Here is a 72,089-nt window from a genome sequence, read left to right as displayed (position 1 = left end):
GTGAATCTTTTTTGTCAGAAGTAGTTAGAGACATTTTATAATACACTTTAGGCATTATTTCCCTCCATAAAATGAATAAAAGTTTACTAGTGATCAATCAGGTAACGGAGAATTAACAACAGCAGCAATAGTAATGATAAAAATAGGAACACGTTTTTAATTCAAACTTTAAATTTCTTTCTATTAAAATTATGTTGCCTTGACATTAATTTCACCCATTTTCCTTCAAATCTTTATTCTCTTATACCCTTTAGAAATAGTTTCGATTATGCCTACTCAGTCATAAAAAACGAGATGCATCATGGCCGGATAATTGGACAGTTCAGGCAATTAGAGTTCGGATAACTGGAACCCTACTTTAATATAACCCTAATTAAATTTAGAAACCAGTAATTATGTAATGTGGGGGGAAAATTCACGTCAGAGAATTTACAAATTAAAAATATCGATTTTTTTTAAATAACCAGTTTCTGTGAAGTTATTTCGGAAATTAGACGTTTGATGGAGCTTTAAACGGTAAAAAATGTAATCAACATCTATGGAGTGATACAAGCAATAATTTAAAAAATTATAATAATTTTTTTTAAACAAAATCACCATTTTTGGTTTTGGACCAAAAATGGCCACCAGGGGGGGGGGGCTTTGGGGGGGATTTCGGAATGCCTCCCCTTCCTAAAATAGTTCTATATACAATGTCTACAAACATGCCAAGTTTCAAAATTTTATCACAAAATGCAGTTTCTTCCCCCGTTGCCCCCCAACTATGGGGGGGTAAAATATACTTTTTTAAATGTTCTACTTGAGGACTTCTAAATATTTGTGAAAAGAAATTGCGAGCGCCTAAGGTTTTTGCTCCTTTTTCACACAATATAATAACTAATGAAATAAATATACGGGAAGGTTGCCGTCAATGAACCACACCAAAATTTTCGATTTTTTTAGATAGGAAATCCAACTCAAATTTCACTTTAATTATAGGAACAATTCCTCAGTACATTTCTTTTTTAATAATAATAATCACTTTTATGATAAGTATACACAATAGAGAAAGAAAATTAAAAATAAATATTTTAGCTTGTGGTCCACTCAGGGTTACCGGTTGCTATGGATGGACCATCGAGTTTCCATCTATGGACCACATTCTCAAATTAAAAAATCAATGCGTAACTTGCAAATATTTATTACAGGTGATCAATAAACACTATAAATAACAATAAGTTATAGAAAAATGGATTTATTTTCTAAAATGTTTCATTTTCGGGTAAGAGGAACATAAAAAAAAAACAGCACTCACACAACACACAACTGTTGTGTCATCACACCTCGTTCACCACTTGATACTTTCCCAACCTGTGCAACACTGTTCTTAGTTAATACCTTTTCAACCTCTTTTGAACTGTTGAGAATTTTGTTAAATTGATTTTGAAAATTTTCGTTTGACGCAAGATTGTACTTGCTCTCTAAAATGTTAGAGAACATTTTTGACCATTTTATTACTGAAACCAGAAGCTTAAGTCTCAAACTACCAGAGACTATATAGTATTAACAGACTTTTTGTCTTAATTAAATCTGTGGGACATGTTATTTTTCTCAGTCTCTTGAAATGCCAATCCTCCAATTTTTCGGAAGTAATTCAAAAATCTTCTTCTCTAGTTTCAAAATATGATTCACTAACCATATTTCTATTTAGGAGGGCTTACCTCATAATTTTTTAACAAATAATTAAAGTAACAACAAACCGGTTTATATCTTCTATGAAACTGTTTAAAGTTGCTTTCAGGACTCTATATTGTCGGTAGACTTCGTTAAGGTGCATGCCACAATTTCTGTAAACTACTGTAGCACGTTACATGCACTCACTTGTCCACTGGCCATATGGATGCCTCACTTGCCAAATCGATTAACTCCATAAAACAAAAAGGAAAGAAAAGTTAGGAAGAAAATGGTGTTATCCATAGGAGTGAATAGGCCCTCGTGAGACATATTCTGCCATCACATGATCAGAAATGTACTGAACCAAAACTTTAACATAAATTCACATGCTAAGCAATGATAAAGCACTATTAAAGCAGAAATGAGGATTTTTTTTAAGTGAAGTTAATCCATTTGGCAATTAAGGCATTCAAATTTTACTAATTTTTGCTCTTTTTTTTTTTTTTTTTTAACAACAAAAGTATTTAAAACTGTATTATTATGTTTTAAATTTTTAATCAATTTTATTAAAAAAATTGCCTTGAAATTATAAAGAGTTTTTATGGATTATTGAAATAATTTTTTTCATTGTCATATTTTTTTTAAAGCAATTGAGCAATTTTCCAAGATAATTGAGCTGAAGCTACAGCAATATTTGAGATTTTCCATGAATGAAACACCTTGTCAGGCGGTCCATTCATGGAAACACCTAGTGGTCCAATGATAGCAACTGCGTCATTTTGAATATTCTTATAGGTGTTACTGCTGTGACGAATCATGATGAAACATGAAGTATGGGGAATTGTACTTGAAAAGGCACTCTTTTAATTCAATGTTCACGTTTAGATGATCAGTGATATTCAAGCATGTTATCTCAAAATGAAAATCTCATTAATTAGTAAGATAACGGTAGAAATCTTTTCTGACCGATTAAAAATATGATTTAATAATTTAGGTACTTGACGACTCTGCAGTAGACAGTTTTCAGACAAAGGAAGGTATTAAAACTGATTACGTGTCTGCACAAACTCTGGTACGGGAAATACATTCGTGGTCTATAGTCATGGAACCGGTTCATTGACAGCAACCTTCCCCTATTTAAAAAACTTTTCGTGGTGATTAAAAAATCATAGAAAAGTAGAGAAAATAATCACAAAGTTCAAGTAAAAGATGTTGTATAACATATTTGATTTCTAATATCCTTTGCTTTTTTTTTTTGGAAAGGAATTTTTTTAACGTGGGCGAGAAAAATCTCTGAGGAACGGTCAAAATTTGCTGCGGATCGGTGCCGGTCCGCTAGACCACTGGTTGAGAATTGCTGATCAAGGCTACGTGCGGTCTTTTTAAATATAAAAGACACTAGTATCTTTAAAACATTATATGACTCAAATGCTCAAATATGTTCTTAGCATAAACACAATTTTATTTCAATAAAAGAATTCCTTTCGTCAACATTGTAAGATACATACGAGCTAATGTAGCTTCTAATTATTAATGCGTTCAGTTAATACTCATTCTAATGCATAGCACCTTTCCCATTTAAACATCAATACTCAGAACCGCAACTTCTAGTATCAACAAATATTACTAAATTGAATAATTCAAAAAGTCTCAGAATTAAATTTTAATATTTAAACACTTAGCTCATCCGTCAAACTTCAAAAATAAGGTCGGAAACTTAAAAATGTAATGTAATTAAAAGCAGATGCCTTCAGCAAAGTGCTTTCTCATAAATGAATTTCGCATTTAAAAAGACAAAATATTGACTGAAATCCTAGGTTAATGAAACACAAAAGCCGTCTGGCTAATTTCAGCGTACTTCTTTAGAAAGTTTATTCTTGCTAAACTCGAGAATCGATTTTCAACTTTCTTTTATTTGCCCCAGCGTTTGTAAAATTTAATTAGGTCTTCTGGAGATTTTTAAAAAATTATTCTGACATTCTTTTTAAAAATTTAAGATTTTCAACAAGGTGCTGTTTAATTTTGTGGAAAGGATTTTTGAAAGGTTTAGTTATTTGAATAAGAAGTTTTTCTAGTAATTCAAAAGATGAACTTTCGTTTCTTTGGTAAACGGAATATGAAACCGAGGTTAATTAGTTTTTTTGATTGGACTGAAAACTTAGAGAATTAGTTTTAGGTTGCAAAAGAAAAAAGTTCAAATTTAAAATCATATTTTATGAAGTCAATCTATTTATTTCAGGAAGAACATAAAGCTTATTGATTTTAATTTGTAACACCAATGGCTTATTTTTGATAAGCAGAATGTAGTTTTTTAAGTAATAAAAACAGAACTGTGTGAGAAGAATTTAATCATCCCTTGATGAACTCGACACAATAAGTATTGGATTAAGATGAAAATTTTCAATTGCAGTAACTTCAAAAAAAAATATACATAAATTTTCAATTATAATACTAAGGGATTAAAAACAAAATCGTACACCTTGTATATTTTTTAAAACATTAATAAAGTCTGTAAAGTAATAAGACAGTTACACTTAAAACAGTCGCTACATTTGACTCTTGTAGAAATATTTATCAAAATATATATATGTTTTATATTTTTTACGTGGACTAGCCAACAATAACAGATTTGCAATGTCGCAACTGCGAGAAACCCCAACCTAACCAGGGTCCCTGATGGAATGCAACCTAAAAACGTATCTAAAACATTTTTTTATTTTTTATTTTTACTTAATTCAATGCATCTGTAACCAATAACACATTCTGCATCAGTTTTTGCCTAAGAAATGTATGTTTTAGGTATTCAATTAAACTCTTGCTTCCCGTCAAAATGTAAGTATTGCTGGTTTCAAAAAAGAGGGGCGAAATCTGAAGTTTCTCCAATAGCAAGGCGCTCCGAACGGACGACCGAGCAATTTTCTGGGTTCCAAAATTTGAGAGGAAAAACCAAGCTCTCTTTGAGCATAGGTTCTACTGCCAGTCCTGCCCGTGCCCGATTAACTCCCATCACTATAGAGCACTAGCATCCCTAAAGCGATGTTGCTAATTACCCCAAGAGAAAATTTTATAATTTTATAAACCTTTATGTAGCAATATGCTCGTCAAATACTGTGTCACATGTGGCACGGGGAGATAGGGGGCATTGTAAAGTGTGGCACTTTGCAACAAAGGAGAAGAGGGAGTAATATATGTGGGGTAAAAAAGGAATGTTATTTATAGACAGCCCATAAGAGATAAGATGGCTGAGAATCACATTGGACGAATTATGGCTCGACTAATTCTAATATAATCCTCAGCTTCTAACATGACCTAAACATGTTTTCTTTTACTGTTTTTATGGCAAAAAGACTGACAAATGGAAAAATCTTACTGTGCTTAAATATTTGAAGAGCTACCTTTTATTTGAGTTATTTTCTTTTTATTTTGATTAACTAAAATTATTTTGAAATTTTCGTGTTTTTCAATGTCAACGTGTAATTCTTGATTTAATGATTTTGGTTATCCGTGACTACAATCCTTAACCACATCTCAAAAAACTTTTAAACGTGCTAATCCTTGATTTAAAATCTAAATTAAATTATCTTTCTTCTCCCAATACTGGCACAAAATTAGATTACACAATTGATGGGTGATAGAATATAACGGATACAATCAATCATGACATATTAATAAAACTTCATAGCTTAGAACAAAACGTTAACTATACAATATTGATAAAGGCCACAAAAACCAACCACTAACTATAGGGTAGACCGGGGCACGTTTACGCAGTGCCTATTTTTCAAAACAAATCATAGCTGGAGAGCCAACAGTCATAACAGATTGATGCTGCCCTATAGCACATATTCGCACAAGTTTTTAAGCATCAATCGAGCTTCGGTCTAGCATGCAGAAATAAGAATCTGTTTTTTACCAAATTGAGTAAGTTTTGTGTTGAACGTTTTGAAGCTAATCGGGAATAAAGAATACTTAGTTAAAAAAAGAACAATCATATAAAAATTAGCAGAATTTTATCCTTTTTGAGAATTGTACTTGTATGAATTGAAATGTTATTAATTTTTTTTCACGTTAAAAATAAATCCAAACTTGGCGACGCGACGGGGTAAGTTTACGCGTTGACGTCAAAGCACCTTTATGCACGTTCTTATGGTGTCTTACTGCTAAACATGCCCTGATCTTTTTTCGTTCCGAACTGTCTCAAACCTTTTTAGTATTTTCAGGCTATTTAGTTTTGAAAATCCCCATTTATTTTTAAATTGAGTTAGAAATTCGTATCTTATAGGTTATAATCATGTTGTGCTGTTTTCATGCCCATTCAGCTTTTACTTTATGCACTATTCAGTCTGTAATAAATTTACTTTATTTTAACGATGGTAAGACATTAAGTTCGAAACACTAACAGAACCACTTTAGGTTTTAAAATAAATATGCGTAAAAGTGCCGCTTGTCCGGGGCAAGTTTACGCAACCGAATTGGACTCAAAAAAAAAATTTTTAACGGTTAAAAACACAAACTGAGCAACAACTGAATGTACCAATTTTGACTCCATTAACTGTTTCATAAAATCACCATGTCTAAAATTTCCTAAGTTAAAACATAAAAATTAGAAAATTCATTGAAAAAAATTTGCGTAAACGTGCCCCGGTCTACCTTATCAGAATTATTCAACGTCACTTGTAGCATTTGGGAGTAAATCAGTTTAAAGTGGTATTGCATTTAACTTGATTTTTATGAAAGCACTATTTATTCAAGAACAATATATTTAGTTTTAGCTGCAACATGTATTTATTTCTACGTTTTGCTCACAGAGCGCAATCGCGTATTATTTACGGTTGAATCCTGTAATCCAGAGAATTTAACACTGAAACGGCTCAATAAGATCTATCATACTTTAATTAGGCTTATTATAGAAACAGTTTTTGCCCCTATAATTATGAGTGACATAATTAAAGCAAAAAAAAATTCAAGTACTTACACAAGTACAACCATTCTTGTTTTCGAAGAGTTTAAGACTAAAATTGTTCTAAGATGTTTTTTCGATACACTTTTTTTCTAAACTCTAAGATTTTTTTTTTTTTTCAACTTTCTCTCTTAACAAATTTTGTCTCATGCTTCGATATTCCATGACGCAGCTGTTATCTTCGCAACCACAGTGTACCCCTACTCATCAAGTGAAAAATCAAAAATCGATACAGAACCAAAATCCCATTCAGCCCTATTTCCTTTTCTAATGGCTCCTCAGAACCATCAGAATGGTAAGATCTTTAGAAACTATTATAGTACATTGATCCGCACATCACCGTTCCTCTAGATTCTCCATTTCTTCGTTCTAAAAGTGGAGCCCAGGGACTCTAGGACAATCATCAGCAATTCCAACATCCACGCCTTGGAGAACGGATCGTTAATGAACCGCGCAGCACAACCGAACGACTTAAGATTTTAGCTTTATCAAGGAACTAACGACATTGGATTCGGATTGAAGGGAAATGTCTGGCATACATGACGTACTAATATTTCTTTAGTACGGAATAACGAATTTTCCGGTATACACGTTAGTGATTAGTTTCGAATTTGAATGTTGATTAGTAAACAAGTATATGGTGAAAAAAGATTTCAAATATGTTTCCAAGTTGATTAGTTAGATGAAGGGATGTATTAAAAATATGCATATTTCAAAATTTTGAAAAGTCCAAAATCCCCAAAATTATGCTTGCTCTTTTGTGCCTTAAAATTAATTTGCTAACTTTATAAACGGTTACGTTTATAATTACTATTGTTCAGTTTCGTTTTTGGCAACGATTAAAAAGCTTGTCCCATTCAGCACAGACAGAGGAAACGTAGCCATATTTTGTCACACTTAGTTTCTCTGGTCTGACACTAGGTGTCTCCACCGGTTATATTTTCTCTGGTTGCAGTTAAGGAGTAAGTAAAACGTTTGTCATTATTATATTATTATTAGTGATGTGCCGGATCGTTGAAAAAGTAGATCCGCGGATACGGATACGGATCCGGATCATTAGTGTTAAGATCCACTAATACGGATACGGATCTGAACAATTTTTTTTTACCCAATTCAACTATCCAAGTGTAAAATTTGTTACGGAAGGTATTCCCGTCAGAATAATGGCTATTTCTTCAAAAAATGTCAACTGCGGCAAAAATATAATCTAGACTATGATTTACTCTTTGAAGAAATCTCCGTTAAAATTGAGAGAGAGTTGGAAGGAATGGGTCAGCGTTGCATTAATGCTTAGATGGAATGTGAAAAATTATTTCTAGCTTACTCGGAAGGTGTAGGATACAGGAGCAAGAGTGTAAAGCTGCTACTGGACAGGCTAGAAATAATTTTTCCTATTTTATTTCAACATAAATGCAGCGCTGACCCATTGCACGGAACTTCTTCGACCGACGAAATACAGAGCCGGAAACACCTTTACAAACAGTAAATAGAGAATTTAGTCTCTTTTTTTTTTGAAGGGTGGGGAGAAAAAAAAAATGAAGATTAACAGAAACCCCAAATCAATAGCAAAAACTAATATTAGACTAAAAATTTAAAAAAAAAAAAGTGTCCCAGAGAGCCGACCTCATATTAAGATGGATTTCACGGATCAAAAAACATTTTGTTAACAAATATGAACTGGCAGCAGATAGAAATTTTAAATCATTGAGCTTTTTCTCCTTATCTTCCGACTATGAAATCGCTACTAATCATGCGTATAAAGTCTTTGAATTGTATTTAAAATTTACTGAACAAGATTATACTCCAACTGTATACAACTTGGAAGTTCCAAATAAATATCAGACGCAGAAAACTTCGTTCTTTCAATTTTTAAGTTTTTACTACCATAATTCTGAAAAACGCTAAAAGTCGGTTTTTATTAACACCTCCAGTAATTAAAGTTCCACAAAAAAGAGGCCAAGCTAAGAACACTTTCGGTCAAGTCACCTTTTGAACAAAAAAAGAACTATCAAAAACAGTTAATCTGTTTAGGAGCTATGATGCCACAAATAGACACAGATACACTTTAAAAATTTATTACCCTTTTCTTTTTGTAACGACGGGTACAAATTGGCTTCTGAAATGATACCTTTTTACTTAAATAGGGAATAAAACCTAATTTATACTGAATTTTACAGTCTTTTATCCAAATATTTGACAATTTTCGGAATAGAAAAAATCCGTCAGAAAAGTAACGGATACGGATACCCAGAACATCACTAATAGGAATACAGCATTTGATAAAAAATGGTTATAAATTGTATTCTTCATCTTCCAAGTTGTATATACTACGTTCCTAAGCAACATATAATTAGCCTGAATTTAATATGTAAGGAAAGTAGCTTTTAATCAAATCTAGGAGGTTAAAAACTTTATTTTTTAGTGGGACACATTCATGCTCTGTTTTTCCATGTTTAAACAAATTTTCAATTGGCTGTTATTGAGACCTAATTAAGTCGTTTCAAAAAGTCTAGAAACATTACGAATTTTTCCAATGAAGCCCCAGTTTGAAATGGCAGTTTAATAATAACTTTTCAGAAAAAGTAGTACCACAAATGTTAAGTATAGTGATATATATGCTCAAATGTAAATGTATAGGAAATAAAAGTTTAGGTGACAAAATAACGATGGGGTTCAAAGCAAAGTTTTACTGAGTCAGTAAGTAGCCCTTAAGATTTAGTTAGACGAAATTCTGGAACCGAAAGGTTTAATAGTCTATTGCAAAGGAGGGTCAGAAAGAGCATGCTGCAGTGATTTGAATTTATTAAAATGAGAAATCTTGATGGATTAAATTTTCACACTGAAAATAGAACGAGAGAAAATTGTTTTAAGCTGTTGAAATCCGGCGTTTATATTGAAATTAGAAAAAATATTATTATTTCAATATTCTAAGATATTCGACGACCCTGATTTTACGATTTCCTCTATTTCGTTGTAATTTTACACGTTTACAATATCGTGAAAACTGCGTGAAGAAGCTGTGCTGTATATTACTTTTGTTTTTAAACTAGGCCATTACTAGGCCTTTCATTTACCCTCGTCAATTGGGGACGACTTTTTTTTTTTTTTTTAGAGAGAGTAAAGCTTATTAAGTTGCAATTTTTGAGTAAAAATAAAAAGCAACATACGTTAAGCCAAAATTGTCAATGAAATGCGCAAAAACGCTGTGCAATTTTCTCTCTGATGAATGTTTCGGCCCAGAAACAACTACCTGCACCATTTTTGGGCTTATTTTTGCTACAGTTACACTGTTTTCTATTTTACTTATATTTTAGTAAAAATATTTTTTGCTCGCTTTTCATCTTGGTTTTTTTTTTATCCAAGACATTCAAAAAAAAAAAAATACGTTTCGACTATATCAGTCAGTTTTAGCAGCAAAATTAAAATTTATCAGTAGCATATTATTAAATGCAGAAAAGTTAAAAAATCTATCTCTAGTTCACATAATATCAATCAAAATATTAATCAAGGCACAAAGCTATCTCCATCCATTTTAAATATTAATCCTCTGAAACGCGTAAACTAAATTACGTTGCTGAAACCCTAGAACCTTTTTGTTGTTACTCTTCTTGTTCTCTTGTTCCATGCGTCGTAAAGCACCGATGAAACAAGAGATTAGTGTCAGCGTAAGTGAAATAATGACATTTCGTAAATGAAAGATCTGATACGATATTATGCAAAGAATAAACTTTAGTTTTCCGGACGATTTGAAAAGGAATTAGCGAGACAGCTTAATGTTTCGCTGAATACAAGGAAGCAGTTTTATCTAATTTTAGCGCGAAAGCTATAGAAACTAACTGACTTTAAATACTAAAAGTAATAAATGAGTTTCGATGTTAAAGCAAAGTGTGAGAGTCGAAATTCCTAACTTTCGATTTAATTTTTGTAACTGAAAATAACCCAGCGGACAGTTAAATTTTCTAATTAAGATTAAGGAAATTGGAGGACAAATTTCCCGCTGTAAAATGAAAACATAAAAGGATTACAAATGACTATACAAAAAAAGTATAATCGTATACAAGCACTTAGCAGTTAAAATAAGAGTTTCAAATTAGAATTTTTTTTCTTTCTTTTTTTAATGTCATTTAAAATTTTAGATATAATACATTTCGTTCAACTTTCGAATAGAACTTACATCAAGTAATTGTCAAAATTCATAAAATTAACTTTGCTTAAGAGTTTAGTTTCCATTGAGGAAAAAAATAATTGCTCATCAAAATCCAACAGGTTTCAAAATGTAATTTTTTTTATTACAATATTAACTATTTCACAAATTGCAAAAGAGTGATGGGGGGGAAATCAATTTTTTCCTAAATATTCCTGGAGCAATCAATATGCAAATGATATCTGGAAAAGATGTATGTAGACACGTCAGATATTCATGCTATGTGGAGTTGATTGGAGTTTAATTATTTGCTCGGCTATGGATAGTTGTTTATCATCATAATCGGTACTTGTGTAAACATACAAATATGAGTGTTTAAAAGACAATATTTATTTTTCAAAAACTCATTATTTAATTTCAACAATACTTGCATTACATGAACAGAAAATAAAAGAGCAAGGTTCAAAAGAGTGGTTTTCTATTAAAGGAGCTGTATTTTCTATGAAATGATGTGATCTGTCAAAAGATGTTTTTTAAGTAGCTTTAAAACCATTCTACTTTGTAACTTATGTATTAGGTCAAAAAAATCAAATATATTATCCTCATTTAATTAGCAGATGGGATACAAGAAAAATATTTGGATAACTCTTATAAGGTAAGTGAAACCATCCTGCGTTCCAATTCATTCAATAGATCATGAAAACAAAGATCCTTGGAGCTTCCGTGGCTCAGTGGTAGAAGCTTCTCTTGATAAGTCGGAGGTAGTGGGTTCGATTTCCACCGATGCCCTGGGTGTTATTTCTTCTCTATGTGCTGTATATCTTCCTTGTGTTGGCTTATCTGTAAATAAATAAGGTTTAACCTCAAGAGGCAATGGTGCCTATCTTTTCGTAACGTTTATTAACTACGGTCACAACAACAAAGTTCCTAACCTCATTTTATTATCAGATAGGGAAAAAAAGAAATTTGTTTAGATAAGCTTTTCTGAAACAAACTGTCAAATTTTGTCTAAAAAATCTAAATTTTGGCAGAAAATACTGCGCAATGATAAAATCTGCACGAGCTTCAACAAGAAAATCAAAACACTCCGCAAAACAATGGTTTCACAGCACACAATGCAAGAAATTTTGCATAAACGTGTTTTGGGGTAAGAATATGAGGGGAAAGAACGTGTTTGGGGGGGGGTATAAGAGTATAAGAATAATTCATTATTTGATGCCAAAGTCATTTTTAATTTCAGAAACTAATCCGTAGTCCCACAGAAGCTTTACTGGAACATTGTTTCTTTAGAAATATTGATAAAGAAATTTCTCTTTATCAAAAGAATATTAATTAACTAAGAAGTATTTATAAGTTTGGTTTAAATTGGTTTTTTTATTTACATTTGGTTTAACTTATATATCTCAGCAAGTCTCTAAAATAATAACTAAAAGTATTATCCAAACTTCATAAATATTTATGTGCACTCTGAGAAACGAATCGCTCACTTTCAAGGAATATGCAATCACAGGACAAATATCACCATTTACGACGGTTTTATTTTCGCAAGATCAGAAACTCTTGCTCAAATCTCTCAAAATTTTCGTCATTTCGATGAAAGGCTTACTCGAAGAATTTTCCACCAAGCCAGTTTGTCAGATACGACGAAAATTTCATGAGATTTCGGCATGCGTTTCCCAGAGTGTAACAGTGGTAAAGAAAATTTCATGGCTTTCAGGATAAAGTAAAATTGTTGACTATAGTAATAAAAAGCATTCAATAATGAATGGCAGTTGGTTATGTCTCTAGAAAACTCTATTAAGTCTTCCATGCTTGATCCTAAGAAATTTTAATATTTGAAAAAGTAATTAAGTTTGAAATATTAATATTGTGTATGCAATATACCGACAACCCAGTTATCACATCCTGAACTGCAGATTTGTCCTTGTTTTGGATGCATCAGTCTAGAATAGTGAATCTTATGCCAGGGCTAAGGCAAAACTACGTACAATATATTAAGAGCCCGGTTATCATATTCCGAGACTGCAGTTTCGTCCTTGTAGTGGACTCGTCAGACTAGAGAAGTAAATAACAGGTTGTTCACTATTCCAGACGGATGAGTCCACAACGAGGATGAAACTACAGACTCTGGATGTAAGAACCGGGCTGTCGGTATATTTGGATGTAGTTCCTTAGCCCTGGCTCAAGGTCGGTAACTTACTGATTAATATAGAGTTTGAAATAATATCGTCTACTTTTTAAACAAACATAAGCTACCTCCAAATTGACATCAAAACAGGGTTGTTGCATCAATCATGAATTTCATACAAACAGTTACATAAATATTTGTCAATATTTGTTTAGATGTCGGTAAAATATTTATCTATATTGATTAAATGAGACACTGCTGCAAAACATTCTGCTCTTTCGCATTGAAATATTATACACATTCGTCCAGGAATTTGTGTCAGCTCGGATCAAATTTGATATATAGCACGGCATTCATCGATGTCCTTCCTACTTCTGTTTCTCAAATTTATTTCTAAGTAATCCTCGTTTGTGACAAATGTCTGCCATTCATAACCATTATTCAATTTCCCGATCTGACTGTCAGCAATTTTGTGCTGTTCTCGTGCAATAAGAGTAATTCTTTGTTGAGAGACAGATGATTTAATGATATTAACAAGCTTAAATAAGTGGTGAATTTAGGAAGAAAATAATATGACTGGGTTATTCTCGCAAAGACCGCGCAAATCTAGTTTCACTTCTGAATAAGTTTTAATCAATTTGAATAACTTCCACCAATTGATCATATTTGTATTGATTCTCCACTTATTTGTGTTTATGAAAATATCAATGGTTAGTACAAAAGTAATTTATGAAGAATTTTGAAATATTTTTACCACTATATTGTGCATGGAGTGTAACAGAGTGGTATTTTTCCAAAGGAAACAACGAAGCCTTTACAAAAATCGTCCCCCCCCCCCCAATCATAAAAAAAGTTAGTTGCAAAACAATCATAAAATGAATCAATGATTTAAAACTGCTATTTGGTTTTCAATTTCAAGAAGGCAGCCCACCCCCACCCCCCATCTCCTCTCCTCAAAATAAATAGTAATAAAAAGTAACATAGTGGACATTCGATAACTCAAATCAATTATCAGACTAAATACCTAATGAGTCTTGTCTTGTTTGTTGACTAACAGAACTCAAAGTGGTTAACAAAGCACAGATGAGGCAGTGAGAAGCAAAGTGATGTAAGTGGCAAGATTAAAATTTGGAGATAACCAGTTCAAATAGTAGGGGAACCTCTGCTCTGACTTGGGACAAGAGATAGTACTAGTAACCTTGGTAGGTGCTGCTGTACAGCATGGTTTCGAAAAAGAAATCAATGAAAGCCTACCTAAGACATAATAGTAGGGGAGATAGCGACAGTTTTTAGTACATTATTTATATAAGGCCAGATTTTTTTTAAATATTAGATTAGTTTACTTAAAAGAAGAAAACGCGAGTCTACCAAAAAGTTATCATTGCAATAATTAATAAAAAATTTTGCAATATGTTGCAAAAACTTGTGAAATTGTCTTATATATATAAGGCTGAAACTCGGTAATATTATTGATTACGTATAAACATAACGAAAAATATATGTCTACCGCGTCCGAAGCGTTGCCGTGCCGTGTCTACCACCCACGAAAGGTGCGAAAAAATCAGTAAATTTTGACTTAAATATATAAGCCTAAACATTTTTTTAGTAACTGTTTACAATGTATAAAATATAAAAACAAAAGTCTACCAGTTGTGTTATGTTGCAAAGGCATGATAGACGTCACGGAATGTCGACCTCGTACCTCTATGTACCGTTTATCGGACCGGTACACATTCGTTACACTATCGGCTATTTCGGAACAAATTCAGAACATATTTCAGTATACTTTCTTACTAACGAGGCTTATTTTGAATGCATTCAGATAACTTGAACTTTTTCTGAATTAAATTGTTCCAAACGTATTCCCGATGTGTGCTGGGAATTTGCAGTGTACATACTGTACTTTCACTGTTTTGACGTATACAACTAATGCATCACGAAATCAACTGCCAAAGCAAAACTTTTTTTTTAATACGATACATGTACCTAATGCAGCACATTTGAAAACATGATTGCCGAAAAATACCTTACTATCCAAAATAATACACCAACAGCTAGAGAAATAAACCTATAAACTTTATATTATTGCAGTTTAAGACATTTAAGTAACTTTTCAATAAAAAGGTTTTTATACATAAAATACCATATTAAATTAGAATATTTAGAAATATTTATTTAGCAGAAGTTGAGAATGAATAGAGTATAGTATAATATTATGTGAAAAAAAAGCGAAAAAAAATGAGTGAGAGTGTGTTTAAAGAAAAAAATTAAAAAGCTCTTATTCCCATTTTTTGATATCTTTTATAAAATTTCACGACATTTTTGTTCTTTAGAAAAAGTGAGTGACGAGTATTTGCAGTAAAAATTCCAAAAAACAAAAACTTTTGCAATATTGTTTTTGTTTTCCAAACTTCGCTGAAAGTCGAGAAAAAAGAACTTGGGAGAAATGAAAAGCTTCTGGCACATGGTACGTTTACTAGAAATTTTCGGAAAAGATCAAAATATTCTTCGGCTTCCTCTCCTCCTTTTTCTCTAGCTAAAAATGATGAAAAAGTTTCCTGAGCTTCAATCACAACCAAGCAATTGCTGTCGTTACATTTGAATTACTTTCACAAAAAGAAAATGATTAAAAAAAAAAGCATTGCAATTAAAACACTTTCATAAAACTTCCAAAGTTGTAAATTAAAGGATTAAGTGAACAAAAGTGGTAAATGTGGCATATCGGAGGTACCTGCGAAGAAGCTTTCATAGCCCTGAACGCGATATTGAAATTTTTAGGAGGGGGGATCAGAAGGGTTTAGATTTCATTTTGGGGGTGCCACTTTTGAGGGTACTCCGTTGCATTTGAGGAGGGTGCGTCATCACAGTTTAAGAGGATCGACATCATTAAGTATACATCAAACAAAAAGCAGGGGTGGTTTTGAAATAAATAGTGAAACATGTGTAGAATTTTTGTCTCAGATTTCAACAATACTATTATTATGTTTAATAAACGAACCCGATTTGCGATTAATGACATTTACTGTTGAACGCTACAACGCATCAAAAACTTTCCAAATTACGTACTACTGATAAAATTTCAGAAATATAGTTCAAATTTAATTTAGCACAAAAGGAAAAATTATAGTAAATGTTCTCCAATTAACCCTCGAAAAATTGTTTCAGTAACATTAAGATAAAATGCTGTAAAGCTAAGAAATAATATTCATGTTTAAAAAGGAATTTTTATATATTTTATATTGATAATATCATTCTTTCCTGAACGTATAAAGCAAAAGCAAATACAATATCAGTTACCTCTCATCTTCTCAGAGCACTTAAAATCAGGCTTTTACCGCTTCATATGTTTATTTAGTTTTTTTCATTTTATATAATAAGTTTTGCAAAATCGACGTTAAAAAGGAATAACTTACTTCGTTTATAGCTTTGAAAAATAAGACTGCAATCAAGATAAAAATCAGAGTCGAATTGCTAAAACTTTTTTCACCTCGAAATCTTAAGCTTTAGATCTCATAGGCCATTAAATCTTTTTACGTAGAGGTTGGTTTATTTGCAGTAGAGAAATTAAAAACCCAAACTTAATTAGTTACCAAAGTACTCTTAAGCTTAAGATTAAGTCCTTTTACTAGTTTCTTGAATTTACAATAACGTTCCGATTTTAAAAACTGATATCTTAATGCCCTGCCAAGTTATTAATTCAAAAACGTTACATTTTAAATGGCATTGCCTTGTTTTTTCACGCTTTCGGGATTATTTTAACATTTAATTTCAATTGTATTTCATTTCATTCCTTTTTGTAATCGCTTAAGTACTTTTACGAGTGCTTTTTTTTATCTTTGTAATCGTTTAAGTACATTTATGAAATACAGAATTCAGAGGATCAAATTTGAATCTAAAATATAACAGCAAAGTTACTTAACGTATGATTTTGGAGATCGATCCATTTTTTTTTTAAATACTCTTCATGAACAGTTGATAAAAATTACTAGAGGAAAAATTCATTCAATTTTCATAATGTGCTACTTGGAGCATTATTTTTGCCTCATCTTTGGATCAACATTTCCTCAAATGTTTGACCCATTGCGTTATTCGATCAAAGTTACTCGTCGAATATTCGAGCTCTAATTAAACGAATGGTCCAATTATCCGAACCTACCATCTCACTCACATTTTTAAGAAACATTGAGGCAATGTATAAAAGAGTTAGCTTTTAAAACTGGGGAAAGGGGATTTAAGATTAATGCAACAATTCTAATAATACAGTAAAAATAGAGGTCGAACCCAAACATCCGAAACAAGAGTTTAAACCAGTTGCAAATTGTTTACCAGTATTACCATCCCAATAAGAACAGGTAAAAAGTCCCAACCCATTGTGCGTCGGGTTTCGGAATGGGGTAGGGGGCATCTAAGAATTGCTATTTTGGGTACTTTTCCAGAATTTTTAAAGTGCATTTCAAGTGGCAATATTATGTCATGCTAAATTTAAAAGCATTAAAATGAAGGTATTTACCCCCAAGAGGGATGACACAACACACCAGTGCTGCAGAGTCCCCTCTCGCCGTAAAACGAAGCAGTACCCCCCGAACCCCCCCCCCCCCCTTCATACATTTCAAGTGGAAATATTATTTTATGCAATGTTAAAGTTAGAAATCAAGTTCGTCCATCCTCCAAGAGCGATGGCGCACCTCCCCCCAAAGCTATAGCACCCCCCTTCAAATTAAATAATACCCAATCCCCCCCCCCCTCCTTTCCATTTCAAGTAGCAGTATTATTTCATGCAAATTTAAAATGCGTTAAATCAAGACTGTCCACCCCACAAGAACAGTGGCTCACCTCCGAAACGAAATAATATACTTAAGGATTATCCCCTTCCCCTCTCTGGTGGCACATTTAGTTAAATGGTCAGAAAAATTACACTGAACTGTTTTTTTCCTCTTATACTAAATTGCTTTTTTTTTTTTTTGCAGTATTTAAAATCAAAATTTTAGCTTACGTTATATATACATGCATGCCTCAAATACGTCATCAGATTGAGATTAACTCTCCGTCAGAACTGGAGTTTTCAAATGATTTCTTCTAAGCTTGTAACAAACGAGCTGATGTGTGCATCACATGACTTTCTTTTACTCCAATTTAATGTCATTTCCCCATTATTGGCAATTTTAATGTGATTCAATTGCTTACTCTCTAAATATCACCAACAGTGGCCAAATTGAAACCAAATTTAAAATTTAAAAAAAAAAGAAAAAAAGAAGAAGAAAAAAACATCGCCAAATTTGTTGCCAAGTTGGCGACAGAACTTGGCGACCAAAAGACTGGCGATATATCGCCAAGTGTCCGACAAATTATAATACCACTTGAGTTAAACCGAAATTAGAAATGATTTCCCCCTAAAAAGGAGAAAAAGACCCCCTTAGGAACATCCAAATGCAACCAAAAGGGAAGGTGCACAACTAGGCCCCACTAGGAGTCTTCATACCAAATTTCAACTTTATAGGACATACCGTTTTCGAGTTATGCGAGATACATACACACATACACACATACGCACATACATACGTACATACAGACGTCACGAGAAAATTCGTTGAAATTAATTCGGGGGTCGTCAAAGTGGATGTTTCGGGGGTCTTTAGGTTCCTAGGCATACATTCAATTGTGGTTGGGTCGAAAAAAAATCTCAACATTCGTTCGGGGGTGAGAGAAACGGAAATTAAGGCCGATTTTTGAGTGAAAATTTTTTCGCGAATACAATACTTCCTTTTTTGTAAAAGGAAGTAAAAAGGTCTCCTTTATCAAGATCTTTTTTGGTATCTTCGACAAAATCGTTATTGTTACAGTTATGCCTAACAGAGTTTGTGCGTATAGTTGAGCACTTCAGTCCACTTTCCGACTTTTCAATATTCACTATATCCAATTAACCCCTCAGAGTAAACACAAGATATGAGGCACAGAAAGTCTTCTAGAGCAGAAGGCTTGGCTGTTGTAATAGGACGCAGATGATATTTCTTTGGTGCTTTCTTCTTCTTCATTCCCATCAAAAATGATAATAACTTTCCCATATTTACAAGAGACGTATACACTGCATTGCTGGCATATTTCCCTGAAGCTCGCAGATCATTACCGAAAAAAAAAAAAAACATGATAGAGATGGTTAACATATATATGATACTAGCTGTTTATTTTGTGATAATGGATAAATATTTTGCTTCAGGTAATAGCACTTTGACGATACAGGACTTATTTTCTTATGAAACCAGATTCATCGAATACTAATGGAGGATCAGCGCATAACTAGATATGGAAGCTTTTAGAAATTTGTTATTCCATCTTTACTGTATACATACCATTCGGTGTAAAAGATGGTTTGGGTTTACACATCTTTACAAGTAGTAATACTCTCGTAACAGAAGCTAGAAACCTCATCACAACACACCTTATTATCAGCGACCGACCAGTATCAGCAAGCAAAATACCACTACCAACTTGAGTCAATACCAATAGAGAGGGAAGAAAATTTCTGGTGGCTTTTTTAAAAACGGATTGTGATCTCCAAACCGGGAGCCAAAAAAAAGTGTAAATATTTAGCATTCTATTGTACAGCTCATTGCTCTCACCAAGACTTGTTCTCTCATAGAATCAATACAGCTTCTGGACCACTAAAAATTTGTCACTGCAATACAACGTTGGGTAGCCTGATGTAACACCTTCATTAAATTTTTGTTTCACATAATGAACTCAAAAGTTTCAGACATTGTTGCAAGTATATGTGCTCATATTTAGCCTAATTCACATAACAAGGTGCGTAAAAGAGAGACAACTTGATGTTTGGAAACGAGAACCCCCACCGACTTTGAGGGTGCAAAATTGCAGTATTGCCCGTCTCACTATTGGCGATTTCGGTTTATCACCACTTACGGTGATGGCTAAAGTTTGTAGAAAAGTTGAAGCAAATTAATTAAGAAGAAAGAAGGCAACTTTAGTCAATTTGGACTTTTTTTGGGGGGGGGGTCTGCATAGGGATTTAGTTTTAGATATCACTCCAGCACTCTAAACAGTTAAATAACTCCAGTCACAATAATTTGGTTACTGAGCTCGTTTAGATAATTTTAAGATGAGCCTTCTGACATTGCTATATCATAGTGTGGCATTATGTACTTCGGAAAAATAGTGAAATTTTTTTCGTGAACTTCACTGCAATCATTGATTTTAGAATGCAAATTACAGGGTCCCCCCCCCCCAAAGAAGCTATGGCGCAGCCTTCAAGTTTTACGTAGAGTACCCATCTAGAATAAAAACCATCAAAAAAAAAACTTGATAAAATATTCTTAAAAATTCCAATGCCGCAACCTGCGCCATTGACCTCCCCTCCCCCGCCTAAGCACCCTGGTTAATTAGCATTTTTGTCTCTGAGAGTTTATTGTTTTACTATTATAGAGTGAGGTTTCTGCGATTTTTGAATAATTTTTTAAGTTATAGAAATGATTTTTTTAAAAAAGAGGATTATTTCGTACCCCCCCCCCTTACCTGACGCGCAAAATGTTGGGACTTTTTTACCCCTTCTAGGTAAGGTAAGAAGTAATTTGCAACAGGTTTTTTTTTTTTGGACGTTTGGGTTTGGCCATTTTTTGGCCTAATTTTACTGTACTATAACAGCTGCCAGTCCGAAGCCAGATAAGTGATTATGTTTGTTCATTTATTTTTTTACCATCATTTTGATAAAAACGTAAAACTACCAGTAAAAAATACAGACCAATCGTTTAAATGTAGTCAGAAATTTCCCAGCTCTTTGTATGGCCCTAAATATAACAAGATAATATAGGAAGTCAAGAATATTTTTAAAGCAATATCTCGTTTCTAATTAAAGATGCAAAAAGTGACAGGTCTCGCTCTAGAATAAAATATAAATAATCAAAAGCAAGTTTTTCGTTGTTAAAATTCAATCAGAGAATTTTTATCCCATTAAACTTTGCTAGTTTTGGCAATAAACTTTTCATGTTGAAGTTGTCTAGCTCTAGTTTTATTGTGGGTGAAATATGCACCTAAGATTAAAGGTTGTATTCTAGAGGAGGTGAACTTATACTTCAGAATTATACATCGAAAAAGAAAACAAAAAATAAATTTTATATGTAAACAGACAGCCAAAAAGATTTCATTATCAAGCGAAAAAATTATATTTTAACTGTTTGATGTGCATGAAAAATATGTTAGCGACCAACAGATAGTAAAGCATGATTTGATTTGTATCTTGAAAGCTATTTTTTTCCAACGGTTGTTCTTTTCCTAAATTAAAATCTTTCACACAGTGGTATTACTACAGTCAGTATTTTAAATCTTGTTTCTATAATAATAACGCCAAATGTCTGAAGCAACAGAAAATGTAAAAGTTATCCGCATACACGTCCTTTATTTATACTAAATTTAAGAGAAAAGACTGAAAGATAAACCATTATTAGAATTGGCCTTTGTATCTCCTCCAACTTCTATACTCAAAATTTGAATATGTCGACATTATTTTAGATTAAATTTTAACGACCGAATAAAAAAAAGAGCATCAAAAATTTATTTAAAAAAATCTAAAAACGTTATTCTTAAGAATAATAAGATTGTAGATTTCAATATCAGAAAAAACAAAGTTTCCATGCAAATAAAAATGTTCGTCACGGGAAGCTCGGAATCAGGATTAAATTATTATCATGATTTAATCCTATGAAAGTAACAATTGGCGTATGGTAGCTATAATAGGCAACGAAATTTTTGCATTGTATGTTATCTAAAACTCTTGCGAAGACTGCATCAAGTACAGTTCCGTGACTAGTAGTGGCTTCTTCTGGTTTAATAATAATTTGTAACTTTAATTTGAATTGTAGAAACATTAATAAATTTTAGCTCGATCAGAATATAAATTAACATTAAAATCTCCGGTTAAAATTAAAGGAATCGTATAATAATCTTCATTAACTAAAGCAGAACCTTCTTGTGTGTAATTTAAAAGCTGTTTATGAATAAATTGAATAATACTTGAAATACTTTTGTTTGGAGATATATATATGTTGACAATAATAATTTGTTACTTTGCTTCATTGAGACATTCCACTATACACATTTCACCTCAAATAATGTAACATAATTTAGATTACATGTATGCATTTAAAATCATTTTGATAAACTGCTACTTCTCCTGCTCTTATATTTTGACGCTTTAATTGTACAATACACTGTTAAAAATTCAGGAAGATTTTCTGGTAATTGTTACTGTAAAGTTGCATCGCCGACGCATCGCTGATTTTTACGGTAATTTATACCGGAGAAATAAGCGATCCCAGCGCCAACTGGTTGCTGTGGTCTACCGAGGAAACCGTAAAATTTTACAGTGACATTTGATTTTTACGGTAGTAGTTACTGGCAACATGGATGCCAGTAACAATTACCGTAAATTTTCCGGAAAATTTTTAACAGTGTACGTTTAAAAGATAGAATAATTTTAGTATCATCATTTTCAAGTCATGTTTCACATAATAAAAGACTATTACAGCGAATCAATAAGATCGAGACTATGAGCATTAAGGCTTTGACAATTAATTGAAAAATAAAATAATAGTTTAAAAAACTAAAAAAAAACACGCTTTCGTAGCAAAATGAACTAAAAAGGGAAAAATAATCTTTGGATGATAGTAGTTGACCAATCACTTAATTTTAATGTAATACAAAAAACCGTGAGGTGCTGTCTATTTACATTTTTGCATGGACAACAATGGAAGAACTTCAAGACAACTGATAAGAAGCCCCTCCCCCGCCCCCCCCCCCCCCACGCTATTTTGTATTACATTAAAATTAAGTGATTAACTACTATCATCCAAAGATTATTTTTCCCTTTTTAGTTTATTTTGCTACGAAAGCGTGTTTTTTTTAGTTTTTTAAACTATTATTTTATTTTCTTCTTTTTAGTTTAACTTGTTTTACTAATGGGAATCATATCTACATTACGTTGCAAATTTGAGATGCATTTGAATAAAAGTTTTGTTCAACAATGGTCTGATCAGCAATGAATTTCCAATTGAAGGCTGACCTAAATGTTGGCGTGAAATTAGTTAAAAACAATTATATTTCATGTTCTAATTACCTTGGAACATTGGAACAAATTGCGTCTGATGCGGAAAAATTAAAGGTTTTTGTAGATATTTTTAAATATTTTTTGCGAGCATTTTTTGATGTATTTTTTTTAATTTTTCCTTTTTCACATTGTTGGATCTATGCCAAAATATTGATTAAAATGGGAGGAAACTAACAATTAAAAGAGTTAATTAATTAATTTGATTATAGAATATTGCATTGTCATCGGGTCAGAGGTCGCGTGCCAAATTTCAAAAGAATTTGATCGCAGGAAGTGGGCGAAATTTGAACTGCAAGATTCCGTTACAAGATACATACATACATACATACATACATACAGGTGAAGCTAATAAAAGCGTGTTAATAAAAAAGTGATGTTCCTCTTTCATTTGAAATGAACTCAACGATTATTTGATCAATAGTTATTAATGCGTTTAGAAATAATCTTAGAAATTCTTCTCGTAATGCTGTTAATGACGTATCGTTTCTTTTTCCATGGTAGAAAGTGAAATCATTATTCGGCGTAGTAATGAAGAGACCCTCTATTGTAGATACTCGAGATAAAGCAACATAAAGTAATTGCTGTGGGTGTGATTTTTCATATTCATAAACATTTTTGAACAATATTGAACGTTTGAATACGTAAGAGAGAAAGAAAGGTGCTTGCTAGTTAGATTTTTCTTTTAAAAAATTTTGAAAACCAAAAAAAAAATACAACCGACTTTAAAATTGCTCTAAATGAAAAATAATTTTATTCTTTGATCACCATTCAGACTACTTTTAAACATAAGTTTTGGTTTTGCCTCAAAAACAATAGATTAAATGACGCGTCGTTTTTAAATATTTCGTTTATCAGAAAAAACACTCAAACTTACAAAACATTTTGGATTTTACGGTATGATGAACAAATTAAATGTTTATTTATTATTTTTTTTTCACGGCCGTCTCCAACCCCCCGCGTAGCTGAGTCTGTGGGGATGAAGTTCGTTTAAAATATGTACACCTTATCACAGTTCAAAACCCTAAATGAAGCGAGATATTTTTAGTATAACTAATCGCAAAAATGTTTTTGTTTTGCAAATAAATTTAAAGATTAAATGCTGTTTTGATTATATATTGTTTATAATGTTATTGGTATTATATTGTATTATTAAACTCACCTTTCGTTAGGAGACTGCGTTATGTTGCGACGATCATCCATCTTCTGTTAGTTTCATTACTTTTTCTACTGTCACTTAACGCTTAAAGCTGACCCAAAGAGTAAAGAAACAAAATTTCCCCGACCATGCTGGCTTCTGTCGCATGCGCAAACGGAAGGAATGTCGGACGAGAGTTGCGGCGTTACGCGTGTTATGTCACAAATCGGTTTACCTTCTCATAAGAAGTTATCTCTTCAAAAATTACCAACATTAATCAAAAATTAATGGGAAACGATTATGATGCGTGAAACAGTAATTTGAGTATGGAAGGATGAACTGGTTCTCAAATTGCATGACAGTTTAAATAGCCTTCACTTTGATTTTGTACTTATTGCATCATAGATCTATTAGGACAAAACTTAATAACATCAACTCTAAATCTTTCCGGCTCAGCCAAGGAATCCCTCGGGGCTCTATTCTTACTCTTTCTTTTTCTCTTTGTACATAGCTGGAGAGGAGAAAGTTCTAACTTCTGAGATTATAAAATTGACAGGTAGGTAAACGGTTTGTTGGGTGGAGTTAAGACAAGGATTTAGAAGCAATGTAGTTGAAATTGAATGATACTCAAACCAAATTTTTACAAATTGTTTATACATTCACAAAAAAGAGTACAAAAATTCCTCTTCTCATCTCTGTCATAAAAGCCAATATTTTAGGAAATCCTAAATTTTAATGATATTATGTTGTGAAAAATGAACCCTCGTTGCTCAAGCAGCTGGAAACATAATTCAAATTTCATATTGACATTTTAGTAGCAAAACATTTTCATTTATGATATTTGGTTAAAATTTCAGATTTATGCGATTTTTAGTCTTTAAGTTTCATTATTGAAAGAAAAATATACATAAGATTTAAGTTTAGAGCACTGAAATTACAGTCGTAAATTAGCAACATACTACCTATTCTGACACCGACACATAGTTTGTATGATCTCATAATCTCATTCAGTTAATCTTCGCATCTTATTTGCAAAGATGTCCATGATTCCACTGACGTCCTAATGAGAAGCGGGGAGATTCGATAGCAACATAAACTAATTAGGGACTTGTTGCCTACCAAGCTTTCCCACATAGGCGAATAAGGAACTCGGAATATACGGCTACGTGTACCGAAATCCCATCTCAGGATAGAATCCGATTTGGATGATCCTTATTTATGGAACAATGGAATGTTCGGAGAGAGGTACTGGAATCATCCTTGACAGGAATTCCGCTTTGCGCACTGTCTAGTTTCTGTTCCATGATGAGCATTTTCAGATATTTTCGTGGATTTGTCTATTCTAAATTTGGAATCTGGTTGGGAGATGTGAAAGGAGATTGCCACTTTTGGCAGCTCATTGTAAATAGGTTCGTTTACTTGTTTGACATTTAGCCATAAATCTTAATGGAATTTGACGCGATTGAGTTGTGTACTATGCAAGGCTAATAAAAATGTCATATGATGGAACGCATCATTACTATAGAAAGCCCACACATTGATTAAAAGTTAATCTGTTTCAACACCTAAAAATCATTCAATTTTACCTTATAACTTGCCAGGTATATTTTGCATGAAACTCAAGTTTGCGTCTATGTAGAGGACAAATAATGAAAGTACAACATCAAAAATTATATATGTATTAATCTAAACATTATAAGGAGCTATAAAATACAACGTTTTCAGCAATATTTTTAATTTAGGCAGGAAATTGGGGTGCAAATAAAGGTTCAAATTACGCAACTACCATTTTCTTTACAAGTTTTGCCTCACAATACGATACTAACCATGACATCAACTGTGACGCGGAAGTATATTCAAAATTGTTTGATCTTCCAAAAAAACCAAAATGACAATGCACTTGATATAAATAGTTGGATCAAGTGTTTTTTTTTTTTTTTTTTTTTTCAATAAAATAATTGAATCGGTCATTTTCAAAAGGGGTCAACTCTATATTTTTTTAAAAACTCACTTTATGGCGGTTTCTCACCCATTTAACTTCAACACATCAGTTCCACGTGAAAACGGCTTAAATCTATTTTTCTGAAGTAGTTCGGTGTAAGACCTCCCCCCCCCCCACTAGCGTTCATTTTTAAAATGAGTCATCTTTAGGAGATGACCCTTTTTCATAACGAACTCCTCCACGTGAGGACCGGAATTTACACACCTCAACTGTACGAAGATTTAATCGTATCCTACTCAAATTCTAAAAAGTTCAGTGTAAAGCACGTGACACATCAGGATGTAGCAGATTTTAAAAATTGGGGGTCAGATTATTTTTTAAAGAAAGTCCAGTTGAGTAGAAGTTACGGAAAGTGGTTTTCAAGGAGCTAAAAAAAATTTTCCCTGTAAACAACTTTTACGAGTTTGTGTTCACAAATTTTTGAACCCGGTGTCGCAAGGGCTAAACCATTCATTGACTGCTTAGTAGAAGAAAGTTTTTGCCTGTTAAAAAAATATAGAAACGCCAAAACTTTTTATCACAGATCCAACAAACAATCCCGCTGAACAGGACAGAATTCCAATAAATAAATAAATAAAAATGGATTAAAAAAAATTACATCAATGTATACTAGATGCTCATAAAAATTTCTACCAGGATTGGCACACTACATCAACCGAAGAAGCGGCTGAAGAATTTTATTTTTACTTTATTTATTTATTTATTTATTTTTATTTTTTTACTTCCTCTTTTCAGTTTTCACATTAAAATTAAATATTTTGTCAGAATAAACAATGCTTAATGTTTTGCAGTAACATTTATTTTGCAAAACTTATGTTCATTTTGAAAACGGGTCATCTCCCGCTAAAAAAAATTCATGTTTTTAGACAATTATTAAAGCAAAATTTCCGGATCATGTCAATTTTAAATAAGTTTCATCACACCTTAAAAGAAAAAGAAAAAAAATTAAAAAAAATTAAAAAAATGGGATAAATATACGTTTTTTTCTTTCCCATGAAAATTTTTGAAAAGTTGAGTTGACCTTTTCAAAATGATAGATTCAATAGAGCCAAACTACCACTCAATTCGTCTCTACCCCAAAACATACAAGAAATCTCTAAATCCAAGAAAAAAGAAATATAAACACAAAAGAAACATAAAAAAGAAGCAAATAAAATAGTTTATTTCACATAATGTTACATTTTTCAGCATTTTTTTTTCTAAAATCAAAGTTAAAACTTTTATATGGTGTAAGTGTAAGTCAATATAACATAAGTATACAGTCAATTCGCGATAACTCGAAGTCCGATAGCTCAAATTTTTACTATAACTTGAAGTTTTTATTAAATCCCGACCCCTTTGTCTTTAATTCCATGCTAATTATTCTCAATATCAACTTCCTTTAACTTGAAGTTTTTTCAAAGATGACTCGAAATTTATTTCGAAAGAAAGGAAAATTGATTCACCTTCACTTGCAATTCCTGCACAATAGACCTCTAAAGCAAGAAGAGTACCTGTTGAGCCAATGTGGGATAAAGTAGTTACATGTGCGGAAAAGAGTTACGCTTGTTTTCTTTTGTTGTACTGTACTGTTTACACTTTGACATGTTGCAGGACTACGAATTTGCTTTTCAGTAGTCAAGTCAACTGATTGTTCCTTTATTCAAAGTCTGACCTGAGTTAAGATGCGTTCCCCTCCATTATTTAGTTCGATCATTTGCTGATAAGTTCCTGAAAAACAGAGCGAGCTTTCTTTAGTATTAAAGATCTCTAAACAAATACTCTGTCAATGAAATTAAAAGAAGAAAGAGAAACTTTTAAAGCGGTAGAATCCATGAATCTGAATTTGAAACGAATGAAGATGTGCACCTTTTCTGAAGTAGAATACAAATACAAATGTGACGACCAGCAGCAGGCTCTTATCCCTGCTTGGCTGGTCCTAGTCAATTTATTAGTCCTCAATGAAGATCAATGGCCCTCTTAAAGCTATCCACCTCTATGCTCATTACCACCTCTTCCGGTAAGCTGTTCCAAGTGCCCACAACCCTACTAAAGTAGTATTTTTTCCTTATTTCCAGGTTAGCCAGAGATTTGAATAGCTTAAAACAATGACCCCTTGTCCTGCTTTCGGTGCACAAATTTAATCCATTAACATCGTTCATTTTGATAAATTTAAACAACTGAATCATGTCCCCTCTGATCCTCCTTTGCTTCAGGCTATCTATTAAGCCTATTAAGTGTAGTATCATAACCTAAATCTGAAACTCGCCTTACTAGTCTAGTTACCCTTCTTTGATCCCTTTCCAATGCACTTCTTTCCTCGGATAAGGCGTCCAAAACTGCACAGCGTACAAATGTGGTCTTACTAAACTCCTATATAAAAGCAGAAGAACCTTCTTAGATTTGTTTGAAACAGATCTATTGATAAACCCAAGCATTTTGTTGGCTTTGTTGCTTGCAATGCTGCACTGTCGACTAAACTTGAAGTCCTGATCTATTAAGATACCCAGACAATAGCATTTTCTGTCTGACTAATGATTGAACCCCTGTAAACGATAACTCGTACGCTTATTTCCATGATCTAAGTCAGGCAGAAAAAGTTACTGACCTAGGCGTTTTAATAGGTCAGGATTTAAAGTTTAGCCAACAGTGCAGCATAGCTATACAAAGCCAATAAGATGCTTGGGTTTATCAATAGATCTATTTCAAACAAATATAAAGTTCTTCTGTCCTTGTATAGAAGTTTGGTAAGACATCATTTGGAGTATGCTGTTCAGTTTTGGTCTCCTTATTTTAAGAAATATATTAATGTATTAGAAAGGGTTCAAAGGCGGGCTACAAGGCTAATTAATGGACTTTCTCATTTAAACTATGATTCCTGGCTTAGAAGGCTAAAAATGTACCGTCTTGAGCAAAGAAAAGATCGAGGGGACATGATTCAGTTGTTTAAATTTATTAAAATGAAAGTTGTTACGGGGCTGAAGTTTAGCACTGAAAACAGGACAAGGGGTCATTGTTTTAAGTAATTTAAATCTCAGGCTTACATGGCTATTAGGAAAAATTATTATTTGAGCAGGGTAGTGGAACCTTTTAGAACAGCTTACCGGAAGAAGTGGTAATGAGCAATGGAGTAGATAGTTTTAAGAGGGCCATTGATCTTCACTGGGGATTGTAAATTGACTAGGACCAGTCTAACTGGGCCCAGAGCCTGTTGCTGGTCGTCACATTTGTATTTATATTTGTATAAGTGTAGCACTTGCCATTTCCCTACATTAACTGCCATACCCCACTTATCCGCCCACTTAGTAAAATAGTCTAAATTCTCTTTAAGCTGTTTTACTGATTCCATGATTCTGATTTTTTCTCTCTCAATATTTTTGATTAAACTGTGCATATTGTGCTTTAAAACTTTTAAGTTCTGTAATTTTGTGTTATATGAGGCAGTGAGAAGCAAAGGGATGTAAGTGGCAAAATCAAAAATTTGGAAATAGCCAGTACACATGGCAGGTGAATCTCTCCTCTGGTCTTGGAGCAAGAGATGGTACTAATACCCCTGGTAGTTGCTGTTATACAGCATTATTTAGAAAAAATTTCAATGAAAGCTTACCTAGGATGTTATCTTTAAACTCATTTTACTCAAAACTTGAAAATGTCCACTTGCATCCCTTTGCTTCTCACTGCCTCATATGTACAATTCAATTAAAATATTCGATGATTTTTAAAATTAAAATGCTAAAAACAGAAACTAGCGGCATGTCGAACTTTTTCGTTGGGCCTTTTAGATTCGAGTTATCGCGAAACGACTAGATTAAATTTTTAAGCTCCTACAATACTAATTTTCCTTTTTTTCATTCATTGATAAGTATTACTTATTTCAATATCATTGAGGCTTTATGTGAAATCTTCTGTGTCTATTATGAATTTTTCTTAATTCACTAACGATTTCCCCATATGGCTCGCCAACTTACCCTGTGACAGGGCAAGTGTGCGAACTCAGCGAAGCTTCACAAAAAATTATGTAAAAAATACACCAAGCATAGTAGTGTGAAAACAAAAATACGACTTTATTGCCGATACTATACAGTTTCCAAGTAATAAAAGAAATTTTTTCTACTTCATTTACAACCTTGAAAAAAATAAAGTTTAAAAAGTTCGCACACTATCCCGATCTCCCGTACTACATAACAATAGATATAAAGAAAAGCTATCATTGAAAAAACTTACACCTCAGTTTATACTATTTGCAGAGCGATAAAATTGATAAATTTTAAATGCATGAATTGTTTGTTGCTTGTGCTCCATATTTTTCCTTTTAAGGCTCACAAGTATTTTGATAGCTATTAAAAACTCACAGTCGCAAATTTTCCAGACAATCTGTAAGAAATTTTAAAACTGTAACAAGCTTTAAATCTACATAAAACTTAGAAATTATTTTATACTTTTTAGTTCATTTTAAAAGCATGGTACATTAAAACTTTATTTCATTATTAAAAAACAGTAAGTTTCTTCATCTTTCAATTCAACACATTGAGCATATACTATAATGAAATATTTTTAAATGTATGGAACCATACCCCTATTTTAACACTAACGGAAGTCTTAATTTATGCGATTTTGATTGATGCAGAGCTTTAGTGGAACATATCTCCAGCATAAAACGAGGGTTTACTTATTGCATTTAAACCTGGATATAGGTTTGAAACCTGGGTTTTTTTAGGTAAAATTTGGATTCCAACTAACCTAGCTTATAACTCAAGCACAAATACAGGGAAGCAAACAAAAGCTGGAATACTCTATATAGACTCTGATAACTGATCTGTTTTTTTTTTTACCAATGAAATCAGATTTTTGCAGATTGACAGAAACTTTGCAAAGAGAATCGGCTTGAGCATTTTGCACTATAGGCATTAGAGTATTTTAGCCATTTAAAATAGTTATGCTACAAATGTGAAAATTATTACTATGAGAAAAGCTTTAAAAAAGGCTAAAAAATGAAATTGAAAAAGTTTGATGGGGACTGCATGCAGAAATTATTTAAAAAATCTAGAACTGGAATGAATAAGAAAGGAAAGTTATGGGTGAATTTCATGTAAAAAAGACTAATGCAAGCAATGAATTTCACTTAATACTTTTATTTAATTCATAATACATTCAATCTGTGCACTTCGTAACAAGCAGTTTACATTACACAAACATGTACGACACCATCTTGCTTTAATATATACATATTCTATTGCTATAATACACTTTTAAAGATAATAAAAGTTGAAACATTTTGTACTTTTAAGCAATACTACAATAATTATGTTGATTCTTTGGCAATCTCAGAAAATATGCAGTATAATAATATACACATACATAATACGGTATTATGTATCTGTATATTTGGTATTATACCAAAGCTACAATAGAGTGCACTACAAAGGTCGGGGGAAAAAGCGTAATAAGTACAACTTAATTTCCTATAAAATAAGCATAAAAGTGGAAATTACAACATATTTTAAGCACCTCGAATAACATTTGACACTGACGAAGATCTTTACACAAAAATCTTTATTATTATTATTATTTTACATTCAATTTTAAATGTCATTGCTCCAACTTAAAAGACCATACTATACAGACCTTTACAGACGAGTGTAAAAACGCTTTTGCAATATGAAATATATAAAAGATTAATTTAAAATTAGGTATTGAAGCAAGCATTCAGTCTATAAAAATTATCAGCATTACGAAAATATTGCTGTTGATATATATGTAAGCAGCCATTTGAATTGTTGTGAAAAATAGAAAAATTCGTCGTAAAAGTTTGGTACATAAGAATGCAAAATTTTTATAAAAGTGTCGTATGAAAAATAAGCACTGTAGAAATTATATTAAAAATGTTATGAGTCTTGTCTAAATATACCACATGAATCGACCTGATGAGATGGTAAAATGATGGTCTTTCGATTGATTAGCTTCAGTGATGTACTTGCAAAATATATCATGTTATTCTATCTTAAACATAATTTTAATTTTTAAAAAGATGATTATTGAAAAGAAACTACAAGCAATATCCTGAAAGCCTGGTTATGACTTCTAGAGACTGCAGTTTCTTTCTTGTTATGGACTCATCACTCTGTAATAGTAAAACGCTGAGCTGGATGCAGATGTCCTTTCCTTGAAGCTAAGATTACTTTCAAGCTCAATCAATTGAAAGTAAATCATTGTCCTAACAAGGCTCTCAGTATACTGCTTGTAATTCTGCCTTAGCCCTGACTTAAGGGTGGTAACTGCTTATTGAAAAACAAATTGAAAATTTTGCAGCCTGAAACTGGATCTATATGTGAGTTATTTGCTTAAAAATAAATGGAATTAAAAATGAGATAAGAAATAAGCTTTAAAAAAACAGATTAATTAAGACACCAGTAGTGGCCAGTGCTCCAGTAGTGGCCACTTCAAGTTGTACTTAGAAGAAACAAATGAACAATAATAATGTGAAGTACACCGCCAGCTCAGTCATTTCCAGCCGAGGACTGCAGTTTCGTGCTTATTAATAATAATGTGATTTTTTGTTGGTACTTAAAGAAACTATCACATTGAATAAATTTTATTCATCAGTTATTTGGTTTTAAAATAAGTAATGTAAATACTTCAGATAGGAAAATGTCAGATAGCCATCACTGAAATTTTTTGATTTTGGAGTAGCCACTGCTGGATCAAATTTGAGGTTTGAGAAAAAAATGATAAAAATTTAGCAATTTGAAATTTGGGTATTTTTTTAGAAGTTGGAAAGATTTAGAAAGCATTTTGCTATAAAACACTCCTTGAGTTTCAAGAGGGAAATTAATATTGTAGGCCTACAGTTTAAAAATATAAATCACTGTGGTCACTACTAGTGCATTTTAAATCTTGAAGTGGCCACTACCAAAGAAGTGGCCCTTTAACGGTGTTTTACATTATATTCTTTCACATTTTTTAAATTCAATCTTTCAAACATTATACTGATGCTAAATCTGTGAATATAATATGCAATTTTCCATATCGTTAAGTATTTAATCATGAAAGATGAAGTGTATAGAGTCTTATATCAGTTGTTGGGGAAGGAGAGAAATATAGCAATTTTCTCTGCTTCAGGTTCTGGGAACTGAACTTTCTTTTTAAAGATTCCATTTCAAATAATATAACTACAACATACAGAAACAATGTTACTAAATGCAACAATAAAAATTGAAATAAAACAACAAATATTATATGTATTAACAAAAAATACGTATTAAAAAGCATACAAAAATAATATGCTTAGTGCTATCCTCACTTTTTCTCTCATTTTTTCCATCATTTGTCAGGGTCAAAGAATGCATATATCTACATCTAGCTGAGATGTAGCTTTGCATACAACAGCTGCATCTTAATTTATGTAGCTAATTTCTTCATACATTAGCAAATGCATGTAAAATTGTGAAGACAGCTCTTGATAAAAAAAATAGCAAATGTTATAAAATAAAAGACACATCAATAAAAAACAAAATTACTTTAAGCATTTTTCAGAAAAAAACACACACACATTGCATGCACATAATACGAGTGTTTTCTTCAAAAATGTATGGCACCTTTAAAATTTGAAGATTAAAATAATTAAACATTGTAATTAAGTTTAAAAGCATATTAAATATTGAAATAAATATTTTCCCTCCAATGCAAAAACCAAAAAAAAAAAAAAAAACAAATCTAAAAATAATGAACAAAAACAAAAGAAATAAAATATCAAATAAAAATACATTTAAACAGAAAGTAAAAATATTCCAAAATAAAATTATATTAATTAACAACTTTTTCACTTGACTAGATAACTAGTGCGCTTTACATTAAAACACTAACTTACCGCTTAAAACTTAAAACTAAAATATAAAAAGGAACTATGTTTTGCAAATCAAAAATAACATTTGTTATAACCAACACTTACTTGTTTCGAATTGCAACTAAAAATTATACACTAAATATAAGCTAATTATTATTATTATTTGAAGTATATTTTCATTATACTGGTCGGAAAATTGAAAACTCTGCAAAAAAAAAAAACCTTTTTAAATCACAATGAAGTAAACAATTCACACTATTCCAAACTTTAGCACAGTCATTTTGAATAACATTCGAAATCATATATGACAGGGACAGAATAATAGGGATCACAATATGATATAAAAATTTTCTGCATGTATTACTGCTCTTTACAAACCCAAAGCTGAAAATTGTTCCTTAAAAAAAAGTAACAACCAAAAATGATTTGACATAATTTACTACAATTCATAACTTCAAAAGCTCAATCTCTTAAAAGATTTAAAATTGGATTTTTAATTTTCCAAAATACTTTGGAGAAAAAATACTGAAAAGAGGATCGAGCCACTTAAGGCATGGAGTTTTACAATAAGTGGAAAATGAGTCAAAAAATTTATATTACAGGTAAAATTATAATATTTCAAAAAAATCTATACTAGTCTAATGAAATAAGGCATGTCTTTTCCCAAAATGAAACTTTTGAGCATTGATAACAATTGAGAAATCCTCATATTATAGAAAAAACTACATAAGTTATTTTATAATTCCAGCATTTGGGAAATTAAAGTGAAGGTATGAGCATGTGACAATATTTGGTACTATATGGTAATGAAGAGGATGAAAATGTATTTCAAAGCAAAAAGTATATAAAAATTAAATCACACGAGAAAGGCACAAAATATACGTACAAAACTTTACATGTTAAGCATCTGGTAAATACATCAATGTCAAGATGATGAAAACAGCAACAACAAGAAAAATAGTAGAGTGAAAAAGATATTTAATAATGTAAAAGACAATAATGTCTCTTGATAAAATATATACAAAAAGTATAGCATGCACGATACACAGGCAAGTCAAACTGTCAAAAATAATTTTCCAGATCTCCTTTGAAGAACAAATTTTTTCTATGTATTTTCACATAGCTGCCTGAGCAAGTTTCATGCTCTGAAAAACAAGAGATGTTATGTAATTGCAGTATTTTTAAAGGTACTTGCTAGGAAAAACATATTGCTTTGCTACCATTAATATAAAATAAGATAATATTGAAATATTAGTTATGTTTCATTTGTTTTAAACGAACTGAAAAGTTTTAATATCTCGTTAAGGAATATGACTAGAGTATCTGTAGTTATGTAGTTACAAGAGTATCTGTAATATCTGAAGTAAAAGGATCTATGATGACAACGAGGGGAAAACACAAGGAAGGGGCCATGCCCCGCCGAAATCTTTAACAGTATTTTGTTTAACAAGACTAGTTTAAAAGATTTGAACATACTTTTTTTTTGTGGCATTACCAAACCTCAAGCATTGTGTTAATTGTTAAAACACCTGTGTTAAAATTAACAAGCAGTCGCCACATGCTGACTGAGTAAAAAAAGGCAACAAACAAAATTATTTGCCACTCAGTCGCCACTATCTCTAAACCCACACGTGTTATTCTCTTCTTTTTTTTCCAGTGAATTGTTTGAAGGGACATTTTGCTCTTAGTTGATAAGTTGTGGAAGAATGAAATTATGAATGAAAGTGTGAAAAAAAATTTTAAGTAGAGAGAAGCAATTCCACACAAAAAAGAAACAATTCCCAGTTTGATTATACAATTAACATAATTAACACTTGATTCTACAATTAATGTTAATAACCTTATTTAGTTATATTAACCTTTATTCAAACTGATGGTTTTTATAATTCAGAAGCAATTTGAAAGCTAATTTCTTGTACCCTTATTTTTTATTTATTTATTTTAAACCAACAAGAGAAAAAGGAGTGGAAACTACTAAATTTTTTTCTACCCACTACTGACGACCACAAAAAATTGCTTAAAATATAAAGTTAATAGACATGAGTTTGCAGAAAAGTAAAAACTCACACACATAAAACAAAAATGGGAACAAGTTTTTAAAAATGCAAGTAAAAAAATATTAAAGATGACTACAATGTCAGTAAATGTTATCATTTAGCAGCATTTATATTTAAATACTTTACAGATCAAAAGCATTACATATAATCAGTTCAAGTAAAAAGTAGTTCTGAAAAAGAGGCAGTCTAGACAAAGTTCTATCCTACAAATTAACTGCTCACATATTTGAACATAGATGCTCCCCACATATATGAATTAAAAGAAGTAATGCTAGAAAGGTAAAGCAAAGACATAAAACTTGTCTCCTGCCTACCGAATTTTATTCAAATTCTTAACGATAACGCAATATTTGATAACTTCAATAACAATTTAACCCTTTATTTAGCTCCATTGCTAAGAAGCCAGAGATCTAATATGACACAAATATTGTACAACTTAAATGAACCCAATATAGGTTACAAACCCTTCAATGCAACCAGTATATAGTTATATATTTCATGTTGAAGAGTTTTTCTTTAAAATATGATGCTTGTCCTGCATTTTTTAGCATGTTAACTGCCAACTACCAACAGGGGTGCCCTCCCCCCCCACCCCACCCCCAAGCTCAATGGCACAAAATCCCCCCAAAAATTTTCCTAACTCGTTTTTAAATTAGGTTAAGCATAACACTTTTTAGAGTTACAAATTTCCAGTTAAATTCACGTTTTCTGTATTAATAAAAATAATATCTGAAAGAAATTCAAGAATTAGAGTTGCTTCAGGAAAAAAAATTCAACAAATGCTAAAACGAATTGTTTACATTTACGACTGCAAACACAAGTACAAGCAAACAATAAATTTAGGATCTGGTGAAGTTTTGTCGTTTGCTTGGAACTTTTTTGAGTGTTGCGGTTACCTTTTAAGATAATGATAATATTTAATTTCTCAGGTCCCTCGTTAGAGCAAAAAACTAAGAAGGAAGGTATGTGTTTTAGCAAGTGCTCATCAAACCTTTTCCCCTAACATATTTTAAAATAGAGTGATATAGTGGATTCGGCTCTTGTTTTGGGAGAGAGTCTTTACTAGGTCTAAGCGATAAGAACCGGGTTGATAAGTTTTATGTAAACTCGGAAACAAAAGTTTCTTCGTGTTTTCACAACCGGAAAATGTTTGAAATTGTAGTTTCAAACCATCTTTGATAATGTTTAAGGTGAGGAGAGGCATGGTGGCTCTCCCACAGAAATTTTTCAAAATTGAAGCTCTAGAAATGCAATTGCAGATTGCTTCGATTATTTCAGGAAAAGAGAGTATTAGCTACGGCCTTGAATTTTTTCAAAATTGTAGTTCTAAAAATGCAGTTTTAGACCTCCTTTAGTAATGTTGGAGAGAGAAAAGTTTTCGTGCCCTTCTTGCGGCAACTTTTAGAAATTGAAACACCAAAAACTCAGTTTTAAATAACGTTTGGTAATGTTAGCGAGGGGGGGGGGCGGAACTTTTTTGAAATTGTAGTACTAAAAACGCTGTTTTAGACGATATTTGTTAAGGTTAAGCTTGTGAACCCTCCCACGGCAATTTTACAAAATTGAGACCTCTAAAAAAAGCAACTGTGGATTGTCTTCGGTTATGTTTTAAAAATTTTTGAAATTAAAGTATTAAAAACATGATTGTAAGCAATCTTTGGCAACGTTAGACGGCAGTCAATGTTTCAAAACTAAAGCTCCTAAAACGAAAGTTTCGATGATTTTAGGAGGGGGAGTTTTTGGAAACTCTCCCACGGAAACTTGGTTCTAACACATAGTTTTTGACGATCATCAGTAAAGTTTGGTCTCAATGGCCCTTTGCAGCAATTTTTCGAAATAAAAACTCCAATAGCACTGTTTTAGACAATCTTCAGTAAGGATAAAGAGAAGGGAGTTCATGGGTTCTTCCTTGGAACTAATTTGAAATTGTAGTTCTATAAAAGCAGTTTTAGACGATCTCTGGCAATGTTAAGTAGTGTTGAAGTTCCATGGCTCTTCTGCGGCAGTTGTTTGAAATCGAAACTTCAAAAATGCAGTTGTAGATTGTTTTCAATGTTCAATCATGTTTCGGGAAGGGGGGGGGGTATTTTTTGAGCTTTCATCTGCTAAAAATGCAACATTTTTTTTGGCAGTTTATCAAAATTGATGCTATAAAAACACTATTTTAGCCAACCTGCAATGATAATGTGAAATGGGGGGGAGGAGTTCTTGTAAGCTTTTTCTGGACATGTTTCAGAATTTAAGCTCTATAAACGAATTTTAAGACTATTTTTTAAGATGTTTGCAAGAACAGCGGAGGGGGGTTGGGGACCTTGGAAGGGGTGTTGGGGACCTTCAACAGAAAATTTTCAAACTTGTATCTTTAAAAAGGCAGTTTTAGGCGATCTTTGGGAATATTAATGAGCTGGGGGTTCAGGGGCCGTTCACAGGCAGGTGTTTGAAATTGAGTTTCCAGAAACTCTATTTTAGATGATTTTTGATAATGGGATTGTAGAAAGAAATTCACTCACGGCTCTGCCGCAGAAATTGTTTTGAAATCGAGCCTTAAAAACAAAATTTATGACGGTCTTTAATAATGATAAGGGAGTCTTCTTCTGAAAGTTTTTATAAATTTAAATCCTAAACCTGTATTTTTTGACTCCCTCTTTTTCACTGCTGTCACACGTATTCATTGTACAGATCTGTACTAGTTCCAGCAAAATTCATGATAAATTAAAATGAAATTAAACCTTCTGCCCATTTTTTGCAACAGATTATTTGACGCCATCCTGTCTTCATTGAAAAATCTGTTTTCAGGGTTCATACACTTGTGGATAAAAAAATTCCCTGACTTTTCCAGGTCGATTTTTAGAAAATTCCAGGTTACTCGCTTCATTCAAAATTAAGTTTAAATTTCGATATTTTCAAAATGATTAAATTATTTAAAGTAGCCTTGCAAAAGAACTGAAACTTTTACTATTGGATTAAAGAAAAAAGGGAATCTTGGAATTTTTTCTTTTTTCTTTCAAAATTTAAGTTTTTTTTTCAACATTTTGTTTAAAATTGATTTCATTCGTTTGCTACTTGTTGAAAACAAAGTTCTTATTTTAGCATTTCTTCGATGCCACGTGTCATGCGTAATATTAGAGTTTTGCTGTAATTGTGCAGCAATCTTATAGCATCTGCTTTTGGTTTAAAATACTATGTTTCTGTTTATTTTCTTATTAGTATATAACACAAAACATAGTGAGCAAAATACAAAGCTAGTTTTCAGTATAAATATGGATAATTTGTTGCATCGATCAGCATACCATATAAGGCATAATAACAACAATCAACATCCGCCAATCATAGGCCCCATGCCAATAAATAATCATCAATTCTTTTTTCTTTCGCATAATAGAGGATGCTTACATTAAAATTAAAACATTAAATTAAATTATTTATTGCACATTTCATGTTTGTTTCATTTGTTTACATTGAGATAAACATGCAATTCTGTTTTTGGAAATTTAGGTCTACATCCATCTTGCAAATGACCAAATATGGCAACTAAGTGAAAAATTTAAGATAATAAGTAGATTTTTGAATTTGTAGCATAAAAGTAGTAATAAAAAATTAATAATACTTAAAAAACTACAATTAAGACAAAATAGTATGTTTTTATCACATAAGCGTCTAAACCAATCCCGAGTAGCATCAACTCATCGGCCGATCATCGGCCGTTCATCGAAATCCGATCAAACTTTGATCGGTCGATGATCGGCCGATGATCGGATTCCGATGAGTTTTCATCGGAAATTGCTCCAATATGTCTCATCGGCAATAGTAGAATCCGATCATCGGTATCCGATGAATTTTGCTCCCTATACCGATAAGATTTGGAGCAATATACGAGCAGTGATTTTCCGAGGCGATGAATTTTGGATGAAAATACGATGAGATTTGGAGTAATATACGAGCAGTGCTGTTCCGAGGCGATGAACTTTGGATGAAAATACGATGAGATTTGGAGTAATATACGAGCAGTGCTGTTCCGAGGCGATGAATTTTGGATGAAAATACGATGAGATTTGGAGTAATATACGAGCAGTGCTGTTCCGAGACGATGAATTTAGGATGAAAATACGATGAGAAGTAATAACAACCGCGATATAGGGACAAGCAGGAGGAAAAAAAAATAACAGTGGGAAGATGGGTCCGCCACCTTGGATGATCACGTGACACTTCCGTCATTTTTAAAACTTTCAGAAGGGGTATTTTCGGATGACGTCATTCGGGACAATTATTTAATATACTTTAATTTCTTTTAATAACTTGTTTAGTTAATTTCTAATTTAACAACCTTTGATGAAGGTCGGCTCAATCTAACTCGCTTTAACCAGGAATCGAACCCTAGACCTCTGAATACGAGATTCATTAGCTGACCACTAGACAAGCAATGCTCTCTCCAAGGAGGAAAATAATGTATTAAATAGAAAATCATTTGTGGCGCCATCTATCGGGGGGCAAGGCCATGACAGATTTCTGAACGGAAAGTGAGAATTTTATTCAGTGAATATACTTGTGGCGCCAGCTAGTGAAGAGTCGGAGTCGATCATTTTGCCCGCAAACCGAGTCGGAGTCGGTAATTTTGGGAGTCAAATTGAACAGAAAGGAATTGTTTTGGAGATAGAGAGAAATCATTCAGGAGTCTGAGTTTCATTTTGTTCGCAATTCCAGTGAGGTAATCGGGGTTGGAATCGTGGAGTTAAAGTTGAATTGATTTTGCAGCAAATCGGAGTAAACCCTTCCAAAATCCAGGAGTCGGATTCGCAGTCAAAGTCTCAGTCATTTTTCCTCCGATTCTCAACCCTGAATGTTGATCCGTATAGCCTTACGTTTTATCAATAGTCGGATATTCGAATAATAAAACTTATCCTATTTTAACAGTTGGGAGATTTCCAAAAATTTTAGATTGGGAAAACTTTTATCGGAAAATTTAAACGACCTACTTTTTTTAAGATGAAATGTAACTCGGCAAATTTTCATCGGAAAATTTGATCGTTACGATCTCTTTTTCCGATGAAATGTAGCTCGGCAAATTTTCGTCGGAAAATTTGATCGTTACGATCTCTTTTTCGGATGAAATTTCGCTCGGCAAATTTTCATCGGAAAATTTGATCGTTACGATCTCTTTTTCGGATGAAATTTCGCTCGGCAAATTTTCATCGGAAAATTTGATCGTTACGATCTCTTTTTTCGATGAAATGTAGCTAGGCAAACTTTCATCGGAAAATTTGATCGTTACGATCTCTTTTTCTGATGAAATGTAGCTACGCAAATTTTCATCGGAAAATTTGATCGTTACGATCTCTTTTTCCGATGAAATGTAGCTAGGCAAATTTTCATCGGAAAATTTGAACGTTACGATCTCTTTTTCCGATGAAATGCAGCTCGGCAAATTTTCATCGGGAAATTTGATTGTTACGATCTCTTTTTCCGATGAAATGCAGCTCAGCAAATTTTCATCGGGAAATTTGATCGTAAGGATATAGTTTTCCGATAAAAAACAGCTCATCGAAAACCGTTCTCGGTTTCTGATCGCAACGATATCAGCGTGAAATACGCGATGAGTTTAGAAGGAGTCTATGATCGGCCGAGCAAAATCCGATGAGTTGATGCTACCTGGGATAAGAATAAAAACAATGTTCTAAAGATAAAATTTTGCATTTTACTAGAAAATAATTAAATTATCCACACAAAAAAGCACATTTTGCATTGTTTTCAACAGTTTGCATTGCAATAAACATCTAATGTTGTTTTCGCAAACATAGGCACTTAAAAAATTTTGTGTACTTCCATCTTGGGAGTGACCAAATATGGCGGCTATGCCAAGAATTAAATTTTTTTTTGAACTTTAAGCATGAAAACAATTTAAGAACAACAAATCTTCATGAAATTACAATTCAGTAGAAAGGTTTTCAGCACATTTGCATCCAAGGCAATGAAGATAAGATTAATTTTTAAGAACAAATTTTATTTTTCAAGAAAATTAGATACATATTTAAAAATTAAAAAAAGAAAACAATTTTTAGCATGTTCTCAATTACTTTCATTAGTTTGCAGTTATTCATATTATTTTCAAAACACAGTTCACAAAACAAAGCAACAATTTTACAAATATACATGCAAAACAAAAAGTAACAAAGTTATTTTCATGCAAATGCAGGGAAAAGATTATGAATTGGCAAGGTGCATTTTTAAATTGCATAAAGTGAAACAAAATCATGGGAAACTAAGACACTTACTGTGTTTTAAGTTTAACACTTGTATTAATGAATTTCTAGAATTGTCCTGCTTTCTGGAAAAAATAGATATTTTGCTTAAAAATAAACAAAAAGCAACATTATGGGAAAAGGATAAAATAAAAATGTTTGTTTCATCAGCAAATAAAAGAAAGAGGGAGAAAACAAAAGGGAATGCAAGCAGAAAAGTACTCAAATTGATACATGCATAAACGATTACCACTTCCAATTAAAAAAAAGTTCTTACATGGGTGATGTTAACACCAGTAAGTTGGCTCACTACTTGTGGCACTTTAGAAATAATGTCCAAAACTTCTCCAGTCAATTTACTTGCTCCTATATCACCTTTCCCAGATGAAACCATCGTCACCTTTCGGCATTGAGAGAGTGGAGCAGAAATTTCTGCAGCAACCTAAATTTTGAAGAAATTTTAACTATATACAATAGAAAACTTCAACAAAACATAATACGTAAAAATAAATATTTAAAACAAATGTAAACATATACTTTTCTGTATCTGTTTAAAGGAAACGGGGGGGGGGGGGGGGGAATTAAGAAATGCATCTGTGCAACCATGTTCAACTTTGAAAAAAAAAGTGATACATTTAAACTATTTTCATTTGAGGATTTTGGAAGTTGCGATTTTGGTTTCAAACTATGGATAAAATTCTTATCTACTCAAAATTAAAATGGTTTTCTCTATTATCTGTTTTATTTCTTCAATTAATTTAGTTTTCATACTTCCCCTCAGCCTCCCTTGCAGCCATAGACATTCTTATTACTTGAGTGTTAAACTTTCAAAAAAGTTTTAAAAAAATATTATTAGGTTATTTAAGTGATGAATAAATTGTGTTGTTAAAAATAATACAACTGTAAAAAGTTTGACTTTTTTTTTTTTGATAGATTATAAAAATTGAATGCAAATACAAAAAAAAAAAATGCTACAACTTATTTTTAAAAAAGTTTTTTTTTTTTTTTTTTTTCATTATTAGAACTAATTTTATACAATTGGTTTTATTTTTGGTCATTAAACATTTCAATTTATCTTCAGATTTAATGCTCTTTCCCACTTTTTCCTGAATTTTTATTTAACTTTCTATCCAAATGTGAACCATTTTAATGTGCATACAACAAAAAGTCAACAAATAAAGCACAAATCATCATGAAAATGCTGCAAATAGCTATTTCAAAGATCGATTACTGCCCCAATAACTAGTTTCTCAGTTGCAAGAACGAGGACATTGTAAAGTACAACAGTAACTTTGAAGAGTACCGAGTGCTTTTGCCAGTAACTTGATTCACCAATTTGATTTTTTCTTCCATAATTTTTTGATAGTCCCTATTTTATTATTAAACTGAAAAATTAAAAAACAAAAACAACTTAACGCTGACCTTTGGCAAGGTTTCCAAGAACATATCCACCATGGCTGCATCTTTGTACTCCTTGAAAGCATCAGCTTTCTTTGCCATTTGTTCAGCTTCTGCTTTAGCCTTTGCTTCCACAGCGAAGGCCTCTGCTTCGCCCCTCAACTGAAGGCATACAAAAACAGGTTAATTCAGAGCAAAATAATAGCTTGATGATACATAGTTTGTAAAAATTACATAAAAACTACAAATAATTACTATATTTCTTAATGAAAAAACTATTAAAAACATTCCTACTGCGTATAATACAACCAGATATTTCTCTACAACTAGACAAGTTTAGTTTAAAATAAAATATTGCAGGGTTGCTATTGACACGCTACAAAATCAAAGCCCTAAAATATCGAAAATATCCTATGTTTTGATAGACATCCGATTTTTTCAATCAGCAAAAACTAAAGTCTTGTAACGGTAAATGTATCCTCAAATCACTTTTTATTTTCTTATATTATTATTATTACAATATGTTTTTTTTTTTTCATTATTTATACCGATTTCATTTTACACTGTTATATATTTTAATACAGTTAATTTAGCATTAGCTGTTTCTACTCATTTTACTTCTGTTACTTACTTTTGCACAGTTATTTGATTCAAAAATAAACAATTTAGATTAGCCATTGCAGTCATAAGACATTTTCTTTTTTTCTGACCAATGTTTAATATTTAATTAGGCACTTTTAATATGAATTAAAATTGTTACATTACCTGCTAATAATTTTATTATATTACTTTCTTACATTAATAATGTATTAATACATGATAAAAATATAGTTCATAATATTTTGGTTGTTTTTAATAATAAATGAACAATATTACTATGATTAATATAATTTTTGTACTGCAAATACTGTAGCTGAAAAATAAATATTGGATATATATTGACCGATATATATTAGCGAACTCTGTAAAATTGTAACTATTTGTTAATTAAAAGTGGTTAGCAGGCATGCAACACACATATGTAAACGAATTTAAACTACAATTAAAATGTAAAGGTTACCCGAATGGCTTCTGCTTCAGCCTCAGCTTCCATAATAACTCTATTTCTAAAAAGCAAATTTGGTATGATTAGTGACTCATAAAAAATGGAACAGAAAAGCATAATGTCTTAAAATTATTCTTAATAGCTAAATTTATATGCATTATAGGTCATTCCAGGATTTTTCACATGGTCCCTTTTTTATGCTAAGTCCAACAATTTTGCAAAAAAAATCAACTGATTTTGTGAAAAATGAAATAAATTGAAATTTCAAAATTTATACATATAGCATAGCTGCCAACCTCAAGATAAAAAAAATAGGAGCACTTAAGGGAAAAAATAGGAGCAATGAGGGTTAAAATAGGAGCACCAAATCGTGGCCTGTGCTAAACCTTCCTTCAGTACCGTAAGCTTCAATAAGTTCTAAGCACCATTACAATGCGTTTCTGAATTTTCATGTTAGATTTTCAACAAAACTACAATCAAGTATAAGATAAAAATATTTTACATTAAAAAAAGCATCATTACGTGGTTACATATTGAAAATTAAAAAAAAACATGATTACTGTTTGATTTAATAAAACTGCAACCCTTTTTTAAAATATTCCTTTATACATATCCTACATGTATTGAAAATGCATTGCATAAGAACATATTAAAGATTTAAAAAAAAAAAAAAAACACGATTACTTCTTATACTTGGAAGTAAAGCAACTCATAGTAAAGGTCAAGACTTGGAAATCTTCTAGGTGGCCAGTGGCCACTAGACTCCAAAAACTTAGTGGCCACCACTGTCACCAAGTTTTAAAACACAAACTGGAGGGGAGATAGGGCAGTTTTTACAACTTTCATGAAAAAAATAGATGAATAGGACTTCACACATTTTAAAATAGAGTCATTCAATACTTTTTTTGTACATGGAAAATTCAAGTTAAAATAGATTTCTGATTTATTAAAAAAAATAAATAAATAAATGAGAAGTCAGCAGGAACCTTCATTTTAGATGAAATGGTTTCAGCTTATAACAAAGCCTCCGAGGCAATAAGGATCAAATACAGATAAAATTTTTCTTTCAAAAAAATAATTAAAAAAAAAACCATAACTTTTTGCCTTTTGTTATTTTTAATAGTTTGCATTGAGACAAACAACCAATTCTGTTTTCGGAAACTTAGGCTATTAATAGTCTTGTCTACTTCCATATTGCAAATGACCAAACATGGCAACAATGCAAATAAGATGATAGATTTTTGAATTTGTTGCATTAAAAGTAATTATAAATAATTAATAATCCTTAAAAAAACAAAAAAATTAGATGAAATAGACAGTTTTTAGCACATTAGCATCCAAACCAATCAGGATAACATAATATTCTGAAGAAATTTTTTTTTCATTTTTCAAGAAAAAAATTAAGAATTTTCCGGAAAAAAAAAAAAAAAAAAAGCCCATTTCGCATTATTTTTAGTAGTTTGCATTGCAATAAACATCTAATTCTGATTTTAAAAACTTGGTCACTTAAAGAGTTTTATGTACTTAAATCTTGCAAATGACCAAATATGGCGACTAAGTCAAAAATTCAGATATAAAATTTTGAATTTGTTGCATGAAAATAATTTGAAAATAAAAAATCCCCATGAAACTACAATTTAATTGAGAATCTTTAGCACATTCGTGTCCAAAGCAATAGGGATAAGATGAAATTTTAAACAGTATACTTGTTTTCATTTCTCAATAAAATTATTTAAAATAACCAAAAAAAAAAAACATTTTGTAGCACATTTTGCTGATTTTTATTAGTTTGCAGTTAAAAGAAACCCCCAATTCTGCTTTGTCTTTGAAAACGAAAGTACTTAAGCATCGTCTATTTCCATCTTCTGAATGACCAAACATGGCGGCTACGTTTTGCCCGTAGCTGAAATGCTCAATGAAAAAACGATGTTCTCCGATCCATTAGCGCTCCCACTCAGTGTTTATCTTGACACTAATGCTTCCAGGGCATAAAATTGCTTCCTCTTTTGTTGAGTTTGTGCACAATTCCTACCTTCCAGAATAGGGAAATTTCTTCTTTTTCCTCAGAAATCGAAAAGTGTACAAGCAAAGTCAAAAAACGGAGTTATTTGGAATAAATCGGATTTTCGGAGTACGCAATAAAAATCGGAGAAACTCCGGGAAAAAACGGAGCACTTGGCAGCTATTTATAGTAATGAATCAAGGGAAGGAGCCATGACACTAACCAGGGTTGACAAGTTTTTTACAGTTGGAGGTTTTATTCAGTTTTCATTGCAAATTTAGTTTTTTTTAAAATAATTATCGGGTTACACACCGAAATATATTATTTTAACTTCAGATTTGCTCTTTCAATAAACAATTTGTAAAAGATCTGATCAGAATTCTGTGAAAGATTCATTTTGATTGATCCAATTTTTGTGAATGTTTCATTAATGAACCTAAATTTCTTCTAGCCAGAGCCCTGTATATAACTTTTTAAAAAAAGAAAAACACTTGTACACACACAAATAAAAATTTATCAATGAACAAGACAAGGTAGTACAAAGAACTTTAGTGACCAAAGTAAAATAGTCCCAGGTAATCTATTTATGTTGTCAAAGTTAACTAAAATAGGTTCCCAGTGCTTGGAGATATAGCAGAGTTCCCTGCCCCTCGAGATTATATCAGGAGACAAATACTCCAGGTTAGGGTTGAGGGGCTGACAAACCCACATTATGACACAACTCTTGTTATAAAATTTAAAGAATAAAGAATGTAGAAATTATATGGGACTGCACGCTTGGAGTCAATCTAGGAAAATTTTAGAAACACAAAATACAGTTATTAACGAGGATTTTAAAGCACTGATAGTGATCAACTGGCAGACCCAAGCCAAGAGCAGAGCTGACTAGAAGAACATTCAGAAGAAGCTTTGACTCACAAATGTCTGTGAAGCCAATGAAGAAGAAATAAAACACCATAGCAAAATTTGTTTCTGGCAAAATATTAGAAAAGTTTGCACAATACAAAAAACCTGACTAATTTTAGGCCAAAAAGAAAAGAAAACAATAAGTAAATTGTTGAAATATTAATTGAAAATCACTTAAACTTTCTGTACCTAACTAGAGGACCCGACAGACGTTGTTCTGTTCAAACTTTGTAAATTGAAAAGTTAAAAAATTTCAATAAACTATCAAGTGTTTAAACCTTTTTTTTTTTTTTTTTTTGAAAAAAAATAAGTAAAAAGAAAATGATTTAAGCTGCTTGGTATCAGAATGCGTATATTTATTACAACTTGATTTATCTAATGCCCACTGAGCAGTTGTTTTATTAACTATTTTCCCCCCATACTTGATGGTTTGTTCCTTCAGACATACTCAAACGATAAAAAGCGTACTCAAATATTAAGTGTGAAAAACTAACTACCCATCTAGAGCAAATGGGAAATCCTGCTGCAACATCCCCCACATGAAAAAGAATAAAAAAAATCGAAAGGATATTGTTTAAAAGATTTATAAAGGTAAAAACAGTTCTCTGAATAAGCGAAAATCACTCATCACCTCCCACCCCCTCCCGTTGTAAAATAAACACATTCTTCAATTAAAATGACTAAAAACCCTTTAAAAATGAAAAGCAATTCTTTGCAATTTGAAATAGTTCGCCAAATAAACAAAAAATACAATAAATTACATTAGCAGTAGCTTTAAAAGGTAAACAAATGATTATGCAACTCTATTGTTCATAGCCAAAGTCGCCAAGCCACCACTGTAATCCAGCCGATCAGAGAGGGAAGCCAACTCTTACAGATTAGCAGTCTGATCTTTTGAACGAAAACTTTTAAAACTTCATATATTGCTTAATTTGTTCTTTCACCAAAGATAAAGATCTTCCGGGGATATTTCTATAATTGGGAATCTGGCAATCTTTTTTCATTGGCGTCAATTTTTGGCTCCAGCGCCTGCGCGAGAGGTGTTTTTCGTTGCAAAGCTAAACAAAGAGAACGGAAACATCTATTTACACAGGGCTACTATAAATCAGCAGGGTTACCAAAATAAAGTTATTAACGCCAAAAATGAGACGACCGCACCAGATTCCCAATTATCTAAATATCCCCGATCTTCTACTGTACTGATCTTTTGTGTTCAGAACTACCCCGTTGTAATTTCTCTGAACAAAAATAAAATTTGGTTCGTCTTTAAATTCCATCATCTTTTCCTTTAATAATGTACAGATTAGTTTGATAATCCTTAAAGTATTCTTGACATCGGTGTCAAAACTCAGATGGATTTGAGCCGAGAAACAAATGTTGCTAGGTACGGTACTTTCTGATCATTTGGTTAGGAAAACCTGAAGCACTGATCCGGTCACATGGTTCAACTACGACGACAGAACACACGTTTTGCCTTGCGTGAACCTTCCAGTACTTTACTTTAAAATATATCTCGGGATCTAAATCGTTGCTTTTACGAAATGTAGGCTTCACTCTCTCTCTACGTTTTATCCATTTATCAATTGACATTATCACAGTAGGAAATTTCATTGCAAAAAGCAGAGCTGGCCTATGTACTGTCCTTTGGCAATGGGTTAAATATTTATTTCAATTCTCGCTCAACAATAGGTTAAAATAAATATTAATCATTTGGGAGATACAACCATCCAATGTTTAAATTAATTAACAAAAACGTTTCCAATTCTATCCATCGCGCTTCAAAACCATGCTTGCCACAACTTAATTACACACAAAAAATTTCATCAAAATCGGTCCAGCCGTTAAAAAGCCTTATGGTGACAAATGTCCGCACAGAAGATTTTTATATATTAAGATATTCAAACTTTATTTTACACAACTTCAAAAATAATTTGATGCATATATTAAGGCTACATTGTGATAAAATTTTTCATTTGAGATCACGTTTTACTCAATGAGAAAAAAATAAGAAATTTTAATTTGCTCAGTATTTCTAAGAAAAAAACATCCTTCATCAGTGCATCTCGAACGAAACAAATGAATTTTCTGTACGTTAGTATTGATTTTTTAACATCAGCCATATTTATCATACTTTTCCTAGATTTTTTTTTTAATTTTTCAGTAACAATGACTTTCTAATCACTGTTAACTGTGACATGTCTTTCAGCTTTCTGTTAATTCAAATATTGCACATTTTAGCTGCATTGCAATGCAGATACAAAAATTCATTGTGAATCCTGTTTATGGAAGCGAATACTTGAACTTAGACAAGTCAAACATTTTTGCTTCAGAAAATCATCCACAGCTAAAAAAAAAGTGATTGCTTGAAAAGAATATTTTTGATAATTTATAAAATGTACAATATTAATGCCAAAAGATGTATTTTAAAAAAACTATGAGAAACAAAATGAGTGAAAAAGTTCCTAGTAAAAAAAAATAATTCTGCCATATTTTATATGAAAATAAAAAGTATAATTCTTGGCAAAATATAATTACCTATTAGCTTCTGCTAATTTCTCCAATTTATACTTCTCGGCTTCAGCTGGTCGACGAACGGTAGCCTCTAATTCTCTCTCTTTTCGCATTATTTCTTGTTCTTGCACTTGTATATCTTGAGTTCGTTCAATGACTTTTACCTGCATTTGTTCTTCCTTGATACGTTGTCTAGTTTTGGCAGCTTGCAAGTTATATGCAAGATCAGATTCTGCTTTCTATAATTGAAATTACAAAATCTTTTCATTTTTATAACATTTGACATAAAAAAATCCTACTTCTCACATTGAAATTTTTAGACAATGAACTAGATATTTACAATTTAGGTGCACAGAATACAATGACACAGCCAGAAAAAAATTCTGGGAGGGATTTTCAGTATCGCTTGGAGGAGGAAGGAGGCTTGTGAAATTGTACCAGTTTGTGAAAAGGGGAAGAAAGGGGTAACATCACACATTTTAATAAGAATTTGTTTAAAAACAAATAGAGTGACATGTGACAAAGGGAGGAGAGATAAGGTGTAGTATAAGACTTTTTGAGAAAGGACCATTTATTTTTTAAGACCATTTTAACCCTCTCATACCATTATTGGTGCTCATCACATAAAATTACATGTATGTTTGAGAATTGGAAAGTAATTTCGGGTTGCTTCCAACTCAGTAGCAGTAAGATATTTAGTTAACCGTTGCTCCCTATTCAGTTGCACTTCCCTCATTTAAAAAAGTTTGAGTACTGTTTTTTCACCCCCTATTGAGGAGGAGGGAGAGAGAATTTGTTAGAGTTCTAGGTGGTATTTAACCCAAACCCCCTCTTGTGGCTGTGTCACTAATAGATACAAAGTATACTTAAATTACCTTTGTGTTTACTTCCATATCATATGCAGCTTTTTTTAATTCAAAATCTCTTTGAGCTTTGGCAATTTCAGTATCATTCAGATATCTAGCAGCCATTCTTTCCTCCTCTGCAATTGCTTCCTAGAATTTAAAAGTTGCAATATTAGAAAAGGGCAAATACAGTACAACCTTGATATTTCAAATCTCTTGGAGGGGGGAAAAATTCGGAGATATTGACTTTTTGAACTATCAAGGTTTTGAAAGAAATATACAAGTAGCTCTCACAATTACAAAAACATACACCATATACATTTATATATGTACTATGGGACCACTTTGAGTTATGATTAATAATTTACTTTTCAATATTGGAGATTCAAATTTAATGATTGTCAAAGGCATACAAGATGAGACAATGAAATGAACAATGATTTCGACTGTTTCTTTATCTAAAAATTTGAAAATTCTAATTTTATCCGCAACCGGTAGCCCCTAGCATTCAAAACTTTTTTTTTATTTCCAATGGCTGGCAGCAAGAAAAGGTTACAAAGAACAAAATAGCAAAAACAAACACAATACATAGAACAAGGAACAATACAGAAACAATAGAGTGAAATATTTAGCTGCCGATACGCTCTCTTGCTACCCAATAACGGTCACACAGGCTACGTCTGGAAAGCTGGGTGCAAGTGTGCAGGTGACGAATGTCCATTTCTTCGTTTGAATTGCAAAGGGGACAATTGGGACTCTTCACAATCCTTAAGCGGTAAAGATGTTTTGGTAAATAGTCATGGCCAGTTAAAAGTCGAAACAAATCCACTGACTCTGCTCTTGGTGCTGAAGGGACAAAATCACGGTTGATAAACCTAACTTTGTGGTTGCTTCTAGCTTTTAGGTCTTGCCAAAAAAAAAAACTCTTGATTTTTTCCTTATATATAACTTTATTGCATTGAATGAGACTGGCTCATTTGGTAGTTGAATAATAGCAGACCCCCTCTTGGCCAGAGCATCAGCAAGCTCGTTTCCTCTAATCCCACAGTATGCAGGGATCCACTGCAACGCCACTTTAATATTCTGCTGCACCAGATCGTTAATAAAACTGCGACATTCAGAAATTTCCTGCGATTTGCAGCTCTTTATCGATGCTATCGCCTCAATAGCCGCTTGAGAATCCGATAGGACAACGCATCCCTTAAGTTTAAAATCACGGTATTTCAACTGATCTAGAGCCATCAAAACTTTGACAGTAAATTCGTAGGAATTTTAAAAACGAAATGAGGAAAATGATGAATGCATTTTTCATTTTTGCTTGAAATCTGACCCTGTTCTCGAAGTGGACAACATGTTTGAAAGAAATGCACAAAGATTCTAGACTCCGGGGAAGACACTGAGATAAAAAGATTTACAGCACCATCCTCATACCTACACTCTTTTATTATCTTGCCCGAACCCCCTATTCGCAAAATTTCCCAGAAAAGGGATGAAAAACTTCAAGCAATTGTCTCTGGAACTGGTTTTACAGCAAAAATTGCCAAAGAAAAAAGACAAATGAAGTTTTATTTAGGAGCAAAAATTTCGACATAACAAGGGTTTCAAAAAATAAATTTTGAGATAACTAAGGAAAATACATAGGAGTTCGTCTGGAAAATGCAGGGGAAAACTTTTTTTCAAGACATCAAGTGTTTCAAGATAATGATATATGAGATATCAAGGTCTGACTGTAGCTTTAAATTGTGCAGTTTTTATACCAGCACTTGTTTTACAGGAAAGTCCTTGATAAAGCATGTTTTTAATTCAATGGGTACAAGCAAACCAGATAAGTGGCAGGTTCAAACTCATAACTAGAAGAAAGTCTTCGAAGCCTACAATAAAGATTCAATGACACTTTGAAGTTATTTACGTTTACACCACAGCAGTCGGCATATTTATCGAAACAGTTGTACATCAACAAAAAGTAATTTTCCTCCATCTTAAGGTTAGTTTGATGCTTATCAACGGCTTATTTTGTCTTTTCAATTCAACTCATGATTCTCATTCTTAAAAAAAATGAAAAAAATTAAAATATAAAGATAAGGTTTTGAAACAGGCAAATTTATAAGCAATGAAAAATTATGAGGAAAAAAAACTGCTAAGCGGAAGATTCGGTTGAAAATTGGAAGCCTCCCACCAAAATACGGAGAGTTGGTAACTCTAATGAAGAGAACAATATTGTGGTCATCATGATGTGAGGCATTGCAACAGTCTCTGCACTGTTTAGCATTAGCATTTACAATAGAGCAATGCTTCTACCAAAAAATACTATGAAACCTAAAAGAGATAGCAAGAGAAAGAAGCATTTAAAATTGAAAGTAAGGACATTTGAATGTCTTTTTAAGGTATTCAAAACATAAATGAAAAATAAGACTTTCTAAGGCAGAATTCTTCACAGCAGAGTATTTAAAATTTAGTCCTTAATTGATTATATTAGAATTTAATAAAATTTAGGAAAGAAAAATCTGAACAAAGCATATAAATGTGAAAAAAAAGAGCCAAGTTCGATCGAAATGAGGTTCGAGGTAGACGGTGTCACCGACAAAAGAGTTCAGATCTAAACGGGTACCAAGTTCCATGGCAGTTCCTTACAGATGTTGGATTTTCCCATGTTCTTCAATTCATTTTGAAAACAATTTTTTGCTTTCTTTGATAATGGATTTTAAACTAGTGGCAGGTTTTAGTCATCAGTAAACTGTTTTAAAAACATTTGACTACTCGAATTATAAACTAACTTGCAAATGTTTTAAATCCAATAAGTGAAACCAAAGGTTATGTTCTAATTCAGATAATTAAATGTAAAAGAGTGTACAGATAAATTATTCCTTTTTTCCCCCTGCTTTTAAGGTGTACTGTTTTTCTTTTACTAGTAGTTTTGAAGATGTGTCAGTAACTGGGGACTTGGCGCAATTGCCAATTTTGGGCAACAATCGTCTGTTTCTGCCTTTATCAGCATGGTCCAAGTACCTTAGCTTTTAGTCTTTTGCGCCCACAAATTTGACATAAATTGGAAAAACTGTGAAAACTCATAGTCTTCAAAATCTGTCTGCAATTTCTATATTTTCCAGGGAATTATCATAACGAAGATCGTAAAATGTGCATTTGTTTTTTATTTCTTTTTCTATTCCTTTGAATTACATTTACATCACAGATGTCTGAAGCCTACATTTTACCCCAAAGAAGGTGTTTAATGTTTTAACTCTTTGGCTAAATTCTTAAATGACAGCAGTGTGGCGAATTCAAGTTGTAGATTTCCGAATTTAATTATTTGATGGATCATTTTTCATTTTAGTAAAACTTTAAGTATTGTTTAAAGCCCTGTTCTGTATAAAAGTTAAACATTAAATTTTAAACTTCAATAATCTTGTAATGGCAATGTTTGAAAAGCAGTGCTTTGTTTTGATTTATTTGGCGAAACATTTTGTAAATGTGCCGCAAAGTGATCGCGCCATGATGCTAATAAAAAATAGCGTAGTTTTTTGGTATATTAATGTAGTTTTGTGACTTTTTAGATTATTTTCCTTTACATGTGTATGAAAATCTTTCTTTGTGCCAAATTTCAAGTATGTGAGGCACTTGGAATTTTGTAAACATTTTGATGAGTGAGTGTAAAAAATGACACTTTTTATATCTTAATAATTATTTAACTAAGAGAGGTACATTCATGAAATTTAGGATTTAGGTCTTCTATGCAACAAACAAAATTTCAAGCACGTAGATTTAACAGTTTTTGAGAAATGAGGGGATCAAAAGTAGCTTGAAATGGTTTGTGTAAGATACACACTGGCAAATGCATTGCCTGATTTCTCAACTTGGCTGACACACTGCCGTGTGTCTAAATACTCATTTGACAAACTATTAGTTACAGAACTGCTTACACAGTTTTATTTTATGATTATGATTGGAAGATTTTTTTTTTTTTTATTATTAAAAAATCTTGAAACTCACCTTTATTTGGGAATCTCTACGGGCTTCAGCTTCACCCATGCGAGCATCACGTTTTACTTCAGCAGTTCGTGCCATTCCCAAAGCTTTAAGGTACCCCTACATGTACAAAACAAAATTATAAACAATTAATTTGATTATTCAAAACATATTCATAGCCAATACTATTTAATACCTTGATTCATCCATTTTTTTAAACAGATTTTAAAGGATATGCTTTTAGTAAAGACATATATTTCTTTTTAATGTAGACATAATTTAAGTCACCTTTTTTAATTTTTTTGAAAATGCATTTTGAACCCATTAACAAAATTCCGAGTTAAATTTTTACTTATAATATATTTTTTTATAATTATTACACACACAAATATATATCCAATCCTGGACACCTTTACAATGAACTTGCAAATATATATGTTCTTTAAAGTTCATGCTGACTTTTCTAGTGCAGAGGCAATGTATTGAAACTACATAGCAGTTTAAACATTTTATTAAAATATTCCACTCAAAAATTTTTGTCTCATGATTCAATTGTACTCTCCACAAGTCATGATGTTTTAAAGACACTTTTTTTTTTTTTCATTTTATAAAAAAAAATCACAAGACACTAATGAAACAAATGTGAAATAATTTCTTTTAATCAACTGTATGATATAATGGCTGTACTGCAGTGGTAAGCATAAAAGTCGTATGTGCACTTTTTACTAAAATTGAGTTACGTTCACCAAGTGATCCTTTGTCATACTTTACCTAAATAAAATGTTTTATGGTCATTAATGAATAGGAAATATCTTTTAAAAAAATCTGAAAAAGTTGCCTTCGTATCAAATACATGGAGTCACATGAGTTTAAACGGCAATTTCTCATTTTGAACTCAGATGCAGATAAAACTTTTGCGCTTAGCATGGCTGTATGGTGCATCTTGTAAAAATAGCGAATCTACCTTATGTAAGCATGACAACACAGTATTGGGGACTTGAATAATGTGTAAGTGAATACTTAAATTTTAGCCTAAAACTATGCATATATCAAGTGGATGATTATAAAACTATAAACTACATAAAAATTTGCAGGAATATAAAATTTTTTTGGAGCTGGAGAAAATTTCTACTGTAGCAATAGTACCACACATTCATCCTTCATACAAAGGTTGAACCGGCTTAACTAGTTTACTAATTTGTTTGACATCATTTCAGTTCCAAAAAATTCCTTATTCAGCAAATTTTGCTGATGATTCGGCATTATTGACAATATTGCAACTTAGCAGGCTTGGAGTCAATTACGAGAAAATGTAATTGATTGCGATTATGATTAAGAGCCTAGAAAATAGGAGATTACAGAGAAGATTAGATTACGTAAAAAATGTAATTGATTACAATTATGATATGCCAATTATGATTTTGATTGAGATTACAAACTCTTGGGGAACAAACACATACACACAACACACATATATTTTTTTGTATATTATTCTCATTGCATTTTTGTGTATTATTCTTATTAAACATTTGTGGTAACAACACCATAGTTGAAAAATTATGATTTTTTATTAACAAATATTATAAAGATAACCAGGTTCTATTTATCACACAGGAACCTGGGGCTCGTGCCCTGGGCAGGAGCAGGAAAAGGGAATTTCTGAGGAGCAGAATTTTTTTCCATGATACAGTGAAATCCCGACTTTACATTTTCTGTCGGATTAGTGATAAAAGACGTACCAGGCGGGAAAACGTAAAATCGAGTGCAGGGCTGAAACTCTGTGTGTATTGTTTAAATATTGATCCCTATTAATGAACATGTAAAAGAAATCTTTTTTTTTTTTTACTTAATTTCTTTAAAACCACATTCCATATTAACAAATTTTCCTCAACTTGTTCTTTAGTTTAATTGCAAATTTAACGTACAAATTCTCAAACAAAAATTGCTTTAGCATTTTTAAGCTTTGAATCGCTTGATTAGCTGTGGGTACATCTTTCTTTTTTTTTTTTTCCCATCATCTTCATTACTCTCATCAGGAGCTGGTGTTAAATCAAATACCAAAGTAATTTGTGATTAGATGAGATGATAATGTGTTATCAACTTCTGGAAGATTTTCAAGTCAAAGAGCACCAAAGCTCTGGTCCTCAATTTGGCTGAAGGAAGATTGTCTGTAAGCAGGTTTCCTCCAATTATTCAAACAAAAAAAAAGAACATAAAGAGTTCCAGAGTGGCTTCTAACAGCTATACAGCAAATTTATCTTTAAAAAAAAAAGAAAGGAAAAAAAATAAACACTTGTGTGAGTCCTATAAGAGAAAAATGATTTTGGTATCTTAGTACAAAAACATATTAAGCAGAATATTTGAATAAGGGTTATGTTAAATCTGGAAAATTTTAACATTATCAGTATCAAAATTTTCAGGGACCAGCAGAAAATGACATACTAAGCATGATAATGTATGAAATGGACAACTTAAAATCGGGGTCCTACTGCATCATTTTACATTCTTTTAAATCATACCAACATACATAACCCTTTTAGAAGAAGAAAATGAACTTACTTTTAGTTCTTGATTTCGAATGTCTTAAATTGACATTCTCCAAAAATGTCAAAAAAAAAAGTGAGGACAATCAAATGCATAAAAGCACTAGCACGCTTTATACGTGTCTTGTGGCTCCTGACCCACACCTGTGCGTAAGTTCCTGAAAACATGTCTTTGTGATCTTTTGATATTGTTCTTTCCAAGATGGCAGCTTCACTTCAGGGCTTTGCTTGTTTGCCTGCCATTGACAGATGAAAAGGAAAATTGATGTCCAATCCTAAAATCCGCGGAGACGTTCCTGCCAAATGCACCTACGGCAGGGTAGCAACCGAATAGGCTCATTTATGATCCTCTTTTACAAATAGCCCTTCACGACCACTAAACAGCAACACTTTAGATTCTGACTAAAAAGCTTCATCTCCATCATTTGCATAGTCGCAACTCAAAAGTTGTCACTTTTAACTAGTCAGGATCACATGATTACAATGGGAAATTACAATTACTTAAATTTAGATTACAATTACAATTATACAAGAATCACTTGATTAAAATAACGATTACTGTCTGACCACAGATTGTATGGCAAGACAAACTTTTGTTTTGCAGCCGGAAATGGACAAATCTATTTTTTTAGCGATGCCAGTTTTTGTAGAAGCAGAGTCTCATTCGAATGAACGGAATACTGGCATCAAATTTTTACTTTTGCCCCTCATTCAGATAGATTTGTCTTATCTGGACATTTGAAAATTCCATACAATCCGTGGTTGGACAGTACAAGATTACGAGAATCCTATTGCTAGATTATGATTACACAAAAATGTAATCAATTACTCGGATTACGATAACGTAATTGACAATTACTCCAAGCCTGCAACATAGATATGTTTTTTTCTTATTTCATAATTTTTTAAATTGTTTTTTAATGATGCTTAATGTGCCTTCTCATTAAATGGTATGTATGAATGAAGTATGTGTATGCTTGTATTTTATCATTCAGGAAAATGGGAATTTCATTTGGGAAATTGGCAATTTTCCCCCCATCAAAAATTTTAGTTTGGGGTACACTGCATCACTTATGTGATGCTTAATGTGCCTTCTCATTAGATGGCATGTATGAATGACGTGTGTGCATACTCATATTTTATCATTCAGGAAAATTGGAATTTCATTTGGCAAATCGACAATTTTCTTTCTTCAAAGATTTCAGTTTGGGGTACTTTGCATCACTTATGTGAAGATTGTTTTTTGCAGGGTATCTGCTACATTTCAAATTTTGATATACATGACTTTCCTTGACCTTCTATGACTTCTGCTCCTAACTTTCCATGACTTATAGGATGCAATTTTTCCAGAAAAAGAAACATTAATTTTTCACAAGAATACCTGAATAAGTGTTTTGTGAAAATTAAATTGCAGCCATCTGATCTATGTTTTGGACATATGCTTCAAAAAATTTAAATTAAAGTGCAATGAAACTAACTCAGCTACTATTGCAACAAAAAATCAATCTATGCAACAATAACTACATGAAATAATTACAGAGTTTTAACTTATTTATAGTAGGCCCTCGTTTTAGGAGGGTTTACGTTTTACGGAAAAGCCGCATAAATTGAGACGTAATACTAGTGTTAAAATAGGGGTTTGGTTCCGTAGATAACAAAATACTTCATTCTAGTGATGAGTAATTGTATAATAAGTTTAATGTGTACTTATATTGACTTTTATGCACAACATGCATAAAGAAAAAATAAACTAATTTCATGTTCTGTTTATAAAGAGGAGCTGGCTATGATGGTCTTTTAGCAGTCATTAAGAATTTTTCTCTGTAATTCTTTGCAGAGCATTAAGGCATCCAAGATCACTTGCGTTATTTCCATGATAGAATCTTCCTTTGCTAACAAATCAGAAAGATTAAGGGCCGTTACGGGGGGGGGGGGGTCCTAAGGTTCAACCCCTAAGGTTGACGGGGGTCCTAAGGTTTATAGGAGCAAATGCAATCGGGTGCCGAAATGTGAAAAATCGAGACTGACACATAAAAGCATAATAAATGGCTAAGATGCTTAAGTTTTGCTCCTAATATGTAGAATTCAATAAATATGCATGATCTTGAACTAAAAATCCATGACCAGTTGACAGTTTCCATTATTTTCGAGCATTTTTTGCTGAAAATCATGATTTTCCATGACCATTTTCGAAGATAGTTGAAATCCATGACTTTCCAGGTGCGCGGACACCCTGTTTTTGCCCTCAATCATCACATCAGTAAAACCCATACCAGAATAAGTACGTCGGCGATAGATAAGGTATAAATCAATGTGCAGGTTGTAGCAGACTTCCAGAATATCTAATGCAAGTAGCCTCAAGTATGTGGTTGAGAATCAATGCGGTAAGTGGTTGCATACTAATATACATAATCAATAGTCAAAAAAGAAAATTGGTTTTCAGTTAAAAAATTTACTTTGTTGTAGAACTTTTCTTACCTCTTCATCACTGATATCTTTAATTGTGTAAGATACAACAGTTATTCCCATGTTTACTAAATCAGAAGAAGCCACTTCAAATACTTGCTTTGAAAACTTCTTTCTGTCTTTATAAATTTCCTGAAATTTTGAAATCAAAATGAAACTAAGAACAAACAAATGTGAACTTCAAAATATATAATTAGAATCGTAATCATAAAACAGTTGACTTTTGAAAACTATGCAGATGATTACTGCAGCCAAAAATAATGAAACTTATTTCTGTATACTTATTGGAAACAATACTGTGAGTTCAGCTCTCTCTTTTTTTTTTACGTTTTTTTTATACGTCCCGTGTTTTGCGTAAATAAACTTTTTGCTATAATTACGCAGCACTCTTTTAACATCCCCTTTTGGTTAATAATAATTCTTTTTTTCTTCTTATAAATATGCAATACAAAGCCTATTGAACAAAGGTATAAAACTATTTTCAGTAAAAATATGACTTATTTATTGTATCGATCGGCACATTGTATACACATATTGTATATGTACATTGTATAGGTATAAAAGCAACACCCTTGGACCAATGCAGGTGCAAACTATCTCCGACTATTGTTTTAGCAAAATGAAGTACTTTCATTCAGATTGATTAAAAAAAAGAAATTCAGCAAGCAAAACCAGGAAATACATGATAAATACTGCACGATAGAAGAGTTTTCACTATTTTTTGAGTCAGAATCCTAAATCCAGAAAATTTCGGAATTTGGAAAGGCTGCATTCCCAAGCATTCCAGATTGGGGGTCCCATACTGTACAACAAATACTGTGACATATGACTAAGGGAATAACTAAAGGGGAATAAAGGTAACATTTTTATTTTCAGTACATGTTGTGGTAACGAGGTACGGGGAGATATACCGTATCTCACGGTGAGCAAGACCCACACATTAAGGGGTAAACTCCCAGCTGGGCTGACGCCCAGCACGGGGACCTTCCCCGGCGCAATAAGTACCAAGCGCGTCCGTAGCATGATACGACTATCGACCGCCGCACTCAGCCGTGCGGGGGGCCCGCTACGCGGACCCCCCGGGCGGTGGAACCTAAGGCCTACGGCTAAGAGGTGGGGTGCGTGCGGAGAAAAGTACATGTTGTGGGATACATGTTGTTGGTTAGTAGTCATGCGTACCCCTCAACTACATATAAATGATGTTGTGTACGACATACATAACATACTTATGAATAAAAAATTAATCGAGTTGTTGCTATGAATATATTTCGATGAGTTGAAAGGTAATAATAACTTGTCACAAGGTGAGTGATTATTAAATATATGAACTTGTATACCATAGTATCAACTTGGTTGATCTACAGACCAAAATGTTGACTTGCTCTTATGTCAATTCTATAGCATGCACATAGAGGCACATTAAAACAGCAACTTGAGGAATTGCAATATGCAAAGTGAAATAAAATTCTATTCCAAACATAATTTTTAAATAATGAAAAATATATGTTGAAGACAAAGTTAAAACTTGTCTTTTCCTTTGAATTCTGAGAGTAACAAAATACAAAGTACCAAATTCAACTCACATAACATCAAGTTCCTTTCTTTTTTTTCTTTTAAATTTCTGCAAGGCACTTTTTGCTTCTTTCTTTTTTTAATATTTACTCTTTGCTGCTGCCACTAAACATCTTCAAGAATAGTTTTTACTCTATTTTCTCTTTCTTTTTCCAAATTCAAGCATAAAGTTGATAAAACAGTGAGCAAAGTTAAATTTTTCATGTTTTTTAGACTTAAGAGTGAAAAAATATTCTTATTTATGATACATAGGAATTAGTGATGTGCCGGATCGTTAAAAAAGTAGATCCGCGGATCGGATAAGGATCTCAAAATGTTTTTTACCCAATTCAACTATCTAAGTGTAAAATTTGTTACGGAAGGTATTCCCGTCAGAATAATGGCAATTTCTTCAAAAAATGTCAACTGCGGCAAAAATATAATCAAGACTATGATTTACTCTTTGAAGAAATCTCCGTTAAAATTGAGAGAGAGTTGGAAGGAATGGGTCAGCGCTGCATTAATGCTTAGATGGAATGTGAAAAATTATTTCTAGCTTACTCGGAAGGTGTAGGATACAGGAGCAAGAGTGTAAAGCTGCTACTGGACAGGCTAGAAATAATTTTTCCTATTTTATTTCAACATAAATGCAGCACTGACCCATTGCACGGAACTTCTTCGACCGACGAAATACAGAGCCGGGAACACCTTTACAAACAGTAAATAGAGAATTTAGTCTCTTTTTTTGAAGGGTGGGGAGAAAAAAAAATGAAGATTAACAGAAACCCCAAATCAATAACAAAAACTAATATTAGACCAAAAAATTTAAAAAAAAAAGTGTCCCAGCCGACCTCATATTAAGATGGATTTCACGGATCAAAAAACATTTTGTTAACAAATATGAACTGGCAGCAGATAGAAATTTTAAATCATTGAGCTTTTTCTCCTTATCTTCCGACTATGAAATCGCTACCAATCATGCGTATAAAGTCTTTGAATTGTATTTAAAATTTACTGAACAAGATTATACTCCAACTGTATACAACTTGGAAGTTCCAAATAAATATCAGACGCAGAAAACTTCGTTCCTTCAATTTTTAAGTTTTTACTACCATAATTCTGAAAAACGCTAAAAGTCGGTTTTTATTAACACCTCCAGTAATTAAAGTTCCACAAAAATGAGGCCAAGCTAAGAACACTTTCGGTCAAGTCACCTTTTGAACAAAAAAAGAACTATCAAAAACAGTTAATCTGTTTAGGAGCTATGATGTCACAAATAGACACAGATACACTTTAAAAATTTATTACCCTTTCCTTTTTGTGACGGCGGGTACAAATTGGCTTCTGAAATGATACCTTTTTATTTAAATAAGGAATAAAACCTAATTTATACGGAATTTTACAGTCTTTTATCCAAATATTTGACAATTTTCGGAATGGAAAAAATCCGTCAGAAAAGTAACGGATACGGATACCCAAAACATCACTAATAGGAATACAGCATTTGATAAAAAATGGTTATAAATTGTATTCTTCATCTCCCAAGTTGTATATGCTATGTTCCTAAGCAACATATAATTAGCCTGAATTTAATACGTAAGGAGAGTAGCTTTTAATCAAATCTAGGAGGTTAAAAACTTTATTTTTTAGTGGGACACATTCATGCTCTGTTTTTCCATGTTTAAACAAATTTTCAATTGGCTGTTATTGAGACCTAATTAAGTCGTTTCAAAAAGTCTAGAAACATTACGAATTTTTCCAATGAAGCCCCAGTTTAAAATGGCAGTTTAATAATAACTTTTCAGAAGAAGTAGTACCACAAATGTTAAGTATAGTGATATATATGCTCAGATGTAAATGTATAGGAAATAAAAGTTTAGGTGACAAAATAACGATGGGGTTCAAAGCAAAGTTTTACTAAGTCAGTAAGTAGCCCTTAAGATTTAGTTAGACGAAATTCTGGAACCGATAGGTTTAATAGTCTATTGCAAAGGAGGGTCAGAAAGAGCATGCTGCAGTGATTTGAATTTATTAAAATGAGAAATCTTGATGGATCAAATTTTCACACTGAAAATAGAACGAGAGAAAATTGTTTTAAGCTGTTGAAATCCGGCGTTTATATTGAAATTAGAAAAATTTACTACTTTAAAGTGAGTAGACATTTCAAAACAGTTTACTAGACACAATTACTTGTAATAGAATAGCTTTAAGAAGACTCTTGGTCTCCATTGAGGAGTAATAAATTGACTAGGCTCAACCTAGCTGGGCCAAGAAAAAGTTGCTGGTCATCATTTTAGCATTCTATGATAATAGTTAAATGACATTATTAAAACATTACAATCACTCATTTTACCTCCACTGACATGGTTCCCATTATTGCCCTCTGATGTCCCTCCAAAGTTTCTCGGGCAATATGCATTACATCCGACTCCTTTTTCCCAAGAAATTGTTCACAGGCAGCTCTCAACATTTCTGCATTTTGGCCTTGAATTTTAACCTACACAAAAGGATAATATTATTGACATAGACTTATTTTAAAAGAAAACAACATTACAAGAACATGGCATGCATATATACAAAACATATTTACACTCTCAATTACCTGAGCAATTCCAGTAACAGATATTGGCACCCCTTGTTGAGTATAAACTTTGGGACTCTCAATTGTTAAAGTCATCGTATTCAGAGTTATTCTGCAGGAAAAAAAAATAGTGAAAACACATTTCAAAAATAGAAAGCAAAGAATCCATATTATCAAAACTTGCAATATTATAATTAAAAATATGCAAAATAGAATTTTTTTAGCACCTAAGCTTTTATATTTCATTAAAAGTGATCTTTTAATCAGTGTGTTAGAAACAAGTGATCGTTAGTTGCATTTTAAGATCAAAAACTTCGATTTTACGCCTAGATGTCCAATCCTAGGCACCAAATTTGATGCCTAATATAAAGTTTTGGATCTCATTGAAGCTTTCCTTTCTAAACTCATTCTGCTTGAAACCCGTTACTGCTGTGATGGACAAATTAGCAAAAGTGCTTTTAAAATAGTCAATTTTGTCTTTAAAAAATCTTTCTTCTATACATATTTATTTTACAAGATTGCTTAAATTATGCTCTATTGGCAAATGTAGAATTTCTGTTTCATATTTTTTTTTTTTTTTTTTAATTCCAAGAAAACCAACAGTAAGCCTTGGCCTTCATGGACTGTTGCGCCGCTGAGCAGTTCTGAGATATATACATTTGATTTATTAAAAATTGTACCTAACTCGATCATTTTGATAGAAACTCACTCTAAGTGCAATCATAACGCCTTGATTTAAATTCCTATTTCTAACACTGGATAGAGGAGAAATCATTTCAAAATTAAAGATAGAAACAACAACTAAATTTCCAAAAAAATTGCAATAATGCATTTTTTTAAAGATAAAAACAGCTCAGAATTTGCATAGAAGGCTAAAAGAAAATAAATCAAAATAAGATTTTTTGGAGGAAAAAAATCTTTTTACTATATCTCAGATACAAAAAAAAAATGTACACCCAAATTTTAAAAAATAAATAAATAAATAAATAAAATAAAAACAATATATAATACAGAAATTGCTTTGATGTTAAGTTGATTTTCCAATTATTTTCTAAAACAAAAGAATCTTTAAATTCACCTATAAATTTGCAGCAATAATGAAACAAAAAAATTACTAAGTGAATAGTTTATCATTAAAAATCATTTACAAAGGTAATTTTCCTTTACTTTGAAAGAGATTTTTTTAAATACTTTCTTTTTTTTTAAATAGTCAAACAATTAAGTGCTTTAAATTTTGAGAGCAAACTTGCAATACATTTATTAAGTGCTAAAATTAAATTCACATTAGATCACACACAAAAACAACATTACATTAAATATTTCCTTTGATCTTTAAGAAATAATTGTGTACTAATTAATGGTAATACTTATTGCTGTTTTTAATCAAAGATGGTTTATCAATTAAAATCAATTTAATATACAATATAACTTTGATTAAACAATACCCAATTTAATAATTTCCCCAATTTAATGATGAATTTCACTGGTCCAAATTTTACTATTGAATGTCTATGCTCCTAGATTTAATGATAACTATTTCAAGTCCCTTGACAATCATTAAATCGGAGTTATTCAGTATTATACTGATTTTAGGTTTTTTGTTCTACACATTCAAGAAAATAAATTAGTCATAATTTTAGATAATGTTTATAACTAAAATTATAACATAAATTGTTTGCAAAATACGGTCTAACATGCCCCATGAAGCAGATTGATATACACCAGGCAAGGCGGCACACCGGTCCATTTTACAATGTTCTGTTAAAAAAATCAGTATAAAAAAAAGATAAATTTTACTTTCAAAAATATGTGGCATGATGAGACATGTTTAGTAAAATTTATTGTGGAAAATGGAGTTTTTCATCAAAATTTTTTTTTAACAAAATAAAAAATTAAAAGTAGGAAAGTGGACCAACATGCCAACTTCCCTTATTATTGATGTCCAAGAGGTAAAATTACATAAAAAACAAAAATGATCGAGTTTTATAGAGGCAGATGCAATCAGATTTTGCAATGCGTCAGAAATCAAGGCTGACATGTAAAAGCATAACAAACACTGCGATGCAGAAACTTTATACCTAATATGTAAAACTAAGTAAGTATGTGTGATCCAAAATTCAAAATCCATGACCATTTTCAGTTTTCATGATTTTAGAGCATTTTTCACATAAAATCATGATTTCCCACAACCAAATTCAATCGTGTTCAAAATCTAAGACTGTTCAGGTGCACAAATACCCTGTAAGTTCTAATTCAAATGCACAATTTAAAAGAACTCATAATGAAAAAAATGGCAGTAAAAATGTTAAAACTTTCAAAGATCATTTACCTTTGAACTCTTTGTATTACAGGCCATACAAAAACCCTTCCACCAGGTACCATCAAAGGATTAGTGTGGCAACATCCTAAGATAAACAATAAAAATACAATTACTAGTTTTAGAAACATACAAACATGTAAATAGATGGTACCTTTTTTTTTAAATCTCAATTGAAATATTTGAAATGTTATTGCTACATGTAGTAGTTAATATAGCTATGCTTATTATTTAGTTCTTTAGGTACAAAAATCATGGCACTCCTACTGGTATATTAGGAATTCTCTTAAAAAGGTAAAAGCATTCTTTTTAAACGTTTTTTACAAAATGTATACAAAAAAATAATAATTTACAATTTTATTGTAACGACTAACTTATTAACTGCACATTTTTGGAATGTGATCGTAAAACATGTGATGCATCCATTGAACTGATTAAGCTAAAGACATACATTTAGGCACAAACAGGCCTGACTGTGATGATCTATGGACCTGAGCCTTAGTAAGTGCTGCTCTGAACCTAAATTTTTAGGAGGAGGAAATTCTCCATTTACCAAAAAAAAACTTCCACCTTTTGCCGAATGATAAACTATGGTCATACATGCACATACCTACATCTAACGAGAAGATATATTCAAACACAAAATCGATATTCTGCACTGGAATCTTCTAATTTTTCCAAATGTCAGACAAAATGTGCCAAACAGGGAATTTTTTTGGGAGGTTGAAGTGACTTCCCATGAGGATGCATCTGACATGAGCTTCTGTTTATGCACCTAGCTCCCCCCCCCCCACCTAGCGTTCCTCCCAAAACAAGCATTTCAACATTTGGTTAGTTTGTCCAATTTTATTATATTTTTTTATAGATATTGATTAAAATTTAAAAACTTAAAAATTGATAATTAGCAGGTGCAGTAATTTTTGGACTCTTTCAGAAAGTAAACAGGACACAGATTTGCAATATTAGGCAACGTGCACAAGTTACCAGCATTTGAAAACTCTTACTGTTAATGAACTGCAACATATTGTGCAAGCAAATAATAAACAGCTTGCTAAAACAGCATTCAGAAACTGCAGTTTTGGCCTTGTTTTACACTGCCAGACAGGATAAAGCTGAAAGAGGGGGGAGGGAGGGAGCCTCATAATACTGAGTATATCTTGATCCTACTAGAGCTAAAAATATTCCAGCACACCAGTAACAGGTCCAAAAACATGGTACAACTCTATCATGTTTTGGAGCTACTCACATCCTGTTTTGCGAATTGGGGTATTAGGTGCACAAGGTCAGCAACAACCATAAATGCAAGACATGTAAAATTAGTTTGAAAAAATGATGCATGGGTTGTTAAATTTGATGAACATTTTTGTAAAAAGATAAAGGGTGTTTCAACAAAATTTGTTCTTTTGCACAATGGAAAGATTTCAATAAATGGGAGTCACGGCATTTTTCCCAAATTTTGGCACATTTTTTTCTTTTTAGCAGCTTAAGATTTTAGTTTTTGTAACTAAGGACATAAAGGAACAAAAGTATCTCGGCTGTCTTGTTGATATTAAACAGAAGAAAACGATAAATAAGATAAATAAATACCTTTGTGCTGAACAGTAAAGTAAGACAAAACAACCTTAGAAGAAGCACAAATTTGTTTGTGCTTCTTCTAACGTTGTTTTGTCTTATCTTACTTTAGAAGAAAACGAGTTTGCAAAAATGTGGTGATTGTGCCATGCTCCCTATTATCAAATGACCCCATGAAAAAGTATAGTTCGCTGCTGAAGCAAAGTAATGGTTATATATTTCCTATTTGTAGTTTGCTATTTTAGGTGGTTAATAGGTAATAAAAATTTAAGAAAACATGGTGAATATTTTTAAACGATTCCACAGTATTAATTTTAATTAATGGGATTGAAATTAGGCTTAATTTATGTAGCATTCAAAACTGCATTTATATGTACTTCATTCCTACATTTAGAATTTTCTTCTTTCTCGCAAAGAATTGATAAATTTTTTCCAAAATTGATTTGAAAAACTGAATGAAGTTTCAAAACTAAATTGAATCTGAATCAACAAAAAGGTTCTCTTCAAAAATTAAAAGTTGACTTAATGAAAATTATAGTGAAACTTGGATTCAACTGTTCAAAATTTCGTTCGCGGTGAAGTAAACAGTTCGGAATTGTTTCCCTCTGTATTTTCCTTTTATTTTTCAATCTTTATAAAAAGAAACTATAAATGGAACAAAAATAAAGACAAATTCGAAACTATTAAACAGGGGCGTTGCTAGCACGCATTTGACAACGCTCATGACACTTCATTGACATACCTGACACAACCAAAGCTTCGTTTGGTCCGCATGTTACAAAGCCGGCCATCTTCGAATCAAATTAAGTAAAATGATAACAAATAAATTTATAGGTTTAATTCATCAGTTACTTTCGACTATAAGGATGAAATAGAACGATTAAAAAATTAACTATTAAAAACAAACAAGACAACCATTTCCAATAACAAATGCGGTGTTGCCACTCATGAAAGATAAGCACTTGATTGATTTCGTTTCTTCATATCTGCTGGAGGACAAAAAAAATGCTTAAGAGCACTGCTCCTGCACTTCTTTAGCCAAAAGGAAACAGTATTTCATATTTAAATACAAAGAAGGAAAGGGGAATGCAATTTTTTTGGTGAAACTCAGTACTGTTTCAATAAAAGAAATCGAAATCTATAGCGGATGGTGCAAAACAGATAAGATTAACGAATGTCCCCATTATGAGGAGATAACATTTCCGGGCTTATTGGCCGTGGTCTAATTGGAGTAAATACCTCCAATACCATTTTAATGATACAAATTTCTTGATGGTGCTCATATTAGAAGTAAGTTAAAATAAGCTTTAAAAAAATTTAAACGCATGTAGATAAGGTATGATTTTCCCCTTTGTTGTTTATTGCACTTAACATAAGCCTTGACTAAATTTAGTTTGATTGTTTTTGTGCCACAGCGGCAACAATACTTGAATATATTGGTAGAATAGTGTATTACAAAATTATGAATGTATCTTGTAGTCTTGTCTATTAAATGTTACTTTCTGTTGTTAGTCATCCTCTGTAATGCATCAAGTTTACAGGTTATGGGGACCAGGAATAGCTTCTAATTAGTGAGTACTATAAAACTGGAAGATAGATTTTTATTTTAAGTAGTTATTTTGAGTTTAAATAGAGTTGAATATGGATAAGACAAGTGCGATAGTGCTAACAGGAAATAACTGGAACTTATGGAAGTTTCAAATGAAAATAATTTTAGAAAGTAAAGGGCTTTTTGAAGCTATTAATGGAGATTTTCCAGTTGAAGTTGACACAGAGGATGAGAATGAATATTTAGAAAAATTAGCTGAATATAGAAAGAAAGATTTGAAAGCTCAAGAAATAATTGTGAGTCGAGTAGAAGAAGGTCCGATGGCTCATATTATCACTTGCGAAAATGCAAATGCTATGTGGAATAAACTGTGTTCAGTTTATGAGCACAAGTCAGAAGTGAGCATTTATATGCTACAAAAGAAGTTCTTCAATTATAGTCATGATGGAAAGGATTTGTCTTTGTACATATCTGGACTTGAAGAAATTAGGACTAAATTAAAACAATATAAGGAAAATATCTCCGATCATATGTTTATGACCAAAGTCCTTATGGGCTTGCCTCAGGAATATCAGCATTTCATCAGTGCTTGGGAGTCAGTACCAGTTGAAAACCAATCAATTAATGAACTGGTAAGTAGACTGTCGATTGAAGAAGAAAGAATGAAAAATATGTCCAGAAAAACAGAAACAGCTTTAGCAAGCAAGAAAATGAACCAGCATACAAGGAAAAATCACAAGAACAAAAATATAACTTGTAATATTTGCAAGAAAGAACATTTTGCGAACCAATGTCCCTTAAAAGAAGATTTTGATAAAAATTTATGCTTTATATGTCATAAGCCAAACCATAAAGCAAAAGATTGTCATCGAAATGAAATGCATAAAGGAAAGGGAAAGTACAATCGTGCTGCTTATACAACTATGGCTTTGTTCACTGAAGAAAAACTTCAAGACAGAGAATGGTACGCAGATTCGGGTGCTAGTGAGCATATGACTTGCAATAAAACGTGGCTCCAAAACTATACAGAATTGACAAATGCGGTGAAAATTAAAATAGCTGATGGTAATATAATTGATGCAGCAGGTCAAGGTGACATCAAAATTAAATATTTTAATGGTAGAAAATGGGAGTATGGAGATTTGAAAAATGTGTTATATGTTCCAGCTTTAAAATGCAATTTGTTTTCCATAAGCTCAGTTACTGACAAGGGATATATATTTGAATTAGATAGAAATACATGCAAGGTAAAGAAAGAAAATGATGTCAAGATTTTTGGAAAAAGAGATGGAAAACTTTATAAACTAATGTTTGAAGTGGAAGAAACTGCCTTTTTGGGAACATATTGTAGAAAAATAGAAAGTTTGAAAGTTTGGCATGAAAGGATGGCGCATCAAAATATTCATCAAGTAAGAAGAATTCTAAAAGAAAATGAAATAAAATTCCTTGATGAAGAAAACTTTTTCTGCGAATCATGTATTTTTGGAAAACAACACACCTTGCCATTTACAAGAAGTAAAAACATTGGTAAAGTCCCGGCTGAAGTCATCCATGCTGACGTATGCGGTCCAATGGAAGAACCATCTATTGGGGGATCCAGATATTTTTTACTACTTAAAGATGATTTTAGTCATTATAGATCAGTTTATTTTTTAAAAAATAAATCTGAAGTAAAGAATAAGATTAAAAAATTTGTACTACTTGCTGAAAATGTTACAGGAAGTAGAGTAAAAATTTTAAGAACAGATCAAGGGTTGGAAGCATTAAATGCAGATATAGCTTCATTTTTAGAAGATAAAGGAATTAGACACCAGAAATCCTGTACATACACTCCACAACAAAATGGAAAAATAGAAAGAGAGAATAGAACAGTTGTAGAATTAGCTAGAAGTATGCTTTGTGCAAAAGATATGAAGAAAGAATTCTGGGCTGAAGCTATAAATACTGCAACGTATGTTCTTAATCATACGGGAACAAGTACTATTAAAGGGAAAACTCCTAATGAATTATGGTTTAACAGGAAAACTGATTCGAACAAATTACAAGTGTTTGGAACAGATGTATTTGTTTTAATTCCTAAACAACATAGAAGAAAATGGGATCCAAAAAGTAAGAAAGGAATCTTTATTGGCTATGAAGAAAATATAAAGGGATATAGAGTTTATTTTCCAGATACTGGAAAAGTAGAAATATCAAGAAATGTTATTTTTAAACCGAACTTTGAAACTGACAAATTTTCAATTCTTAAAGATCCGAGCTCAAATAATGCTAATATTATATCAGAAAGAGTTGATGAAATATCTGAAGACATAAATACATTTGAAGAAAGAGAAACTTCATGTATAGATGTAACAAATGAAGTTTCACATGAAGAAACAACCAATTTAAATGAAAATGAAACAAACGAGAGTAAGGAAGAAAATTTTGACACTAGAGACAATCAAGTTGTTGAACAAACTGAAGGAGGAAGACCAAAACGCGATAGAAAACTGCCTGCCTGGTTAGAAGATTATGATCTTTCTGACACTTCTTTTCTTTGCGATGAAACAATTGAGTCATCATCTTCAGATTGGAATGAATCAATTAAAA

The 72,089-nt window shown here is 32.0% G+C and overlaps 1 protein-coding gene across 2 annotated transcripts; it reads right to left on the bottom strand.

Annotated features, from left to right (window-relative positions):
- Positions 1 to 33,069: 33,069 nt before the first annotated feature.
- Positions 33,070 to 68,855, bottom strand: LOC129223353 (flotillin-1-like). Of its 2 annotated transcripts, XM_054857922.1 has the most exons (13): positions 68,694 to 68,855; positions 66,392 to 66,467; positions 64,084 to 64,174; positions 63,835 to 63,978; positions 59,943 to 60,062; positions 54,946 to 55,041; positions 50,989 to 51,108; positions 50,138 to 50,352; positions 44,710 to 44,755; positions 43,674 to 43,811; positions 42,529 to 42,693; positions 42,285 to 42,337; positions 33,070 to 35,103 (listed from the first exon to the last, which is right to left on the bottom strand). In XM_054857922.1, the coding sequence occupies exons 1-12, from the start codon at positions 68,740 to 68,742 to the stop codon at positions 42,320 to 42,322; spliced, it is 1,278 nt and encodes a 425-aa protein (XP_054713897.1). In that variant the 5' UTR covers positions 68,743 to 68,855; the 3' UTR covers positions 33,070 to 35,103; positions 42,285 to 42,319. The 2 variants fall into 2 exon arrangements, with proteins under 2 accessions (XP_054713897.1, XP_054713896.1); XM_054857921.1 differs by lacking the exon at positions 42,285 to 42,337.
- Positions 68,856 to 72,089: the final 3,234 nt, after the last annotated feature.

Source organism: Uloborus diversus, chromosome 5 (genome assembly GCF_026930045.1).
Source record: "Uloborus diversus isolate 005 chromosome 5, Udiv.v.3.1, whole genome shotgun sequence".
Lineage (NCBI taxonomy): Eukaryota > Metazoa > Arthropoda > Arachnida > Araneae > Uloboridae > Uloborus > Uloborus diversus.
The sequence above is the reverse complement of the archived record's forward strand: the minus strand, read 5'-3'. Positions and strand labels throughout refer to the sequence as shown.

Coding starts and splice junctions, on each gene's coding strand:
- LOC129223353 (XM_054857921.1), bottom strand. CDS start 68,742: ATGGCCGGCTTTGTAACATGCGGACCAAACGAAGCTTTGGTTGTGTCA. Junction 63,979..64,083: donor CTGTTACTGGAATTGCTCAG/GTAATTGAGAGT, acceptor CCTTTTGTGTAG/GTTAAAATTCAAGGCCAAAA. Junction 44,756..50,137: donor AAATTAGCAGAAGCTAATAG/GTAATTATATTT, acceptor TTTGCTTTTTAG/AAATAGAGTTATTATGGAAG.